The 72,089-nt window shown below is 38.2% G+C and overlaps 3 protein-coding genes across 3 annotated transcripts in view; all 3 read right to left on the reverse strand.

Annotated features, from left to right (window-relative positions):
- LOC131687859 (uncharacterized) overlaps window positions 1-282 on the reverse strand; it is a 450-nt gene extending 168 nt beyond the window's left edge. The window contains exon 1 of the mRNA XM_058971946.1: window positions 1-282. This exon is cut by the window's left edge and continues 168 nt beyond it. Within this exon, the coding sequence (XP_058827929.1) occupies window positions 1-282 (282 nt within the window).
- An 11,130-nt stretch (window positions 283-11,412) lies between these two features.
- Window positions 11,413-42,469, reverse strand: LOC131691128 (uncharacterized). Its single transcript, XM_058977301.1, has 5 exons — window positions 42,013-42,469; window positions 19,758-20,050; window positions 12,567-12,917; window positions 12,240-12,507; window positions 11,413-12,175 (listed from the first exon to the last, which is right to left on the reverse strand). The coding sequence occupies exons 1-5, from the start codon at window positions 42,095-42,097 to the stop codon at window positions 11,853-11,855; spliced, it is 1,320 nt and encodes a 439-aa protein (XP_058833284.1). The 5' UTR covers window positions 42,098-42,469; the 3' UTR covers window positions 11,413-11,852.
- Window positions 42,470-62,766: 20,297 nt separating this feature from the next.
- The window catches only part of LOC131691510 (uncharacterized), a 10,570-nt gene continuing 1,247 nt past the window's right edge, over window positions 62,767-72,089 (reverse strand). Inside the window, exons 2-3 of the mRNA XM_058977995.1 lie at window positions 65,450-65,614; window positions 62,767-65,389 (exon numbers count right to left, since the gene is read on the reverse strand). Coding sequence (XP_058833978.1) covers window positions 64,932-65,389; window positions 65,450-65,614 — 623 coding nt within the window. The 3' untranslated portion in view covers window positions 62,767-64,931. The remainder of the gene's footprint in view (window positions 65,390-65,449; window positions 65,615-72,089) is intronic.

A 72,089-nucleotide genomic window follows, 5' to 3' on the forward strand; every position in this document is an offset into this window, starting at 1 on the left:
GTCCCGCGGAATGCCATCCAAAATATCGAGACAGTTGGAAGCCCACTTCCTTAATTTGACACCGCCTCTCGCTATCATGGCAGCTAGTTGTTTGCGCAGTTCCACTGCTGTGTCGACATCATCTGCGCCGGAGATAACGTCATCCATATAGATGTCCTCGTCGACCGCCTGTGCAGCACGAGGAAATTTGTGCCCTTCGTCTAAGGCCAATTGTTTTAAAGTACGAGTCGCCAGAAAAGGCGCCGGTTTCGTCCCATACGTCACCGTCGCTAGCTCGTACATCGCGACATCTTCTTCCGATCCAAACCGCCACAGGATGCATTATAGTGGAATGTCCGCCTGATTCATGTTGATCTGCCTGAACATTTTTTCAACATCTGCTACCACCATTATTTGTCGAGTTCGACTACGAAGCACTATCGTCCGCAAATCTTGTTGAATGACAGGTCCAACAAGAAGAACATCGTTGAGCAAGACTCCACTTGATGTTTTGCATGAGGCATCAAACACCACTCTCACCTTCGTTGTGGTACTGCCCTCCTTGACAACGGGGTGATGCGGTAAGTAGCACCGTTTGCCTTCACCCATCGCTGCACCTTCCAACTTGTGCATATGGCCCAGTGTCAGATACTCTGCCATGAATTTTGTGTACTGCTGCTTTAAGTCTTCGTCTCTTGCCAATCTTCGTTCTAGTTCTAGCAGTCGCCTATACGCAATATCCTTTGATTCTCCTAATTTCGATAGGAGGTTTTCGTCCTTTGGGAGTGCTACTGTATATCGACCATTTGATCCCCTTTTGACCGTGCGCCTAAACTGCTCCTCGCAGCGCGCTTCCTCTGGAGAATAGTCGTTGACGGCTCCTACTTCCTCCCAGGACCACAACCGTGCCATTAATTTCTCCAGATTATCTGAGATAGCTATGTTGCACATTGTTCTTGAAGACGAAGTTGTGTCAGCCACCTCTCCAGATACGATCCACCCAAATACTGTTTCGGTGAGCAGCGGGAGACCGTTACCTAATGTGATTTCCTTCCACGTGCGGAAGAAACTGAAGAAGGCCTGTATTCCCAAAACCAGATCTACTACAGATGATTTGAAGAACTCTGGATCCGCTAACTCCACACCATCTGTTATAGCCAATGCTGCTGTCTGTACTGACACCGTGGTAAGGTCAACCGTTACCCTTGGCAATTCCAAAAAACTCAATGACCGACAAAAGAGTGAAACCCGAGATTTAATCGTCGCCTGTATTCTCTGTCTCGCTTTCGCTGCTGCATGGCCAATACCCATCACTGAAACGTCGACCTTCTCTCTTCTTATGCTTAATCGTTGACTCAATCTTTCGAACATAAAATTGCATTCTGACCCAGAATCAAGCAATGCACGTGCGGGATACCGGGCACCTGTATCATCTTCGATGAGGACAACGGCCGTAGCGAGAAGGATATTCGAGCTTCGACCATGTGCCATATTGGCGGAAACCGTACTTGTAGAAGTTGTATTGGCTGCCCGTTCATCAGGAGTTTTCGGCGTCTCGCTGTGCCCAGAACCTTCCCTGAAAACTCTTTGTGAGTGTTGTGGTTTGGTGTCGGTTTCACCCTTGAAACATAGCATGGTGTGATGTCGCGCCTTACATTTCCGACATGTGAATTTAGACAAACAATCCTTAGCCTGGTGGCCTCGCTTAAGACAGTTACGGCAAAGAGAATTAGTACGCAGTAGAGATTCTCTACTGGAAACCGCCATTCGCTGGAATACCGGACGTAGATGTAATAGATGATTGTCCGGACATGCAGGACATTTTCCAGTTGTACTCTACATTGCACTGTTTGAAACGCGAACCCACGGTTTCTTTTTTATTGTCGCTGCAGATTCTTGACGGTTGTCTGCAGTCTTGGTAGGAAGTGATTCCAAAATCCGTATGCGCCTCTGAATGAAATCTGTTAACTCCTTCAATGTGTCCTGTTCTTTCGTAGAAGAAAGCTCTTCCCAGCCTCGTCGGGTGTTTGTATCTAGTCGCGAACTAAGGATTTCAATCAGCAAGAGATCCTTATAGTCTGCTGGTTGAACTACTTGATCTAAGATTTGAATACTCCTCTCAAACCCTTCCAATAACCCTTGTAGCTCGACAACGGATTCCTTTCCAAGCGTAGGTAGTTTGAAAAGAGCGTGTATTTGTCTCCTTTTCAACAATTTACTGTTATTGTAGCGTTTGAGTAAGGTTTACCATGCGATCAAATAGTTTCCTCTTGTAATTTTCAGCGGATCGATGAGTGCCTTCGCTTCGCCTCCTAGACAACCTTTAAGATAGTGGACTTTTTCTACCTCGGGTAAATCTGGCTTTGTAATTTAATTTGTGGCAAACGAACATGATCCATGCCTCCATGAAGTGTCGCATCAGCGGCCCTGGTTGATTGATCGAGCTGAGCGACATCCTGCAAATCCTTCGCCTTATCGAGTAGAAATGACTTGATATCGTAGTAACGGTTTTCAAAGTCTGTACGCTCTTTTAAATATACCCCAAGTAGCAATTGCAACTTGTTGAAAGTTTTAAATGTTGCACAACTGCTACACAATATTTTTTATTGTTGGATATATTTGAAAAGCATTTCCACGGGTTTTTAAACTGATTGTACAACTAACTATAGAGCTGGCCAATAGTGTTATGTATCCAAACATCAATAACAGTTGTGAAACTAATCAGAAACTTTGCTAACTTGCACAAACAGTCTAACAAGTTGCAAATGCCTCTTTGTTTGCCATTCCACCCTCAAACAGAACTGTCCAACTACCCAGTGCTCGACAAATGGCACAGCTATTGTTTTCATTATTTTGCTGCAATTAGGAACATGTTGCACAACATACAAACAAAGTGCGCTTTTTCCATAACATAGTTGTTACCAAGAGAGTTACAAATACTATACAGTAACAAAGTGTGCTACTTGGGACATCGCTATCCGTAAAATCTTCATGGGCTTCGACCTCGTATATGGATTCGCTGATTTTCTCCCATAAATCATCCAACCGTTCCAAACGCACAGTGATCTGACTAGCGGTGGTACCATCAGGGAAGTTCTCAACAAACTGCGAAATGTTATTGAAGGAAGTTTGCTGTCCCTTGAACTTGGTTAATAGCGCCTTCAACGATGAGCCTTTTTTACTCGAACTAGAGGACGATGTCGGCGGCATGTTGACGATTTGTTGTAACGTCAGCCGATTGTTAAATTAATTCTAACACCACAGTAGGATCCAACAGAGGCAGCGATTTCAGGAATCCGAGAGCGAGAAGAGGAACGGCAATATAGTATCAAACGCGGCCACTTCGGCCAGACATATACTGTGTAGTCTCACCTTTGAGAACTAATAGAAGCGCAACACGACCGAAATGCCTTTGTAGCAACGAGATGGTAGTACTCAATCAACATACAGTTACTCTTCCAGTGCAATCCAATTTAGATATCAATGTCGTTTCATCGATGTCGGGAGGAAATTACGAATGTAGTATCAACAAAACAGGCCTGCGACGGCCGAACATATACCGTCTTGCCTCACCTGGACAAATAACGGATGGCTTGTCGAATATCCTTAATAAAGGGCAACAAACTTAAATAACTGATGATCCGACATCAGCTTGCAACGCGCATTTTTCCACCAGAGCATCCAACCAGTACGTAAGGGAAAGGCAACTATGTAGTATCGAAATATCTCTCCGTGAACAAACACGGCACCTCACCTCCACAACTAAGGACGTAGCAAGACCCGAAGTGAAATTCCGATGATAATGTCAAGCGATAATCGTAATAGAGTGATAGAACTCCTCCGGCCAACAAACATACAGGGATACGTCCGCAAGAAAGTAGCGATCCAGTATTCACCGAAAGTATAATTTATTGTTGTAGTACCATACATAATCTAGCAACGGCCGGACATAACTAAAGTGTATTTACCTGTCAGAAATAATGGCGCCTCAATGTCCAGCCCACTGCGTAAATTACCGCAAAACTGTCGATGTGGGAACTCTGTCTCAGGATGCTTCGATGCACGTTGAACCGCTTGGCAATGGATGAGCCAAAGTAACCACTCCGTAGTGATCGTGATGTGACCGAGGCCAAAGATGTTTTGACGAGAATCGAAATTTTTGTGTTAGAAAGTTGCAGGTCGTGGCTTCGGCTGCACATATACCAGTTCTACTAACCTTACGGAAAAATCGAATAATCTCCGGATTATTCTACGTGTGTTGAGTTTCTCCAGACCAGGCAGTGATGTCACCAATCAGCAATCCGAGCCACTTCCTTGTCCTTTGTTGTAACGATGGTCCAATCCACAAAGAAAGCCGTCCAGGACAATGATGACAATAACCAACAGTAATGGTGATCGCCCAATAGCCTCAATAGGTTTCTTTTGTGCTGCTGAAAGGCCGATTGTTCTTTCGGGATACAATAGTACCGACGCCGCGTCCTGGCGTTCGTAATGGCGACCTTCTGGCGTGCCTTCGTCCTAAAGGATCCAATCCCACCGTTTTCCGGAGAAATCCGGTTCGAAGGACCAGCAATGTACGTTTAAGGGATGGATCCTGCTCCGCAGCAGCCTACCTTAGATGTCCTTCAGACGACCTTTGATGCCGTGGTTCTCTTGGATGGATAATCATTCCGTTGTCTCCGCACCTTCACGGAAATTGACCACCACGGCACTTAGATGCTCTTCAAGCGTTCATTCGCGCATGCATTTCGGAGCATTAAAACGCGCACTCCATTTAACATTAAAGACACATTACTTTACTTCACTATTCTAACATTTATTCTTAAACTAAACAATTTAAAATCGTGCAAAGGGCTTGCCCCTGATCGACCGTATCCGACCGTGATCGTTTGGAGACTGATTGCTGATCCGATTTCAGTGATAGGTAATGGCGATGATCATCTGTTTCGTTTTCACGAAGATGGTATCCGAGACCCGATCTACGAACTCCGACATTATAGGGTGACCAATAAGTATGATCAAGTAGTGATGGCTGCGTTCGTTTAGTTTATCCAGCAGCGGCGTGATCGTAGACACTAACTTTGGTCAGAGACCAATGACCATATCATTTCAGCTATCATTTTATCTATCCCATTTTTTAACCCTCAAAAAGGCAAGCGGGTCTCAGAGGCCCGGCACGTTTCAATTTTTTAGTTGCAAAAAAATGTGTATGCAGTATAAGCTTGGGCATGGAAATTTTGATAAGTAGCTTTGAAATCTATAACAAAAATAAAGAATTGTGAAATTTTCATCTATGGAGTGATGCGCAGCTATGTTTGAATTATTTACATGCACAAAAAGGTAAGCCGGGCCTGGCAGGACCGGTGTGCATGCAATATTTACTAGGAATACCACGAGTTTTATACATTAATATTTATCTGAAAAAAACATTTTGATGAGTTCATCTTCATATTAGCAGGAATTTTTTCATGTTTTGATTGATTTTATCTTTTTACCTTTTCTTATAAGAAAAAAATCTTGAAAGTTTGAGCGAATTCTATACATTTCATTTATAAGAAATGTAAAAATAGCATACGATAATGACGTGTGTCATATTTTTTGGGTAATCTGAAATATGTACTCCGGTTATGCATCAGAAGAAATTAATAGCAACCCAGAAATGTTTATTGGTCGCGTTCAAACGAAATGGAGCTCAGAACCAATCGACAGTCAACGTGATCTTCCGAATACTCACCTTTTGGAAAAAATGACCGTTTTACATCTATCGCCTTAAACGCTGAAATCGGGATTTGCTGCGTGCTCGTGCTCATCATCCTGTAATTCCGGAACCGGAAGTCGGATCAATTAGAAATTCAACAGCAGCCAATGGGAATGCTGTACCTTTCATTTGAAACCAAGTTTGTAAGAATCGGTAAAGAATTCGCTGAGAAATATGTATGACATTATCTTAGGAACTTCCCCCGGGGCATCAAGAACCGCCATAGCTGGCCAATGTGGTCGAAGTGCCTTCGGTGGGTCATTAATGATCTAGACATGCAAAGAAGTAATGCGGCACATATTTTAATATATATTGCATCATTTGGGCATCATGGTGGTATCGGTTTCTACGGAAATTTGCTGTGTGATTGTACTCTTCAACACGTAACTCCAGAACCGAAAGTAGGATCAATAAATAAAATCAATAGCGACTGATGGGAAGGCTGTACCTTTCATTTGAGACTAAATTTGTACAAATCGGTCCAGCCACCTCTGAGAAAAATCGGTGAGATTGTTTGCCACACGCATACATCCATACATACATACACACATACATACAGAAATGTTACGATCTCGACGAACTGAGTCGAATGGTAAAAGAGATTTGGCCCTGCGTGTCTCGGTTAAAAAGTCGAAATTTCGACCGATTGCATAACCTTTCTATATGAGAACGGCAAAAAGGAGCTTGAATTTAGACGGGCCTGGGAGTCCCGGCTTGCCCTTTAATGTTAGGATTTTAGCTTGCCTTCACAAGGGTTAAGTGAATTTTGTGTAAACCACTTTTGCAAACAATTAATATACTCGACGACATTGATGACCTATCGTCTTATCTGATAGCCGAAATAGTTTCCTGAAACTAGTAAAAACACACATTTTCAATTATTTTAACCTACCTAGGTATCTCATTTGTACGAAGATATTTTACTACATAGTATTAACAGTGTAGCCCATACAACCGGCCACCCCTCGTATTTAACCATGCACTAATACAATCATATTAGATTATTATGCCGACCTTTTTCATTGTACCCTTTACATTAAATAAAGACACACTTGTTCTTTAAACTTCCACTTAATAGTTTGTGTTTCCGTTAGCGGTTTGAGAGTCCTCGGAATTCCTTTGTCGTGTCGTGTGTTCTTCCTCGTGCTGCTTTTCAGGTTATGAGCCCAAGCATGGACGAGAAAACGAAAATCGCTGTTTTCAATGGAAATGGTTTCCATAATTGGAAATTCCGTATGGAGACGGTGCTTGACATGCACGATCTTCTCGATTGTCTCCAGCGCGAAGTAGAAGAAATTCCTGAATGCCGGTTGTTGCCGGAAGATGAGGTGGCAGAGCGAACCGAAAAACAAAGAAATTTGGACGAACGGAAAGTACGGGAGAAAAAGTGCAAATCTTTGATTGTGCAAGCGATCGATGATAGCCAATTGGAATTAATCAAGGATTGCCAAACACCCAAGCGGGTCTGGGACACACAATGTTTTTGAACGTCGTGGTGTCGCCGGTCAATTGTATCTCCGGAAACAACTCCTCACATTGAAGTATGTGGAGGGAGCTTGTAAACTCTCTGAGCATTTGCTACGATTTGATAAGCTAATACGCGAGTTGAAAGGTAGTGGTGCTACGGTCGAGGAATCAGACGCAGTTTGCCACTTATTATTAACGCTCCCAGCGTCGTTTGATTCTGTGGTGACGGCAACCGAAACACTACCAGATGGTGTTACAATGGATTTCGTAAAGAAACGTCTGATGGACGTCGACTTGAAGCGGCGTAGTACAGAAGTGTCAGAAGAGGTTAGTGGTGGGGAGAATGTGGCAATGATGATTAAGGGCGCACGGTATAAGTGGAAGTGCTTTCAGTGCGGAAAAATCGGTCACAAGAAAGCCGAGTGTCGCGAAAATACAAAGGGAAAGGCGAAACCCCAAAACAAGCCGAAAGCCAAAAATGATACGAGTTGTCAGAAAGCGAACGTCGGGACCGAAGACGATGATAATCCTGAAATTGCTTTCATGGTGGATAAAGCAAATATAGAGCGCGTAGGTTGGTACCTCGATTCGGGGGCAACGGATCATATGCTATGTGATTCGAGTTATTTTTCTACAATGCGACAGCTAGAGCGACCGATTGAGATTATTGTTGCAAACGGGCAAAAGGTTTTGGCGGAGCACTGCGGCAATGTAGTGATGTATTCGGTCGTCGGTGAAACTGTTTTAAAGTGTGAAGCTAAGGATGTGCTTTATCTACCGGGATTAAGTTGTAATCTATTTTCCGTGAAACGAATTGCTAAATCGGGACTCAAAGTGTGCTTTGATGGTGATAAAGCAGAGATCTTAAACGGTTGTGTCGTGGTTGCCGTTGGCCGACTTCAAGGCAAACTGTACGAGTTGGATATTTTCTGTAAGCGTAATGAAATGGGTGCGGCCATGGTATCCGGAAAAGTACCGCGCAATGCTGTATTGTGGCACCAGAGATTCGGACACATCGGTTGTGACAGTTTACGCGAACTTGTAACACACGAAATGGTTAATGGTCTATCTTTAAAGGATTTTGATACGGAAACTGTAGTGTGTGAATCGTGCTTGGCCGGAAAGATTGTTAAGTTACCATTCGCTTCAGTTGATGAGAGGCGCTCGTTGCGGCCACTGGAACTAATACACAGCGATGTGTGTGGACCGATAACACCGCGAACGTGGGACGGTAAGAGGTTTTTAGTTTCATTTATTGATGACTTCTCACATTTCACGGTAATCTACTTACTAACCTCCAAAGCCGAAGTTATTGATCGGTTTCGGGAATATGAGGCGCTTGTGACAGCTAATTTCGGTACCAGAATTGTAAGACTCCGTACGGACAATGGCGGTGAATACGTTAACGATGAAATGCGCACATTTTGCCGTATAAATGGGATTGCAATGGAACTGACGGTGCCGTACACGCCGCAGCAAAACGGTGTTTCAGAGCGAATGAACCGTACTCTAATGGAACGAGCTCGAGCGCTGTTAGCGGAGAGTGGTTTCGGAAAGGAGATGTGGGGTGAAGCCGTATATACCGCTACATATTTAACAAATCGTTGTCCTACATCATCCGTTCAACAACGTAAAACCCCCTATGAGATGTGGAACAACCGCAAACCGGATGTTAAAAAGCTGAAGGTATTCGGAAGTACCGCGTATTTACACGTTCCCAAGGAGCTGCGTTCCAAGTTGGATCCGAAGTGCCGGAAGTTGTACTTTGTAGGATACACAGTGAACGGTTTTCGACTGTGGGATAACGAAAAGAAGAAGATTGTGGTAGGAAGAGACGTTGTGTTCGATGAGTCGTTATTATTCAAAAAGAAACCAGAAGAAGAAAAACAGGTGCCGAAGATTGTCGAGCTTGTTTGCGATACGAAGAACAGCTATCCAAGTGTGGTGGCTCTCGAAGAGCAAGCTGAAGACGTTTCAAGCGAAGAAGAGCAGAATGAAGAGGAACAGCAACTGGAAGTGCGAAGAAGCAGTCGACCTAAACGCCCGCCCATTTGGTTTGATTGTTACGAATTAGGAGAAACTGCGATGTGTGCTGAAAGCTTCGTTGATGATCTTCCGACCACTGTTGATGGTCTGAAGGAACGTGTCGATTGGCCTAAGTGGCAAGTGGCCATTGCAGACGAGATGGACTCACTAAACAAGAACGAAACGTGGATTCTAACATCGTTACCACCCGGTAAAAATTTGATTGATAGTAAATAGATTTTTAAAATTAAACGAAACGATATTGATGATACAGACAGATTCAAAGCTAGGTTAGTTGCCAGAGGTTTCTCCCAGCGAAAAGGGTTCGATTATGATAGCACATACGCTCCAGTGGCTAAACTAACAACCTTACGAGTGTTATTGGCTATTGCGAACCAAGAAGGAATGCATCTCCATCAACTTGATGTCAAGACCGCTTTTCTTAATGGCTCACTGGAACAAGAAATTTATATGCGCTTACCGAAGGAGTTCGCCGCCGGGAATCAGGTTGCGAAATTGCAAAAATCCATTTACGGACTAAAACAAGCGTCACGTGCCTGGAATTCTAGATTTCATGCCTTTATTGTTAATCTGGGATTTAGACAAAGTGAAGTTGACAACTGTCTGTACACTGCAAAGATTTCCGAACAGCAAGTTTACCTAATTATCTATGTCGATGACATATTGATCGCTTGCCATTCTTTGGATGTCATTAAAAAGCTGAAGAATGAACTGCAACAAGAGTTCGATATGACAGATTTGAATGCAGTTAGTACCTTCTTAGGACTGACGATTGAACGGGGTGAGGTTGAAGGAGTGCTTGCTATCAGTCAGAAGAAGTATTTGCAAAGTCTTCTGGATCGTTTCGGAATGGCCGACTGTAAGCCCAAGCAAACACCTTTGGCAGCAGGAATTAAATTAGAAAAGTGTAACGACCCATCTAAATTTACTACAAAACCGTATCGTGAATTGATTGGGTGTTTGACTTACGTTACTGTAACTTCGAGACCAGATTTATGCGCAGCGGTAAATTTTTTTAGTGCTTTTCAAAGCTGTGCGAGTGATGAACATTGGAACCACGCCAAACGTATTTTGCGGTATATCCAAGGCACTTTAGATCTAAAGTTAGTCTACAGACGAATTGACAACAGCAAATTGATTGAAGGGTATGCGGATTCAGATTGGGCTGGCGATATATCTAACCGTAAATCTACATCAGGGTATATTTTTCAACTTCATCAGGCTACAGTATCATGGGCAACGCAAAAACAGAAATCAGTGGCACTATCCTCTGCCGAGGCAGAGTATGTTTCGTTGAGTACAGCGGTGAAGGAGGCGATCTGGTTAAGGATGCTACTAAAAGATTTCAACAAAGATGTCAGCGAATCTAATGTAATCCGTGAAGATAATCAAGCATGCATTAGCATTGCGGAGGAGGACAAACCAACGAAGCGGCTAAAGCATGTCGACGTACGTTTTCATTTTATTCGTGATGAGATTCAGAGAGGAACCGTTCGCTTGGAATATGTCGCTTCTGAACACCAAAAGGCCGATATCATGACCAAAGGTCTTCCAAAGATTCAGTTCGAGAATTTACGAAGCCTACTCGGGATGTCGGCTTGAGGGGGAGTATTAACAGTGTAGCCCATACAACCGGCCACCCCTCGTATTTAACCATGCACTAATACAATCATATTAGATTATTATGCCGACCTTTTTCATTGTACCCTTTACATTAAATAAAGACACACTTGTTCTTTAAACTTCCACTTAATAGTTTGTGTTTCCGTTAGCGGTTTGAGAGTCCTCGGAATTCCTTTGTCGTGTCGTGTGTTCTTCCTCGTGCTGCTTTTCACATAGTGTCTCCATGAGGGTATTTTCAAAAACCTACATGAAAAGCTTTAGGGCAAAAAATGCGCAAGATGACACATGAATGTTTTAAAACTACATCTAATTCTGAGTCAATTTCTCAATGTATGAGTTTTCATCCGATTACCGTAAATTTTTGGGATTAATTCACTCAAATTAAAAAATAAATAAAATAAATGTTTGCAAAATTATGTAAGACCTCCATCTGAGCACCAAGATATCGAAATAGATATTGCAGCGTAACTTCAAGGTACACCGAAACAAATCGAGGCTTTCGGATAAAATTCGACCACGCACATAAAGTAAGAATAATATAGTTTTAGTAATTTTTTATTAGCTATGACTTCGTTGTTCAATTGTCCAAGTTTAGAATAACTTAATATCACATGATGATTAGCTATAAAAATGCTTATTCGTAATACCACTTCGCTTCGTTGAATGACTTAAAACAAAACTGTATGTGAAAACATGTTGATCGAAGAAGCGATACACCTCTTCGATGGAATATAGGCAACTGCATGTCACGTTTCACACCGAATTGAGTATTTTGCATTCTGGTCTCAAATGAAATCGAAATTTCACAATATTTCTTCGTTATTTTTTGGCTTAGGACTAAGTTTCTCGACATGTTGTAACATAAAAGACAAAAACTAAGCATAAATATAATAGATAGGCATTACAAGGATGTAGTCAGTAATAAATAGTAAAATCAGCCTTATCAAAATTATTACAACTCTTACAATATAAAGGCGTATTATTGGCCGGTTTGTGTTTGTATGTGAACAGTGTTGACGCTGGTCCCACTGCTACCAGATTGTGCTGGATCACTATTGTTGGTAGGTTCCTGTTCCATCGGGGGTTGCAACAGCGAGGGAAGATTATCGGAGGATTTTTGATTTGGAAACAGAACTGAATATGCGGGTGGGGGATCTAAATCTTCATACGGAGGTAATGTCTGAACTGTTCCGCTCGCTGAGCTCGTACTAGTGTTGTTCAACCCCGATTCAAGATACACTGATGGGCTTTCGTTGTCGACTATGTCGGGAGCCTCCGGTTTATGTGATCGGCAGCAGCATTCTATTAAATATACAATTTCATTAGATATGCATTCTTTTAAGTAATCACGACTAAACTGATTTACCCCATAATCCACAAACCAGCAGAGCGCCACCACATAGTAACATCCCAAGGAATAAATATCCCCAAGGGCCGTATTTGGAGAGCCCTGTCAAGGTACTTTTATGTTGTTTGGTAGGAATCTTTGTTTGACTTTCAATTACTTCTATCACGCTCTCTTCGTCTGCCGTTGTGGTGTCCTCCCTCGAAGGCACTTCAGTTGAATTAGCATAGAAAAACGACTTAAAAGTTGTTTGTATATACTTTCTAAACACCATTTGGACGGGATTTTCCTACAATAACGTTTATAAATTGAAATACATTGTGGTGTTTGAAATATATCAAGAAGTACCGTGAGTTGTTTGTCCTTCATTTTGGAACACAAGGCGCTATCTTCGTCGCTAAAAGCATTCACCGGCGAAGGACAATGTCGTACACCATCACATACCAATTCCTTGGAGATGCAGAGCAGTGGAACGTCATCTACTTCGAGACAGGAATGTTTACCATCCTCCAGACACGGTGGTCCATTACCGATCACAGTGACAAGCAGCCGATAACCTGGTCGATTACCGAGATGATTCCACACAATGTTTAACCGGCCTTGAAGAAGACGCATCGGTTCGTCTCCTGAACTCAGGGCTTCCAGTTCACAAGGATCCAATCGCCATGGAGGTAACACTTCCCCATGTAACGAATGAGACTGAAAGAAAAATTAAACTCATTTTATTTCAAATTTATATCAATATAGACTGGCTTGATTTATTCCCGTAAAGCTTTTTAGCAGTCTGATTATCCTTTTCCGTCTTGTACATAAATGAAGTTTTTTATCTCTTCTTCAAATCATCCTTGTTGAACATTTTACATCTCTAAAACACTTCTTTCGTATTATCGAAATATTGGACTTGTGTTGCCTTTGTTTCCTGCAAAGTAGGTACATTGCAGTATTAATTTTTCTATCTGCAGAGCGATGCGGAACAATAGATAAAATCTCGACAAACATATGATTACGGCTTAAAAGCCAACTGTCAAAATTGTCTTTAAAAAGAAATTCCGGACAAACCATTACTCGCCAATCACAGATATTGGTATTAAACAAAAAAAAAGTTCGTTCTTTAATTAACTGCTATGAACTGTGTTTAGCCAAAAAGAGAATTTTGACAGTAGGCTTTTAAGTCGTAGTCATACGTTTGTCGAGAAATATACGACTATCTATGTGCATTTATTTTCTGCTATCGTTGCGGCTGTTAATGCCACTTATTGCGATAAAACGGATAAATTTAAAAAAAAATCGATTGACGTCATTACAGTAGGGTGGGTGCTCCTATAGTTGAGGTGTACCAATAGTTGCAGTAGTGGGTTATACGCCTAACTAAGGTACCAACCATCAACAAATATTTTTTTATCGATATATCGCACTAAAAGTATGCGACAATAAAACTGTTATCCTTGAAATTTGATCAAATAAATATTGAAAAAAATGGTTTTCTTAGAATTTTGAGCTCCCTTGCACCTATAGTTGATATAGTGTACCTATAGTTGCAAGTCCCATAAGAAAGCAATGAGATTTGCAACAATAGGAACCGAAATTAGCGATTGCCGCACTATTGGTACATGTGTTCCTATAGTGGTACAAGCGGTTTTGAATAAATAAATTGGTTATTAAACCATCTTTATATTTTTCCTATAAAGTGGGGACTGAAAGCTTTCGTTTAATGTATTAACATTGCCCATAGGTCTATTCATCGATTTCCTATCAAAAGTTTTCCTTAAGTATACGACTATTGGTACATCCACCCTATAATGGTTTTTATGATTTCTCTTATGAGTCATTGTTTCACAAATCGCACAAAATTGCGCTGCTTTACGAAGCACGGTGCTATTAGTAGCTTGCAAACTAGCGGTTTTCATGTTGTCTATAGGCAGTATGTCTCATCTTAGTTGTAACATAAATGATCGGGAATTAACATTATCTCTTTGAGTCAAATAATCATAATTGCCGGCGACGACCATCTTCACCGGTACTTAGGATAGGATAGAAAAAGATGATGTGGAAGCAGCTTAAAGGAAGGCCACCGACTCAGCGATGCTTCCATAAGTATCACGGAGTTGGATTGCAGGATAGGTATTGGAGTACGATTCGCCACAAGCAGGCGATGCGACCATGAAATGATTATGGTTTTATGCGATGGGTTGATTAGTCTTCAGAGCAAAAAGATATTTAATTATATTACTCATGTTTTTAAACTTTGGATAGTCGGCCACCGAGAGTGATTTACTTGTTTCTTAAACTACATCAATTTGAACTCCAACCAGCCGATCGAAGAAGTATTGCTAAAACTATGAGCAAATCTGATATCCATAATCGATCGAGAATTGATCAGTAAGGTAAGAATACATAAGAAACTCTCAAATCAACCCAAAACATAGTTTTTCCGTATATCAAATCATAGAATCTATGTCAATTATAATTGCTGACTGCACCTTACACCAACCGCCGCCGATATAACCTCAAATGTCCAATATATACACAGTCTGCCTAGAAAAATAATGAATTTTTGAAAACTCAATCGGCCCACCCCTGATTCGATTCCTAATTCTCCAAATTTGAAGCAAATCGGACCAATTGTATGGGATTTTTCGACAATTTACATTAAGAAAATCTACTACAGTGCATTTTAGCCGGTAGATAGCACTGTATGCATCGTATTATTACTATAATTTACAGATAATTTAATTGTGTACATCTTGGTCGAAGACAGCTAGTCAATTCGGCTTCGTTCAGGCTCAAATTACCATTTTTAAGCATGTGTTAGAACTGAACGCTTGGTAGTTTGCGTAGGAAAATGTGTTCAGCTTTGCCACCGGATTATCCATTAAAACCTTTTCAAAACTCTAAATGAAGAATATCAGTCGATTTTATAGACACCACGATTCAAATCATGCAAAATACCAGCTGGAAAAACCATCGGTTTAGCTGGATGGTGCTTTTGAAAAAGTGGTTTTCCTACGCCCACTACCAAGCGTTCAATTCTAACACATGCTTAAAAAAGGTAACTTGAACCTTAAAGTTTTTCATGGTGCCTAGCAATGCATGGTTGTGTATCGGTACTCGATTCCCACCAGCTATTGATTTTTGTGTGATAATAGTTAGATTTAGCTGAATAGTATATTCAGAAGAATTGAAGTACATGATACGAGTTATGCTTTTGTTAGAAAATTTTAGTTCCACCTGTGGCCGCATAGAGGGCGCCAACACTAACTTTTCATAGAAGAGAGATAAAATATCGAGATGTTTGGAAGAATTACTGAATTGAAATTATGTTCTCCCGTGGAGAACGGTCGAAATTAAACAAGTTAAAAATGCACAACTTAATATGTACGCTAGCTTTCAAACGTTCCACCTGATATGTTTTGAGGATATTAAATGTCGGCAGATCCTTTGTATTCTAACATTCATTTATGTATAATACTAGGTTCATGGTTTAGTTTTTATTATAACTCATAAAACAAAGTGATATTTTGACGATTTTCATGTACCGTCAAATGGAGTAGCATGCAACAACGGTGTAACTTCTCCACCAAGAGAAAATAACTGATCTGAGCTTACTGTTTTCTGGTATCATACCAAAACTTCGTATTAATTGATTATTATTACACATTGATACATTCTTTAACACCTGCTTAACACCTCAAGGAGGTGTAATACTATAAATTAGTAATATTTATGTTTTCCAGTAATTTACTAAATCAATAACATGTTGAATATCTCCATAAGTGACTTTTGCTATTGGAAGGCTGAATAACGTTCTATTATTATTCAGATATTGCAATAACACGTTTCATTATCAACTAGCAATTCCTGGAACATTATTATTTTTGGTATTTTACCTCTTATGTAGAACTTATTAACATCATAATGTGATATTCAGTCGTTGGAATGTAAAACCTGAGTTTGATATTCCACAGTTAATTTCTTCTGCTCGGGTTATAACACTCAGAACCCGACTTTATCAGCCCCCGATTTTATCTACCCCCGATTTTATTAGCTTTTTGACTCGATTTTATCAGCTTCATATGAAAATTGATAGTTGGTAGTTTGATGGGCTCTAGCAGACGAACCAAGTTGAATTCGAGAAAATCCTTTCTTGGACATATAAATCTTATAGATCCGAAAAATGCAAAAATAAAATATTCATTTATTTTAAATTTTGCGCTGTAAGACCCCTTAAGGGGAACTTAAAGTAAATAATCAGAAAAGGTTGCAACGCTATATCTAAGGAACAAAGAAGAATATTTTCAGAGCTTTGGTTTATTAAAAGGACAGAAAAATATATGTCCCGATTTTATCAATGTCCCTGTTTTATCAGCTTAAAATTCGCCAAGGGGTTGATAAAAACGAGTCTTTACTGTAGTAACAAAAAATCAATCTTCTGTATATCGAGTTTTTTCAATAGAAAAAGAAACTGGAATGTCGTGCTTTGCTCCACTTCAATGGTAACAACATGTCGTTTGTACCTCGTACAGAGTAAACATTCTTAAACGTTACTGTTTGATACATGTTTTTTTTTATTTTTAGATTATAGAGGTTTTAACCTTAAGGTCATTCGCCTCTTCGGTATAGAAAAATCACTTATGAAAAATTTCTAACACTATGCGCGGAGTCGGGACTCGAACCCAGGTGCGCTGCGTACAAGGCAATCGATTTACCAACTACGCTACGCTCGGGCGCGCCCACCCCTGATACATGTTTGTTTACGATCTCAAATTCACGTAAGATAACGTATTAAATATATTAACGACCTGTGGGGGTAACAGACAACAGTATTTTGTCTTATTCCTACACGGAAAAAAAATCCGTTCATAGATTCGTGAAAAGAAGATCACGATTTCGCGATCTGAACGGTTTACGAAAATCGTGACCAAGTTCCTGAAATTATGAATAATAAACTTCGTGTTCATAAAACTACTTGTATTCCCAAAAAACTAGTTTGTACCAAATATGCATGGCGTTACGTTCGAATGTTTGGTAGGGTTACTGTGGTTGGTCTCTGGAAATGTTTAGTTTTAGTTATGATTCTTGTTCATAATTTGGGAATATTCAGCCGACAGTTATGCGATGTTCATTACTGTAGGAGCGTATTCGCGATTTTTGTATTTTCTATTTTCCATAATTGGGTGATTTATATTCATGATTGGGGAATATTAGTCGCAATTTTCATAATTTCTGTTCACGTTAGCGTGATATTTTAGTCATGAGTAGAGTGATTCTCCTTCATCTTCTTCTACGATTACGATTTTTGATATTCTAATCACGAGCAATGTGATTAGTATTCATGATTCCAGGATCTTAGTCACGATTGTCATAATTTCTATTCCTATTATCGTGATTATTTAGTCACGAGTAAAGTGTTTTATGTTCATGGATTCAGGATCATAATCACGATTTTTGATATTTTAATCACGAGTAATGAGATTTATATTCATGATATCGAGATCCTAGTAATGTATTTCGTAATTTGTTTTCACGTTATTTTGATATTTTATTCTAGAGCTTACTTTGGACCGTAGAGTGATGTGACTCATGTTCATGACATCAGCGGTTTTATTATGATATTCGTAATTTCTCTTCGCTTATCGCGATCTGTTATTTTTTTAGTTATGATCGGTTTTTTATTGTTATTATAATAGGTATAATCGATTTTTTACACGGTGTAACGTAATAATATGAAAAGGAACGTAAAAGCATGACTGAACTATATTACGAATACGATTTGTGACTCTATAATGTATATTTCCTTTTTTTCTTTTTCTGTCCAGACATCACACTGAACGCCATCAAATGAATTACTATCTTCTGGGTCCTAATAGTTTTCTTATATCTACTGCTCGTGCCTCTTACTGGTCGCTAGCAACTGGATATCTATGAAATTTCATGGAATAGTGCATGGAACAAAAATGATTCTAAGAATAATACTCCATTGTGAAATAGTGCATGTGAAAATTTCATGACCATATTGCATGAAATTGAACACGGACGCAAGATAGTCATATATAAGGAATCACGAGCTAGTTCACGAATCCATTAATAATATTTCATGATTTTGTAAACTATGTCACGGGCAGGAATGGTAAATCGTCACTATTATACTAGAAATCGTGAACCAGTTCACGAGTAGATGAATAATATTTGATGATTTTGTAAACTGTTTCACGAGCACGTGGCTAATATATTAGGAATCATGAATTAATGCACTAGGATTGAATGGATTCATGAATAAAATACCGAGTTTCGTGAAATAGTTTCGAGAAAGTAATTAGACTGTTTTGATTTTGTGAACTACTGTTCTTAAAACTATGAATAGCATCCTGAGTCAACCTTTGGTTTTATGAATAACGTTCTTAAAGTTGTGCAATAGTTCACGTAGAGAAAATCGATTTGATAATGACGTTACTAAAGTTCACAAAATAAAAACAAATAGTTTCTCTTATAAAAGCGCCACGCAGGCGTCACTGAAGGGAAATTCTACATAATTATAAAACACATAATTTTTGTTCATTGCCCTGTTTTCGTAACGCTAAAACCTGATTGTTGCAGAATTCATGGCACTTTATTCACAATTTCGAGAACAATTTTTTTACCCGTATAATGCCTTGAGCCAGCTGGCAGACTGAGCATTTAAAATGCTGGTATTTGTAGTATTAAAAAACATTTTAAAAGTTAATCCTTCACCTACAATATAAAAATGTTCCGTAAATAGTGCTAGGAAGTCGACCTTACTCAAACTTGCTTCTCGCGCTGTACTATAGAAACAATCTTTCTAGCATTTATAACAATCCAATTGCATGTGAAAGATAATCGTTGACAGTGTATATTTATGGGCTTAACAATTTTGAATAATATTTCGAGACAATGAGGATATAACAAAAATTAATTTTCGCCGTTTACTGGAACTGTCCCTGGCAACACTGTATAACCGAAGTTCTACGGATAATACTTGCAACTATTAATGCTGTAAAATGAAGAATGAAGAATCTCAATTATTAGCCTTCCTTACTTTTGTAAGCAAATCATGCATAAATCAATTGTTTGAGCTGTTTAAAAGCATGGTCACGATTTTTAAAACAAATAAAATAAAATAAATTCAATTAAATTGATTTAAAAGTTCAAAATCTAGCACATTTTGTCAGTGTACTAGAGGTAAACGCAAATATACTTCTATAGACTTCAACGCAGATCATATTTTACAAGTTACGAGGTAACTTGCAATAGGCATGATTTTTATCCATCCTGAAAGTAGGTAATGATATTTTGATTCCATAAAGACCATTTAGTATTCTTCATACTCCCATTAGACCTTGTGCATGTTTAATATTCTTCTAAAATTTTAGCATGTTAAGTTATACCGCTTTGAAGTTGAAAAGTGTTGCAAGCTACCCCGTTTGACGGTAACGAATTATCTGTGTGCGATACACTAACCGAACCATTGAATACCAATCGAGCCGAAGAAGGAAATAAATTATCTTTGTCATAGATACTTACTATACTCAGCGAGCACGAATCAGTAGTGTTGCTAATTTTTTTGCTCCCATATTTTCTGGACGAACCGATCTGCTGTGAGATCTGCTGACTGCTGCTCGATAGCGAAGGGATCCTCTGCAGACGCACATAGAAGCTGTGTGATTCTGGAGCGTGAAATTGGCGCTTGCAAAACGGTTTATTCTTGTCCGGGTAGAGATTCAACACAAGGCTCGAGTCCGGCCCCGTTTCATGGACGTACTGCACACTATCGTCATCACAGATAGACTTGTGATTGACATGGTTTATGTGTGAATCTAGAAGAAAAAAATACGATCGCAATGTTGGCAAGTAGGTATCTGCGCAAAATACTAATTACAGTTCATCATTGGTACGAAGCTAACTGGTTTGCATTAGAAAATGGGATGATGATGCTTAGATAGTAATAGCAAAAAAATTGTTACTGAGCCTAGGTTTAAGACTTTATTAACTCTCACAACAAACGGGTTGTCTTCATATTCAATGTAATTTGAAATAGTATCAAATCTAAATATCACGCCCAATTATATATATATATATATATATATATATATATATATATATATATATATATATATATATATATATATATATATATATATATATATATATATATATATATATATATATATATATATATATATATATATATATATATATATATATATATATATATATATATATATAACGATGGATGTATATATGCATAAAACAATATACAAGTAGGGTAGACGTGCCCTTATTCTTCTCATTAGTCACAATGTCACACTATTTCGCTAATAACTCGGCTTACACCGATTGAATTGCGCTTAAACATACATCAACATCTTTGCATCGTTTTTAAGAAGCAGATCAATAAAAAATCTGGCTCGGAAAATGTAAAATACTCGCGTTAGAGCGAAGCGAAAAGTCGAGTACAACGCACCCTTCTTCATCCTACCATTTGGTCTAATGCGTTGAATAGAGATAGCAGACACTGCTCTAACTAATGTGTTCGAATGGGTGGGATGAATAGGGGAGCTAAGATGAATTAGGGCACAGTAACCCTACATGCATATATGCATATATATATATATATATATATATATATATATATATATATATATATATATATATATATATATATATATATATATATATATATATATATATATATATATATATATATATATATATATATATATATATATATATATATATATATATATATATATATATATATATATATATATATATATATATATATATATATATATATGCAGGCATAGATACGTACATATACATATGTATATACGCAGATACATGCTTACATATATGGATATATAAGCGTGATATAATCGAAACATTACTGTATTGCATTTTCATGATAAAATTTGATACATTTAAAATCATAATTCTTGTGTAATATTACATGTAATTGTAATTTTAATTTTGTGAAGTAAGTTTGAAAAACTGATTGGGGTTTTTACGCGTATTTGAGGATTTCAAAAGTCCTTCTTTAAATGTCCCCACCCCTCCTGAACAACAATTCATGGAGACTAAGGCAGGCCAGATGAATAAAATCAAATAAACAAAATAAATCTATAATGTATCAATTTCCGAGAAATTCAACAGTTTATAATTAAATATAATCTTAATAAGGAAATGGTAATTTGGAGATTTCAAATTTAAAGGGTCAACAAGTTCTAGAGTAGGCTTAAACGCACCTAACCAATTCGTATTCATGTCAAGTTGCTACCCGGTATTGTAGTAAGTTTCGCATCTTTCACAAACACGAATCGTGACTCACACATTTATTGCTATCAACCAATCCCAAATCCACATGTTTAACCACTCATCAACTTGCTAACTGCAACGTGGTTCATTTAGCATACTTCAATGAAGCTATTCGGAGCAAACCAGTTCTACTGATCTTAGTGTAATATAAGTGTAAATCATATACAAATAGGAACTACCTTTAACGTGCATGATAGCCCACGCTACCAGGCTCCGTGTGATAGAAGAGGTTATGCCAATTAACCTCAACCAATTTAAAGATGTACTCGTCCAAATGTATTTAGCCTGCGCCAAACGGTGACGATGGTATCAATTACACGTGTGCGATCTCTAGTGTCATTTTCTTATGACATTATGCGGTTTCATAAATGGTATTTTTCTTCCGCACTTTGTCCATGTAGGTATTTTTTTCTCAAATCGCCTGTGTCAAGAAATGTGTATTTTCCAGTATTCAAAACCACGAAGAATGGCAAAGAGCCATAAATTCGTCAATCCAGTTTGAACATTCGTTCCATCCGATCTTAACACTTAAAAGCTACAAGAGCTTTTTAGCTGCAACTGTCTCTTTCAAGACAACCTAAATATTTCGTTAGACTGCCAGTCCTACAACTAGTAGTGGGAGTGTGTGATTGGCAAGTCATTGGATCAATGAAATATTGAACATATTTTAATTGGCTGCAGAGAAAATGTTATACATAACTTAGCATGTAGTTTATCTATTGTTTCATTTCTATATCATCTATCAAACCCGACTGGAGCTGTTAAAATGTATCAATATGTCTGAACATCATGTAGTCGAACAACGATATTCACGTTTTGGATAAGCACACAACTGGCCACTCATTCATTACTCTGTCATAAATCGTTTTATTTAGAACATAAGGATTTTCCAACTCGGCCGCCGTTTGAATACGCCGCATCGCAGTATTGTTATTATATCAGGAAAACATAATCGATCATCCTGTGTTATCAGAAACCATATACTTTTTCTGCAAACAGCCATAAATGGTATCTTAGTGGCAATGTTTGCATCGATAAAAGAACGACGAGTAACAATAGTAGTGCAATAAGAGAACATTAGGAGTTGGATTGAGTGGAGGTAGTGTTGTTATCGATTATCTGGTACGGTTCTCTAAGCCATCGAGAATCGCTTTCCGAGACCCGGGAAGAAGGTTCAGTCCAAACCCCAAACTGCTGGTCTGACCAACGGAAGCCGGCGGAGCGAATGCGAAAGACTTCATTTGGGTACTCGAGTGCCAGGGTCGTTAAAGATGTGGTGGGGAGGCGTTCAGATTTTGTTAATAACGAGATACGGGAATTAGCTTAAAACATTCTAATAGTCACTCTCAAAAACAAGATGACGCTGACTTTGATGGGTGATGGTTGAGCAAGGCTGTAGCCATGATGGTGTTGAAAAAGGACGATGGCGGAGCTCGTAGTGAATCGGTTAAAGGCGGTTGAGTGGTTTTTGTCTCTGATGTGGTGGTAACTTGCTCCAGAGGATGGTTTACCTTCACCGTAACACGCGGCTGGATAGCGACTCCCTAGTCGCACGGCTTACAACTTCATCCTTGGTAGGTATTTGGAAATGAAAGTTCGACACTCTCATTTGCGCGTTAGCCGTTCCAACACAAGGCACGATTACGGCGAGAAGTCTCTTTAGCCGATCTTGTCCAAACTCCATGTTTGTCAGTGAAATGACCGGGGCAATGGGTGTACCTACTAGGCACTTAGCGGTAAACCTTGACTTTGCTGGTAAAACGATGTGTTCGCTTCCACGGTCTAGATCAGGGTTGTTAATGTGATGGATTCAATGTTATTCTATCATCGTGATATCGTTGAAGCAATAATTTTTCGTTACAGGTTAATTGTGCGTAGATTTCACTCGCGAAATATTGCGCTCAGAATTTCGCTCGGAATTTTACACGAAATCTAACACGGAATTCCGCGCGATATTTCGCGCGGAATTTCACACGGAATTTCACACGAAATTTCGCACGGGAGTTCGAGCGAAATTTTCAACGAGATTTTGCGCAGAATCTCGCAGTAAAAATCGCGTGGAATTTCACGTGAAGCTTCGCACAGAATTTCACACGGAATTTCATGACGAATTTTACGCGGAATTTCGTGTGGAATTTCACGCGGAATTTCGCACGGAATTCCGTGCGTAATTTCGAGCGAGATTGTGGGGTGACTTTCGCACGGAATTTCTCACGGAATTTCAAGCAACTTTTCCATGCCAAATTTCACACGAAATTTAGCATGGGATTTCGCACGGAATTTCGGGCGAAGTTTCCAACGGAATTTCGCACGAATTTCGCGTGGAATTTCACGTAGAATTTCGCGTATTGCACACAGAACACGTGGAATTTCATGCGGTGTTATGCTTGGAATTTCACGTGGAATTTCACATTGAACTTCGCATCGAATTAACATAGAATTTCACACGGAGTTTCACATAAAATTTCGCGCGAAATCTCGCACCGAATTTCACTCGAAAATTCGAACGGAATTTCTCGCGTAATTTTTCAGGCTATTTTTCCATGCAAAATTTCACACGAAATTTAGCATGGAATTACGCGGAATTTACCATGAGATTTCGCGTGAAATTTCGAGCAGAATTTCGCAAGGAATTTCGGGCAAAGCTTCCAACGGAATTTTGCACGAGTTACGCGCAGAGTTTCAAGTAGAATTTCGCGTGGTATTGCGCACAGATCTCCGGGAATTTCACACGGAATTTTGTATGGAATTTCGCGTCGAATTTCGCACGGAATTTTACATGGAATTACACGTGGAATTTCGCGCGAAATCTCGCACGGAAATTCGAGCGAAATTTCGCGCGGAATTTAATGTATATATATATATATATATATATATATATATATATATATATATATATATATATATATATATATATATATATATATATATATATATATATATATATATATATATATATATATATATATATATATATATATATATATATATATATATATATATATATATATATATATATAATTACACATTACATTAATTTCCACATTGTCTAAACAAAACCTAACATGGACAAACGAAAAGACATTTCAAAGTTTTTAAAACATTCTGTTTCGTTTTCTAAGAAGCTACACCTAAATAATCTGAAAAATGGCGTCGAAGCACAACTGTACGGAGATTTCCGACAGATTGTATAGGATAAAATTATTAGTTAATTTATTTTTTGGATTATGTTCTCTTTTCACTTGACTTGAAAACTGAAACACTGAATGCAGAGTCTCCCAGATTATATATATATATATATATCAAATGCGCGTAAAAACTTCATTATCATGTCTACTATATTGTGTTAAACGGGTTTTTCGATCCGCGCATCAAAAAAATTTTGATCGAAGCGGCGTCCTCGCCGCCTTGGGACGCTCTCGGCTCGAGACGCGCGCCTCAGGTATAAACCTTTTCATGGCATTGGAACGTGCCCCAGAATGATTCGCGTTGCACTGCACATGTGTACATGTGTCTCAAGAACGGCTTGATCTTCAAAGGGCACCACTGCTACCGCGGCTAAACTGCGTCTGCTTGTAGCGTATCTGAATAGTTAGTAATGAGAGATGGCGTTTGGTCACGGATTTCTTACAATAATATTTTATTGCGTCTATTACCTGATAATAGACGCAATAAAATATTATTGTAAGAAATCCGTGACCAAACGCCATCTCTCATTACTGAAAACAAAGTGGTCGTTCATCTGTCTATTGAATAGTTAGTATTCCGGTGCTTTCCATGGAAGCTTGTCACGTGCGCATGTTTTGTCTCTCGTAATTTATTGAAAAAAGGCACTCGCGACAGTAAAAGGCGCTGTAGTCGAACATTATTGAAGGCATTCAATTCAGTTTACCGACGAAACCGAAACCGAATATGTGAGTACGTACGCGAAGAAGTTGAAAACTGCGAGTTACGAGGACATTGAACTGGACCAGGGCATCAGCTATGTGATTTGCAACTTCGTCACTATCTTAAGCTTCTTAAGTGAAAGCTAAGCAGCTTGCAAGTGCTGCGGCGGAGACGTGGCATTCAACCAAGTATCTGGAGCAGGTGAAGTTCCAGTGGAACACGCGATATGTGGGTTCTAGTCCCGCTATCATCAGTTCGTATGAAGTAAACGTTTCATGTTCGCGATGCACATGCAGGGATTGGCTACAAAGCCTGAAGACTTTTTGCGGATCAAAATCAGTTTATGAAGTTTTTGAGTATTTCTGGAGACGGCTCTTGGAAGAAACGAGAGTTTTTGTCTCTTTTTGGAATCTCATCACTGATTGAGAAGTACTCCGGCAAAATTTCAAACTTCGTTGTCAAATCTTCATTGTGTCAATCTTACGCTAACTGGGCGTCGAAAAAAGGGACGGCAGAATACAACGAATGGCTGGACTCTCATGGCGAAAGGTACGCTGCGAAACACCATGACAGTGCAGGGAGCAGAGTTAAAAATAATCGAAGCTCTTTTTTGACGGCTGAAAATGAACCTGGTGCGACTCGCGGTGAATAGAAAAAATATTCATTCAAATATCCATGTTATTCATTCAGTTGAATATCGTACAATATATTCATTTCACTAATTATATAGGAAAATGTTTTCAAATGCCGGTAAAGCATATGAAACTACAATCATCATCGCGTACATTGTGCCAGGGCCTACTTTGAAGCGTTTGATTCATTGCTGCACGGCCGCTTCGTGTAACAATCGGAGACGAATACAAATCTGCATGGATGAATGGGCGGTTTGTTCGTTTGACGTTTTCAGCTGCGTTACTGAATATTGAAAATGAATGCGGCTGAATATGATCAATTTTCATTCAATGAATTTGAATATTTTTAACTCTGGCAGGGAGGTAGATGCTATGAAAGAAATGTTCGCACATTCCGAGGAATAGCTGGGTGTGGAATATGCCAATTGCCATAAATCACAAAAAAAAATCTCGATTTTAGCTGAAACGCCACTTATTTCTAGTGGGAGTCCGCCATATTGGATCGACCATTTTGCATTTCAAAAAACTGACTTCAGATTCGTAATCAGTGTTGTGTAATTGTAACAAAATATTGACATTCAACCACATTCCTCCAATAAATTTGGTTTACTTTAGCTTTGTTATTAGTTTTGTGGTTAAAATCGATCCTGAGGCAGCTGGCTGTAAATTCCACGCGCACATTACCTTAGACAGAACGTCTCCATGGGCGCCATATAAGCTTTTTGAATCCCAAAACTGTTTCCTTCTATGTTTTTTTTCATTGGCTCTCAAAAAATTTCAAACTTTGCTTACTTTTTTGCCAATGGAATTTGAGATAAGACCGGAAATGGAACAAAAGATCATTTATACAAATCTGACGATATGGCGGTCGGAACATTGTGAGTTTGGAATGGGTCAAAGATTTGTATTAAATACGAAATAAAGTAGTTGTACGTACCTACCGAAAATATACCCCATTTCAATACAAAGCTGAAACAAGTATATTTCGAGGCTGTACAGAGCTCTAGTTTCATTTTTGGCCAAAATAACGAATTACAGCAAACTAGATCCCCTCCCTGCAAATAAAATATCTGACTAAACCCATAAAACATATCTTAACGAATTATTAAACGACTGCTGCTATTTTCATCGAATGATAAATTTGCACATATTGCGGTGATTTGTTTTTATACTGGTTATTTTGATAGTCAGTGATTTTTTTTCTCAAAGGTCATCCAAGGCTTATGATTCCAGTGGCGTAGCCAGGTGGGTGGGGGTTTGGGGGTTAACCCCCCCCCCCCAAACCAAAATTAATTGGATTGAAAAAAAAATTGATGCTGACGAATTTAATTTAATATTCCACAAAATATTTTTGGAAAAATATTCTCTGATCACTTCATTGAGAACTGTGTTTAAAGCGTCATGAGAACTTTTGGGAAATTGTGGGAAGGGGATCTTGTAACTTATCTCTTAGCCAAAATTCCATAGTTGTCAAATTACTTCAATGTAAAATAAAATAACTGTCTGAATTATTATGAGCTCATTTTTGGAAAGATGCTTCAAAATATGGATTAGAGACAATTTTTCGAATGGGAATCTAAATTGGAATAGGTTGATTGCATATAAAACATAAGCTTGTTTACCGAAAACTTACATACATTTCAACATTTGCTGAAAATGTATTTTTTTAGATTGTGTAGAGTTTAGACAACAATTCAATATGGTTAACAACAAGAATAACATTTCAGAAACTAGTTGAAAGCTGATGTAATTTTGTCTCTAGCAGGTCAGGATCGGTTTTATGAGCATTGGATTTTTGTTGTATTATCAACTATATGAATAGCCTCTTAGCAGGATGCAATGAATGGCGTACTAAAATTTTGTGTGCTGCGTACTAGTACTGCAAGTTGTGAGGTTGACTAATGAAGAAAAGTAAAATTAATGCTCGATAAATTTTTAACCGTCACGATCACATTCATTCGAAACTGCCAAATTTCGATGTTAAGTAACATTGAAGAATTTCAAAACGTAAAACTGTTCATCTGCTGATAGAATAATTTTGACGGTTAATCCTCCTAGAAGTAATTATAGACAAGAATTACTCTTCAACCAAATTTGGGTCGAGACTTAATGTCTCCAGCAAAGTTTTCGAAAGTGCTATTTCAAACAACTTTGTCAAAGACATAAATATCCCACGTATTCAGAGTATCGAAATATAGTAGTAGAAAACCTTTACAACAAGCTATTCTGAAATTACTGTATTTGATAAATCTCTTCTGCGGTAATTAAATAATAAATTCACATTGCGTTCAAGGTGCCTTTGAAGCTTACAAAAAAAATAAGGGAACTGGATTTAAAACAAATAATTCCCAAATATTAAAAGGACTCAAAAACACAAAGAGTGATTCCATTTTCAGGAGCTAGCATCAATTCGGCGCTAGCTTAGTCCGCCCACCAAGTTAGTGTCGGATTCTGATGAGATGAAGTCGAAACGCAAGTTTCAGTTCCATCCATCCATAATTTAGTTTTAGGTTTTGTGTTCTCAACTCGCAATGATTGTTTCAAACAATTTTATCTGTAGCGCAGAAAAAAATAGTTATCACCTAAATTTTTCTTCACTAAGAAGAAATATAACAGGCCCAGTCCATTTAAATCCCTATATGTTGAATTCATGTAGCCTTCATATTTTCAACAAAATTATTTGAAATGACATTATCAAAAACTTTGCTGAAGGCACCATGTCTCTTAATATTTTTGAAAAATTAATTCACCATAATTACCTCTATGAGAGTTAATCACTAAAATTTCTATATCAAAGCAGGCGCTGTTTTATGTTGATAACTTCCCGAAGTTGTCAAACCTTCAAAGTCAAGGATTATTATATTAGGTGATCTTGAACGTTGAAAATTTTTTAGATCATTTATCCCACTTAAAAAGATCGCAATTTTTGACTTCATTGACATATTATACAAGAAAATAATCTATAGAGGTTTGAAAACTGTTCCATGTTGATCCTTCTTGTTTGTAGACTGGAATGACATCTGTTAGACTACTTATGTTTTTGAGTTTTCAATAATTTATCAAACTCATATTAAATTTTAGCATTTTTTCAAAAAATTTGCGATTTTCATCAAAACCCCCTCCAAACCAAATTTCTGGCTACGCCACTGTATGATTCACATTTTTCTATTGTCAACTGTACATCCCATTATTAGTATTAACGGAAACTTTGTTGTACAATGCGATACCGAACTGTACATATTCCAGTGATCAGATTGTAGCTAGTTCATTAATAAATCAAAACCATGATCCCGTTAGCGTTCGTTACACAAGGTGAAAGGAATAATTTAATCCGGATATACTACATACTCATTCGGTTATGCGATGCAAGCAACAATAAGCACTTGTTGGTTCCAGAACGTAACTATTCGTAGCTTTTAGCACATGTGCTACTGGATCACAACCGGTAAAACTGGAGTTCAAACACCTTCCTAAAAGTGCACGAATAACGATAGCAAAACGGTGCTCAGCACCAGCAGCCAGCGATGATTATTGAACGAATTGAACGTTAGAAAAGTGAATTATTGTTCCGTTCGGTGCTTATGTAACTTTGTTGTTTCCGCGTTATTTTTTCCGGTGCATACATATATCACACAATGATTTGCAATTTCTGTGCTGTGCTTCATACCATTTATACACAAGCTTCCGAAAAGGAGTTGTCTTCGACGTCATACCGACCCAGGGCCGTACTTTGGCTCAAGTTACTCTGGTAGAGTATCTGTGATTTGTTTATTTGTTGTACCGTCACCAACAGACCCTTTGGCCTCAATGATGGTTACTTAAACTAATTACATTTCAGAATACACATTATTTTAGTTTTTATCGAATTCCTTGTCAGGTTGAAATCGTAAGCCGTCGCCACACTGTGAAACACACGCTGGAGTCCGTTAACAGTGCTCTGATGCCCATAGTTGGTTCTCCTGAACGGGGAAATGATATTAGGTACTTTGTAAGTAAGGGTCTGTAACAAAATGTGTACAACTCATGCGGTCTTTGAAACATACAAAACATTTATGGTGCTGGTATAGCCGGCTTAAGATAAATATACTATTTAGTAAAAATTTCAGTAGTAATAGTAAAAATTATTTCGACTAAAATTTCTATAACGTTTTACATTTCTTATAAAAGAAATGTATAGAATTCGCTCAAACTTTCAAGATTTTTTCCGAGGCCCGGAGGGCCGAGTCTTTTATACAAATCGACTCAGCTCGACGATTTGGGACAATGTCTGTGTGTGTGTGTGTCTGTGTGTGTGTATGTAACGGACAAATTCTCATTCGTGTTTCTCAGCAATGGCTGAGCCGATCTTATCCAAACCAATTTTAAATGAAAGAACTAAAAAACAGTATGAACGCTATTAATTTGTTTTTGATTCTGATGTTTAGTTTTTAAGATATGAATGTTTGAATGCGTGAAAAAGGCGTTTTTTGCAGTTTTTTTAAATTATCTACCGGAATTGACAACATAGATTAACAATTTATATGTTTCTAGACAGCTTAAACGAATACCTTTCGAACAAGCTATAGATTGTTGAAATCGGACTATTATCAAAAGAGATATTTAACATTAAATGCGGACGAAAGATTTCTATCATTTCCCATTGCCAGAAATATCACCAAAAACATGTAATCTATTATTAACGCCAAAACGGCTTAATTTAGGTCAATAGTATCTTCGGAGAATTTAATGGAGGTAATTTGCTCTTTCTTTTGGTATTGTGCTTTTGCTGATTAATCCCCCTATGAGTGAGATATTTTCACAAATTTTCTTGGAAGTGATTATAACGAAATGATGCCTTCAGCAAATTTGTAGCTCTTACTTTTGCGAATAACTTTACTAAAAAATTCAAATATCTATTTCGAATACTTTAAAAGTTATGGCTTGTTGTTTGTGGATTACTCTTCGTCGCCTATTTATTGTTCAATATAGTAATAATCCATTGAAATAAGCCAAACATTATTTCGATAAATCGAATTTTGTATTTCATTTTACTATCTACAACCGCTAGAAATAATCACCGAACACTTCCAAGTTGTCTGGAAGGAACTTGATAACTTATCAGTGCAAAAATGCTCATTTGTGCGAACCTTCTGACTGCAATTTTTCTAACTTATGACCATCGGATCGATCTGAAACATATCGGAAAATGAAAAGCGAAATAAATAACTCCAAGCAACGGCGTAGCCAAGAGAAGGTTTTAACAGCATACAGCCCCCCCCCCACCACACAAAAAAAAAATTGGATTGGAGTTGAAAATTTATTGATGCAAACTGATTTAATTCAATATTACAATAACATTATCTGATCCGTAGATTGATAACCTGTTGTTGTAAACATCATGAGGACTTTTGATAAATTGTCGGAATGGGGTCCTGATATGTAACTGATCTATTGGTCTTGATTTCACAGTTGTCTAATAGCATCAATATCAAATTCATGCCTGAAAACATTCCAATAGAAAATTCCAGAGTTCTGTAGTCAATCATAATCCTCAGATTTCTTTTCAAATTTTCAGATTTTTTCCTACACAATATTACGAAAGCTTATTACACAATTTTTCCTAATGGGTTTGTGAAAATTATAAACTATTTGAAATTTTTTAATAGTTTTATTTTTTATTTAACCGTGATTTTTCAATAAATAGTGATCATCGCTTCACAACGTAGTCTATTTTTCATGGTTTGCGGTGAGCACGAACTCTCGAATTGCTGAACTGAAAATTATGGAATAGAAATTAATTTTTAGTATTCTTTACAGACCCGCTGGTGCCCTAAGACGATTTCGCTAGATTTTTAGAGCACTGTGCACTAGACTGCCCAGAAAAATGATGAAGTTTTGAAAACTCAATCGGCCCACCCCTGAGTTGATTCCTAGTCTTACCAGGAGTACTTGAAGCAGTCTAACTACCGGACCAACGTGCCTGAAGTTTATATTGGATTTTTCAACAATTTACATGGAGAAAACTCACTAGCTCGTATTTTCGCCGCTAGGTGGCACTGTATACAACGTATTATCACTGTAAGATATTTTAATTATCTACAACTTTGTCGAAGACTGCTAGTAAATCCGGCTATGTTAAAAGAAGTTATTAAACTTTTAACGAAGTGATGTCTGAGTCAGTTTTGCATGGGGCCTAGCAGTGCATGGTTATTGGTTGTGTACTCGACTCCCGCGAACTATATATTTTTGTGAAATAATGGTTAGATTTAGCCGAATAGTATGTTTACAAGAATTATAGTAAATAATACGAGTTATGTTTTGGTTAGAAAATTTTAGTTCCACCTGTGACCGCATAGAGGGCGCCACTACTAACTTTTCATAGAAGAGAGATAGAGTATCAAGATGTTCAGAAGAAATACCGAAAAATGCCTGTTCTATAACTTTGTAGAAGACACCAAATTTCTATCTCTCTCCGTTGAAAAGTTAGTGTTGGCGCCCTCTATGCGGTAACAGGTGGAACTAAAATTTTCTAATCAAAGCATGACTCGTATTATTTACTATAATTCTTCTGAACATACCATTGAGCTAAACCTAACGATTATTTCACAAAAATGTTTAGTTCGTGTGAATCGAGTACTGATACACAACCATGCACTATTAGACCCCATGCAAAACTGACTCAGACATCACTTCGTTAAAAGTTTAATAACTTCTTTTAACAAAGTCGGATTTATTTGCAGTCTTCGACGAAGTTGTAGACAATTCAATTATTCTTCTTATTTTCACTTACAGTGATAATACGATACATACAGTGCCACCTAGCGGCGAAAATGCGTGCTGGTGGGTTTTCTCCATGTAAATTGTTGAAAATTCCCATACAAATTTCAGGCCCGTTGGTCCGGTAGTTAGACTTGTCCGATTTGCTTCAAATTTGGTACAAGTACTCATGGTGGGACTAGGAATCGACGCAGAGGTAGGCCGATAGGGGTCATTTTTTGGCATTAGGATTAGCGATAATAATTCAAATCAAGAATACTACTGGGAAGTCACCTTTAGATAAAGTCGATGTCGAAGTAAAATTTGAAACTATGCACGCATGTACTTCAGAGATAGCGTGATATCAGGAGCTGCGATTTCATTTCAACGCTTTTTTTGTGAAAAGGGCGATACTTACAAATGTAAACATAGGGCTTTTTTCTTACATGCGAATGAGGGCTTTGAAACGCAACAAATTAACCTAAAAAATTTGATTCTACGATATTGCTTTCTTAAACTACAGCAAAAAATGCAACGGGCGAAACTGTATTTTTGTTCGTTTATTTAAAGTTTTGCCCTCCACGCTCCATGCAAACAAACAGGGCGATACTTTTTTTGCTAGCAGGTTAGAGGCGAAACTGTTATTTTCGTATTTTTTAGGATTATCAAACTGATACCAGCTGTAAATAGTAACAATGATCTCTATTGAAAAAAACCCGGACGAAATCGGTGGTGTAAAACGGTAGTTATTGTAAAAAAACGTAAGGGCGATACTTCAATGCTGATAGATGAGACCGAAAAAGTAAACAATCGCCAAAGGGGCGATACTATCATTTTGTCAATTTCAATAGCAAAAACAAATTTTAATTTAATAATTTCAAATACTTTATGAAGTTTTGGGTTTCGATCACTGCATCATGCAAGCTAGGATGTCAAAAAACACAATAGTTCTTAAATAGGAAATAAAACCAATTCTGGAAATATTCACTGTTGATTTTCTTTGAATGGTATCACTGCTAGTATCGCCCTTTTCAAGAAAAAGCGTTGATTTCTTAGTTCTCAGTCGCGTTGGAAATTTGAGTAAAATATAAACGTCAAATCGATTAAAAAAAATCGTTTTTTTTGTTTCAGTACAATATATAACCCCTTTAGGAAAATTCAGTTTTCCCACCACAATCTAGATATTTTATTAACAGAGCATTAACAATAATTCGTTGGTATGTCTATGTTATGGGCCATTTTTTCGCTTTCCCATTGATTTGGTTTGAGATTTCTAGCACTGATGTTGTCCTATGCTGATTTGAGCGATTCTCTGAGTCCTGCCACTATCTCATGTAGTATGTGTTATCAAAAACATCGCGAAGCATCAAGTTCTAAATGCTCTCAAACGATATAATATCCGAAGAGAGTGATAAGAGTTATAAGAAATGTCTCATCACACTGTTAGGTGGATTAAACACGTTTTTATTAAAACAACGCACAGAGGAGTAACTGGGGTCAAATCTTGGCCAAAATTATTTGTTGCTGCTATTGCTTTTATTATGCCTTAATATGACCAAAAAATAGACAATAACTAGTTTTTGGAACAATTTGGCATCTATCCGCCTACCAGTGCAGAGGTCAATTTTCTATATCCTTTCGAATACTAGTAATTTCGAGGTGATCTTTGCGAATACATTTGTTTTTTCCAGTTGCACAAACAGTTGATCAGTGGAAAAGGGGGAAGAAAAGGGACGCCTGTGCATATTTTCATAGAGATACATTTTGAAAAACATAGTATTTGGCCCTACTGCATTTCGGTGTACCTCAAATTACTAAACATTTCAATATTTTCAAATCGCTTGGAATTTGTAGATCGGACAAGATCGGAAGAATTCGAATGTTTTTCGGATAGCTGGAATCTGGTTTTGGAATACTGCTTCAGCAACTTTGCCGGATCTCGCCGTATAATGTAACTTTTTTTATCATTCAAGTTTGGAATAAAATGTATGAAAAACGCATATTTTAAAGTTGGTGCAATGTACAGTAGCACTACTATTTTCAGTCGGTTTTAGCCTAAAGTTATACAAATGGCTGTGTTCAACTACATTTGTAATAATATTGTCTTACTTAATACAGTCATCATCACTAGAAAAGGATATTGCTGGATATATAATTAAAATGATTAAAAAAACCCTTAAAATATCACCATTTTCCATCCATGCAAAAAATCTTTAACAATTTTTTACATACTCCTAGTTTTGCCACGTTATTCAGAAGGTTTTTAGATATATAAAAAATATAACGAAGGAGAAAAGCAAAAAAATGGTTATTGGCCAGGAATTTGTTCTAGCTACTCCTCTGTGCAACGCCGGAATTCGTCAAAATTGACAACATATACAACGATCTATACATACCCCAAAACGATTATTCGAATATCTTGCGATTTTCTGGCAATCTTAAACAGATCATATAAAATTAGTACGGGTTTCGTCACTCGTACTAGTTTTATATGATCTGTTTAAGATTGTCACAGGATCGTAAGGTATTCGTTTTGGGGATGTATAGATCGTTGTATATGTTGTCAATTTTGACAGTTATACTCAAAAAAATTGAAAGAATGCATTTTTTAAACATGCAAAAATCCCGATTTTGGAAGCTAAACATCAGAATTAAAAGCAAATTAATAACGTTCTGTCAGACTGTTAGGCCTTTCATTCAAAATTAGTTCGAATAGGATTGGTTCAGCCATTGCATTATGGTCACAAAACCGTATTTAGGAAGACAAAACCGTTTGCGCACAAACCGTTGATTTTAGATATATGGTGTCTTCGACAAACTTTCTAAGTATATTTTAGTCGATTTTTTATGTTAGTTAAATTAGGGTGGTTCTTATGATTAGGGTGTTCAAAGCATCACCTTTTTAGATATGGTAAATTTAGCTACATAATGTCCTACAAAGTTATGAAACAATTAAATTGAAGCAACTTTGCTGAATAACCTATATTACTGTTTCTAATGGTTTTTGTGTTATGATTTTTGAAATATTTGAGGTAGGGTGGCTTTTGAAAAATTGGTGTTCTTTTAGTATCCTTGTGTTAATTTCTCGCAAAAGCTTCGTTCTAGAGATTTGTAGAACTTATGGAAACTCACATTTTTGCCGAAGCCATGAAGTTTATATATTTTTTGTTTTCACAATTGCAAGCAATTTTCAAAACAAAAATGGTTTTCTACAAAGCTATATATCTTCAAAGATTGCAAATGGATTTTCAATCTATCAATTTCATTTAAAAGCTCGGAACTTTGCTAGTTCCTATTGAAAACATACGACAGCTTTATTTCTTTAAAAAACTTAATTAATTTTTCTAAATGGTATATTTTTTTTTTTAACAAAAATCGTTTTAGCAGAAATTCGGACTGATAAATGAGTAGGCGATTGAAAATAGGTTTATTATAGAACCTACTGCCTGCATCAAAGCAGGAACTGATTTACTGTTCCTTGGATGCTTGGGAAAAGTATTCAAATACTGACATTTTGAAGTAGCTGTAACTGCAAAAACGCTTTTAATCCACCTATCAGTGTGATGAGACATTTCTTATAACTCTTATCACTCTCTTTGAATATTATATCGAATGAGAACATTTAGAACTTGATGTTTCGCGATGTTTGTGATAACATATACTATATGCGAGAGTGGACTCAGAGAACAATGAACTGAAATTTCAGCTCTTGATATCACGCTACCTCTGAAGTGCATGCGTGCAGAGTTGAAATTTTACTTCGATTTCGACTTTTTCTAAAAGTGACTTCCCAGTAGTATCTTCGATTTATATTATTATCGCAAATCCTAATGCAAACAAATAAAAAACTCTCGAACCCCGTTAGGGAAAATCATCATAATTACTGGAATTTTCTTTTTCACGAAACTCTTCGATAACCTTCTTTCACTTGCGTTGGTGCACGCTGCTCTGAAAATCTAGTGAAATCGTCTTAGGGCGCCAGCGCGTATCATTCAGATCCATTTGCTCGATTTTGGGCGGGTTAAATCTGTGAAGAATTCTAAAAACTAACTTCTATTCTGTAAGTTTCAGTTCAGCAATTCGAGAGATCGTGTTCACCGCAAGTCATGAAAAATAAACTGCGTTGTGGAGCGATTGTCACTACTCCGTTTATTGAAAAATAAAGCTATTAAAAATTCTCAAATTTCTTATAATATTCACAACCTTATTAGGGAAAATTGTTTAATAAGCTTTTGTAATATTGGATAGGAAAAAAGCTGGAAATTCCTGTATTTTCTCAATCCGAATCATATTAGCTCTCCAATTAATTTAGGATACCATTTTAACATAAACTATCGCACGAATGGGAATAGATTCGCCAAATTTTGGAAGAAGTCGATAAAACAACCAGTTGAAAACTATCAACAAATTAGTGTAGTTCGATGCAATTGAAAAAAAGAAATTCTCAAAAAATGGGATATACCTATTAATGTGAGACACAGTGAATAATAAATACAATGAAGACCCGTTTTTATTTGCCCCATGGAGAAAATTGACATTGGACTAAATCAGAACATACTTTTTTCTTTTTTTTTGTAATAAACCGTTAAAATATTCTTCCCTTCCTTTGATGTAGTCCCTATCCTTTTTCTTAATATAGTCTGATGACTATTTCTGATTATTAAATAAAAAACTCTTAAAAAAGATTTTTTTATTTTTGCATAATTGCATCTTTAATATAAGGAAAACATACTCAAAAAAGGATTTACTTGAATTCATCCTTGGTCGTCTGCTAAAGCCCATCAAACATATTTTCATATGGGGCTGATCAAATCGGGTCTTCGAAGTATTATGATAGATAGGCAACATTCGAAGTTGCTTGTGGACGAGTGTAGAACGACTTTCTTTCTACATACTGGAAGATAGCGGCGTAGAGAGGAATTTGGATTAGTGGAGTTTGGTGAAAATCGAACTTACTGTCCAAATGGCATAGGTTTTTCATTTAAAATTGGTTTGGATAAGATCGGTTCAGCCAGTTCTATTTCCCCTGGGGGTTGCAGGTTTCATTCCTGCTATTATAGCACCAGTTATAATTGTATTGTGTTGTCATTTTCGGTTCCTTTGTCTAACACCACCACGCCGGCGCTACTTTGTTCTGTTGATCGCATCCCAGATATGCTAACCGTGACACACCTCACAGTGGGCCCAAATAGCAAAAAAGGGGTTTTTTAGATTACGTCAAAACGGTTGACTTTAGCAATATAATGTCTTTGAGAAAGTTTCTTGGAATAGAACTCCCCTTCTTTCTGTCTTATCGGATTGATGATTAATCCCCCTAATAATGAGTTACGAAATTTATTTTCTTCAATAATTCAGATAGACAAAAACTTACTTCAGCAAAGTAGTAGAGAAACTCGTTACAAGCATTTTATCTAAAAGCTCAAACTATCTTTTAAGCTTTTTGAGATATGGGACATTATTTGTGAAAGGCCCCTGAAAAACAGTTTTTTACTCATAATTTTTCTTCTAGATTTTTTCCATTATATAAATGTTCTAGAGCATTATTTGAAATATTAAACTGCATTACATTGCCGAAGATGGAAACTTGCTATCGCTAGTATGTAATGAGATATTCACGTTTTTGATTGAAAATAGCTCTTTTTCCAATGCCGATAACTTTTAAACGGGCACAGGGCCGGCGGAAAGCGTGGGTAGTATGGGTAGTACTACCCATACCGAAAATAACCGAGTGGGTAATTACCCACTCGAAATTTTGAACCATTTCAAAAAATTTTGATGCGCAACGCATGTATCTCGTACTACACACATTTGAAAACATCGATGTACCACAATTCAATTTGCATAAACGAACATGATTTAATGTGAATGTAATGTAAGCGTGTGCATTGCAAAAAGGGAAAAATCGTTACTAATGGACCCCTCACCCTATGCTTTCTACCCACTCGGGCGTAAAGTTTTTCGCCGCCCCTGAACAGGCAAACCACTTTGTAAACAAATTAAAGTACAAGAAAATCAGAACAAATACTGGAAAATCAGATCTCCCCAAAGCGGCCCTCTATGGAAACACTAGAGCTGGAGTTTGTCTCATTCCGGTATCAAATACATCACTATAGACTCTGCCAGTGATGATAACCAGGAGTTGGTGTTAAGGTTAGGAAGTTTAGTCGCGATCTTTGCGTATTGTTTGGTATCGTCCCGCGAGGCGGAGTACCCTTCGGCTTTTGCGTCTGCCGTTTCGTTTCTCCCAAACTTTAAATAAAACTAACCAGCCCTGGGGTTGGGTTTCTGGTCGGGCAACCTTTAACGTGACAAATGGTCCTCGAAAGAGGTGGCGCTTAAATCGCTTGTTCAGTGATCCGGGAAAACGCTATAGCAGATAGATACGTAGGTACGTTTGGCACGCGCTACATTTTGGCTTCAACCTTTAGATAAAATGTTTGTAACAAGTTTCTCTACTACTTTGCTGAAGTAAGTATTTATCTATCTGAATTATCGAAGAAAATAAATTTCGTAGCTCACTATTAGGGGATTAATCATCAATCCGATAATACAGAAAGAAAGAAGAAACTTTCTCAAAGACACTATATTTCTAAAGTCAACCGTTTTGAAGCAATCTAAAAAAAACCCCTTTTTTGCTCTTTGGGACCACTGTGCACCTCTTCAACGATAACTGCGTCAAATGGAAATTATCCATGCTTCCTATGTATCCACGCTGACACACCTTCCTTTCTTCACGTAGCTTCACTCTTGCTGCCACTTAAACGGCGAGTCCGCATTGACCAGTTTCCATGCGTTTCGTATATTACTTAGAGATAAGAATCATCCCGGCAATGACGCATATCGCCTGCGACGACATCGTTCTGTACGCGCAGCCATTAGGCAAAACGTGCTTCGTGGTTCCGCTCTGAGTTCAGCGCAGCAGCCCAGGCCGGTACGCCATATCTCAGCATTGAGGATTAGACACCCGCCAGGTGACGTCTTGTGCTGCGTTTTACTCCTCTTATGTTCGGTATGATCCTATTCAATTACACCCAGGTGTCGACCAGCACTGCTTCAGTCTTGTTGTGAGCCAGCTGCCACTTGACAACGGCCATCCAGGTTTCCGCGATACCTATTATCTCTGCCGACAACATCTCCACTTCTTCGAGGGTCTCTCCGATTATCGTCAGGACAGCGTCATCTGCCAAGTTCTATCGTTCCAGTGCACAGTGGTCCGAATTCACAATTTAGGAAGACAAAAATGTTTGTGGCTAAACCTTATGTTTTAGAGCTATGATGTCTTCAGGACAAATAATCAGTATTGATTAGGCCATCTCCAGATGTAGATGGTATTAGGATGGCTCTTATTGTTAGGGTGCTTCAAAAATTATTTTCTGATTGTGAGGAGATAGAATATTGCAGTCTTCAGCAACATTGTAGAGGAACTTTTACCAAGCAACTTTGCCGAAGACGTCATAGTTGTATCTCCAAAGGTTTTTATTTTTCAGCTATTTTAATTGATCAACTTAGGGTGTTCCTAACAAAAACAGTTTTTTTTTGCTCTAACTTTTTTGTTTTTTTATTTTTCATAAACGGTGTCTTCAGACAACTTGTAAAGCTTATCGCGATAATTTTTTTTCATAATAGAACAATTCTCCGTTGTACATTATATTCCAGAGCTTTGTGCCGAGTATGGAGCCATTAGGTACTCCCGGTCACCATGACCCTAATCGACCTCTGTCCCATGTTCATCTCAAAGACCAGTTATTGGTTCTGAAAATCACTTTTCAGAATCTTTCACAAAGAGTCCGGGGCCCGCATTCTGTGCAGCGATACCGCAATCGCTCCCCAGCTGGCATTGTTAAACTCGTTCTTCACGTTAATCGTCACCACGGCACGGTCGCGATTACCCTTTCTCATTTGCTTTGTTGCATTTTCAACGCTCGTGCTGAATGTGCGGATGGTGTCCACCATCGAGATCCCCTTCCGGTATCCGAACTGCTTCTGCGATAGTCCGTTCATATTTTTAGTGTAGTTCGTCAGCCTGTTGAGGTGAGGATGACCGTTTCCAGAAGTTTACCAAGAGTATCCAGCAAAGGCTATGCGATCCAGGATCTGCTGGTGGTTTCACTGATTTTGGCAGTTATTTGTTCAGGAAATTGTATCACAAGATATTGGCTGTGCAGCATTTTCCTGCCAGCGGGCCTTTGGCCGAAAATCTATATTTCGCAATTTTTTGCTTAAATCGAACAAATATTTCTTTTTAATTCTACTGTGGTGTAGAAGAAAAAAAGTTAAGAAACATCACGCATCACAATATCGCCAAGGGTGTTCAAATCCTTTGGAAGCTTCATCAATATAATTTTTCCCTCTATCTGGAGCTTGGGGGCGTGTCCCTCCCGATCAGAAACACATAACAAAAAGATTTCAAAACAACATCTAGCGTTGTTACTTGTTATAATGTCATGCTATTTTAACTACTAACGGGAGCAGATTTATAACACAGCTTACTACGAAAATTGCGTCCTGTCATAATTTAGTTATTGCATTCTGGTCGAGTAGTGCCCCTCTGTCGAGCCGCCTATGAACTTATAATATTTATGATCTCACACTCGCTTGGCTCAAGAAATGTTGGCCATGTGGTGACACAACGATTTTGGAAATAAAAACACGAGATTATACCAAGCCATCGATTTGAAGCGATACATATTAACATATATAACGTGGGATTTGTTTACACTACAAAAAGCTTTTGATCATTCACATTGGAGACTTAGTTCTCTAAACCTTCCGATGTATCGTTTCGCAATTGTTTTTTGCTAATCAAGAGAAAATAAATTCCACAAACACCAACTTGAGGCAGCTGAAATGTTGGAAACCCATTAATCACATGTATCTCTTCACGTTTCATCTGACGATCACTTAAGTAGAGCAATTAAAAGTTGCCCGACCTCGTTTTGCAAACCACTACCGTTAGCCTTGGCTTTTCACTTCCACTTTTTCATGAATTTTCCTTTAACTACGGGATTTCATTGTGCGTCGACTATTAAGTAAACATCACATCACTAGTTCGAACGATGTCTTTTATGCGCTTTTCGTAATATGCTCTTCGAAGGTGGCTATCCGGATAAAAGTTTGACGTTAGAGACATAATTTATTTCCAGTTTATCCCGTGTAATGAGAAATTGATAGGCGAAGTAGATTCAACGCAACGCCATGTGAGAACTTACTTGAAAAGGCAGATGCACAGAACACCAGCTGCGTGAAGAGCGTAAAAATAGACCAATGAACCACCATCAACTTGTAGAGCACCATTTTACTTTAATATTCCACTGGTTCAATACTTTCGCACCTATTCAGCATCAACAATCCAACAATTGTCCTTTGATACAGTATTGACATCTGTTATATATGCATTGCCACCAATTTTCTACGGCATTAGTAAGATATCAGTTTCAGCTCAGAAATATGTTTCCCAATAATCCGCGAGAGATCGAATTGGTATCACAGAAACTAACAAAAGCACACACGACTCAGCCGCTGGAAGATTTCACCGCGGCAGCAAACGCGAACGCATCGATGATAGATTCACATTGAAACTGTACCCCTCATCCAATAGTGAGATACACACGCCAGAGCGATTCAAACAGAAGCACTTCGATAAACATACGGCAAGAGCAAGCACACTACAACTGCTGAGATATTACCGTACCATGCATGAAGATGTGAACAAAAGGAGCCAAACTACTACACTGGATTGACTGCGGACTGCTAAAACTAATATGTTGAACAAGGCGCGGTAATCCATTTACACACATAATATTTTCTGTTCTGTTTTTTTTTTGATCGTGTTAGGCATGATCGGGTTCATCTTTTACCAAATTGTCGGGTCGTATTTTTGAAAATAAACAAAAAAAAATTCCAGGTTCGGGACAGCTTAAGGATTCAATGAAACTATTAAATTGATGTTATGTCAATCTACCGCTTCAAGTCAGGCAATCGCTGTGAATTTCAAGAGCCGCGAGACATTTTCATCATTGTCTCTTTTTCTTATATTTATGTAAACGAACGTATTATAAAGTTTCTTACCCCCATTTTTACTGTATTCCATATTTTGGGTAATATTACACAAAATGCAATTAACCCCCATTGAATACAACCTTGCACTAACATCAAATCATTTCCAGTATGAACTAAACTGCATAGACAAACACAAACAAAAAATCTCTTCGACGCGATCAAAATACATGCAGACGAGCTGAACGGCAACATATACAGTAGTGTGTGAAGGTAGAGCATTATGATACCGCTATGAAACATATGTTTTCAGCATAAGGACCATTGTGTGCCGCGTCTTCTTATTCGCGTAATCAACCTCACCGTGGCAGAGGAATCATTGCTTTGGTGAAATTTTCTATTGCAATCAGAATGCCCATAACGTATTTGAGTACTATAGAGTGAAGATACGGAGGCATATTTAAATTTACCTACTTATGAATGAAGCGCCCCCACGCGATGCTTACGCGAGATGCATGAATGTTGGCAGCATAAAAACCAGTTTTGAAGGTGGCAATACGATTGTCGGTCAAAGGTAATAAAAGAATCGTGTGCGTTTGATCACGTAGTTGCGGACACATGTTCAGGGGTCCAGTCATTTAGAAGACTTGCAAGATCAAGGTTGCTGGGCAGTAGGTCAGAGCAATATAGTCTAATCAAGCGTATGAAGGCATGATTTCATCTAACGTAGTATTGAGAGGAGTTTGTTTTTATTTTGAAATCAACTGACTTGACCCGTATTGTAAATATAGTGATGACCAAATTTTGTACATCTTATTATATTGTATAAATTTTTCCTACAGTCGTTCGCAAAAAATCGTTTTCTTGACCACATTATTCGTAACTTATAGGTGTAACACCTATAAGTTACGAGAAATGTGGTCAAAAAAGTGTTCACACGAATATGGCTAGGTTCGTTAGCGAGAGGTAAGCAAACGTGGTACTGCGATGAAGTTAGAGTTAGAGTGAGGTTTGATCATTTTGAAATGGGGCACTTTAAAATGTATTTTTAACTTTTTTTGCACTTGAAAAACATTCTAAGGGTGAAACAAAGATAATAACATGTTATTTCATGGAAAAATCAGATACAAATCATTCATCGTTATTTCAAAAAAATTCTCACACTTTTCTGTCGATGCCGCTCATTGGCCGGAACACGTATTATTCAGTCTTGACTAGATTCCAAAAATTCTTCATCCCATTAGTCGCACACATCAATTTTACATACAATTCAATTGAGTAGAAAAATCTACTTCATGATATTATTATATGAGACCGTCCCCTTAAAAATCCATGCGAGCTAGTAATGGTTATTTTCATACCGCATAGTATTTAGAACAAAAAACATTACATAGCATAGGGGACCGGGGCTAGTTGGCGGTGTTTTCAGTTTTCATTTTTATCATTTTGATTTAAGTAAATCTTTCAAAACTGAATACTTTGCATGAAAGGGCAGACTGTTGGCAACATCTCTGAATTTTGTTGAAATGTTTGATACATTGTCTCCATTTTTAGAGACAAAAATATGTGACACGGTAAATCCGCCAACTTACCCTAGCCCCGGGGTAAGTTGACGCTATGTATGGGGTGAATTGGCGGAATGCCAGAAGCAATCAAAGAAAAATTCGATTACACCAGTGGTCCTTATGAAATGTGCTGATTGTCTTTTTAATAAAACTATATATTATTCGACACTTGCCAACATATTTCAGTCTCAATACCCCGGCATTTTGGATTCATTAAATACCCAGTATTTAAAAGCAAATTTTCGAAATTCTTCAGGCGATTGGCCGAAAAATGTCACCTGCATTGACGAGAGACAATACAAAATTATTCCCTTACTTTGCAGTGAATTCCAGAAATGAAAATATTTGATGAGTATTTTTGCACTGTAAATAGTACCGCCAACTTGCCCCGCGTGCGTCACCACCAACTTACCCTTACCACATATTTTATAGAAAAAGAGTTAAAAAATAACTTTTGATTGTGGATAGGTATAATATCTATACTGATACTGAAAGCTATTTTCACGCACTATCAAAAAATATAATCATTTGGGATATAGATTGAGGTACACAACGAAAGGCAGCGCTTTATAACTAATGCCAACGGAGAAGAGGAGATTTCGCCAACTTACTCCAACCGCCAACTAACCCCGGGCTCCCCTATCGGTGGATAGGTATATTGTTTTTCTTTCCAGAACAATAAACAAAATGAAAATCGGCTAAAAATGATAGCGTGGTTAATTCAATACATAACATAGCCAAGCAGTGGCGCATAATTATGTTATATTTCATGGAACAGTTCACGTTATTTGTTATCTGAATATTTGATGATTTTGTGAAAAAAATTCATGTGAAAATTTCAAGACCGTGTGCAGAGTTGAATGAAAGTAAAGATAATAAGGGATATCATCTGATTTTCAAACATAACATAGATCGCGAATGAATCAAGAACCAGTTCACGAATCCATGAATAATGTTGATTAATGTTTTGCACAATATCACGAGCCCCAATGAAAAGCGGTACCTAATATACTAATGATTATGAACCAATTCAGGAATTAATGAATAATATTTAAAAAGGTCCTCTACTCTCGAAATATTTCGTATAACTGTTTACTGATTCATTAGTTTTCAGAACTCATGCGAAGTAATTAAAGTTAACCAAATAATAACATAAATAACGCGAAAATTAAGAATGATAATGAAAAAAGCTAATCTAATTCATTAAATAAGCGGCCTGATCAACCATTGGGAAGGCAACTCATAATCCAAGCTGGGCCTCTAAGGCCCAGTACCCAACATACCCATTATCCTTCACGGTGTATTTATTGGAACAATTTTATGCAAAAAAATTCAGCATCTCTGAAACTTCGGAATATGAAAGAATGGGCTTTCCCCTTTCATTTGAAACTAAGATCAAAATAATCCGTCGGGGGGTCCAGAGCAACTATTTTTTTTGAAGTTTTTTTCATAACAATATAGGTTTTACTACTGGAGATAGTTCAACTTTCTGTCCCTAGATGGCGCTTTATACATTCGAACAACACTAAAAGTGAGAATTTGATATAAAATTTAATTGTTTACTTGTTTGTTGACCACTAAAAATTGATCTGAAATCATCCGGAAAAGTTGTTTAAGATTTTAACAAAGTTATATCTAAGATAGTTTCACACAAGGCCTAGTGGCTTGAAAATATGTTTTCTCGCACTTATTACAATACCAAAATAAAAATAATTGGGTTTAGTGGCATGAAAATATTAGACGGAATTCATAACGTTGACAATTCTAATTGAACTTCTGAAAATAAGGATGTTTGGCAGAGTCAGAAAACTATTTGTGCTTTTGGTTTGTAATCTTTCCCGATAGGTTCGAAGGGACTACCATTCATCGGAAGGTATTGCTTGGTTACAAGGGTTTGCTTACGTTTATGTTTTAGAAAAGACCATACTTCGTATAATTTAGGTTATGATCGCTTAAGTCAGCTATTATAATTCCGTTCAAGACGAAATGTTGGGACACACCGTTTCTAATTTAACGCAAACCACAGCAGTAACTGTCCAAATTAGTGGTTAGCGTGAAACGATTTATTCAAATTTTCTCCGCGAAGCATATTGTGGCAGTTGGATTTTACGGCCATTTCCTATCAATTATGCGAGATATCGTTACTAAATTGATCCTAGATTATGCGATATGTATTACTTTTGAAAACAAATTATGATTTGAGTTCAACAATAACCTTATATACATAGAAGTCCTCGAATATATCCCAAAAAAATTATCTTGATCCAAAAACTCCAAGTTTTTTGTTCACTGTTTGTCACATTGAGTTCATTTTGAAAACGGATAATCAGCGTTTTTAACCAAGCGTTGCAATGAAATCCGCGAAATATAGCAATGGTGCGTTAAAAGTTTCATTGAGTTTGTTCAAATATAAAGGTTGAAGTTTAGGACAAGTCAACTTTATACGAAGATGCTAACAGAGTAGGAGATTCATGTAAGAATAGTTATCAGTCATCCCTGAGAACAATCGAAAAAATAAAAAAGAAGGCATACATAATTGAAAAAGCTGTTTCTGCGGGAGGAATCACCATCATGAAAAAGAATAATAATATCATACTAGTTTGGTCAACACTTATCTAAAACTTCTCATCCCAAAATTATGAATGGTGCCCTGTATCATGGAATTATTATTTTCAGCTAAAAGATGAGACTTTCCAAGCTCTCAAATTCCGCTAAATTCACCATTGAACTAAACACAACTATTTGCCAAATAAAAAAAGTTCTTGTGAATTGACAAACCACTAGGTCTTCTGTGAAACTAACTTGGACTTAGAATTCGTTAAAATATTAAACTACTTTTCGGGATAATTTCAAATCGGTTTTTAGATGGTAACAAAGTTGTAGACAATTAAATAATCAATCAGATTCTTACTTTTAGTGTTGTTCGAATGTCTAAAGCACCATCTAGGGGCAGAAATATGAACTAGTTCCATTGGAACATCTATGTTTTAACGAAAAAAAAAACTTCAAAAAAAAGTTGCTCTAGACCCCTCGACGGATTATTTTGATTTTGGTCTCAAATGAAAGGGGAAAGCCCATTCTTTCATATCCTGAAGTTTCAGAGATGCTGATTTTTTTTTTGCATAAAGTTGTTGAAAAAAGACACCGTGCCTTCTTATCTCTTTCAACGTGGATGGTGACAGTTAACTCAAAATCGGTTCTATCTTTGAGCTATCACTCGATAGTTTGTCTTCTGTCAAAATATAGGCAAGGTATACAATCCTATTTTGACAAAATTTTGATTTATCGATGCTTATCGACAAGTGGCTGGCATCCAAAAGGGGCCAACCCACTTTTTTCCGAAATTGACATTTTTGCATTCTTTAATAGCTCTAGGTAATCCACGTGGACTGTCATTTAAGAAAAGAAATGTTTAAAATGTTAAATAAAAAAAATGTTTCTAGGAATGGTCTTAGCCCCTTAAGAAAAATGAAGGTGCTGGCCGATTTATAGGTGTATTAAAACTTTATGAAACTCAGCTGAAGACCTCTAAACACAAAAACATCAACGATAGCTAAAAATATTTTTGTTCACCATTTTTCGGTTTGTGACCATGGCGCGGCGTCTCAGCCGCACATGTGGTATCTCTCCCGCAATGACCTTTTTTTTAACAAATGTTCATGGAAATTTGATGCATTTTTTTCATGACAAAACCATTTCACAGTATTTTAAAAACTTGTCGCAATTGATAAAAATTATTTTTTCAAATATTGAATGCTTCACTTTGATGCAGGAACGATATTAGGAAATGTGCGGCATCTCTCCCCAAATTACCCTATGCAATAGATAGTAGATTTTCAAAAAAATGCTATACTTTTTGAGATTTAAGGCGGTATGATTTTCACAAGGCATGTGGCACAAGGTTGTTTTAAAAAATTTTGCGCCTTGTTGAGTTTTACGGTTTGAAATATTGTTTACTCAATAGTTCTACATATTATATATGGATATTATTATATCAAAATGTTCGTACATAATATTGTATGTAAGTTACAAAATAATAGTAAATAATACAAAAAATTCAGTAAATACGAAGAAGTTCAGAATTTTTAAAATATTTATCATATAACTTTAAATTTAAAGCGATGACCAATACTTATTTGTATACCAATCTTTTGTAATTTATGATGACTACAATTTCTGAATGAACAAATTCTTATATTTTCTTAAAAAATAAACAAAAGTATGTAGAACAACAGAAATTTCATTTAGTTGACCGTTAACTCTAAATTAAAAGCGATGACCTATATTTTTTATGTACCAATAAATTGTAATTGATTTCAGCTAAAATTTCCTCAAAAATACACAAAAATACGTAGAAGTACAGAAATTTCATTTAGTTGGTAAATATCAAGTATCAAATTCAAAGGGATGGCCTATACTTTCTAATCTACTAATCGATTGCAATTGATTTCGACTATAATTTGTAAAAGAAAAATTCATATATTTTCTCAAAAAATAGACGAAAAAGCGTAAAACTACAAAAATTTCATTTAGTTGGTAAAAAACCGTATTTAGTTGGTAAGAAGCCGCAGCAAAGGTACAAAGAATTATACCCTTAAAGTTGCAGAAGACTCCAATAGTCAAGGCGTAAGCTACTGTGGCCGTAGATATAGGGCCTTGAAGATCCGGAACATTACCGGTTTTCATCAAATCATTCAGAAGCCGCAGCAAAAGTAAAAAGAATTATAATCTTAAAGTTGTAAAACTAAACAAGGCATGAAAAAAATTAACCAACCGTACACACTTAATTTTTTCTGCCGAATCTCAGCTTTTTTTGCACCTTTTGCCGAAATCTCAACAGCTGAAATTCGGCAAACATAATTTTTTGCTGAGATCTCAGTAAAAGTGACGTTTTGAGTGCTGAGACTCGGAAAATATTTCACCGAAAATAGGCAAGCTAATCTCACTTTACTGAGATATCAGTTTCTAAATTTGCTGATTACACAGCTGTTGGGAAATTACCGAGCCGAATTGAGGGTGTATGCCACGTGTGATATGAAAATCATGCTGCTTCAAAAAAGTGTGGTAATTTTTGAGATTATACCATCTGTTGCATACATTGCAAATCTAGAAGCTCTAAGGATTTCATTGGTGTCAGGAAGATATACCTATCTAATAGTGAAGAATCATTTGAAATCGGTGACCAAACAGCTAAGATATGGCAAGTCAAAGTAGAGTTCCCATTTTTTTTTTCGCTGACTTTGTTTTACTCTTTTTGCTATAACTTACGGTAGACAACTCTATTCTTCGATTTTTAATGTACGTATTTTTAATGTAATGACGTATTAACAAAAACATACCTTTCCAGTGGTGAAGACGGAATTAAAATCGATTAAGTAACAGCTGAGATATAACCGGTCAAACTATGTGTTCCTATTTTTTTGATTCCCTTGGTATTCCGAGTGTTAAGTGCAGCATACATGTTCGGCATTCACTCACTAGGGCGGCGCAGTTATAAACTTTTTAGTAAAGCTAAATAGAAATTTGGTGCCTTCGAAAAAGTTGTAGTTTCTATCATTTTAAATATATTTCCTGAAGATGCAAACATTGTAGGTTTGTTTCGAGATAGCATGTTTTGGTTAAAAATTTAACTCATTGATTATGTTTTCAAAAATACGTCATATTTCAAAACTTGTAAGACTTACAAAGTTATTATTTTCAGAAAATATACTTATGATATTACCTGACATACAACTTTGTCGTAGACACCATCTATCTCGTTCCGTTAAAAAGTGGATAACAGCACCGCCCTAGTGACTGAATTCTGAACTAATATGAAACTATCTAATAAAGCGCTAGATGCTATGCAACAATAGCGTAGCGTAGTTGGTAAATCAATTGCCTTGTATGCAGCACACCTGTGTTCCCAACCCCGCACATAGGGTTAGAGATTTTTCCAAAAAGAAATTTTTCTAACCCTAAGGTTAAAACCTCTGTAATCAAAATAAAAAAAACTTTACCAAAGATACCATAACTCAAAAATGAAAAATAAAGAAAGCACGTGTGAATTGTACCAGGTACCCCCGGAGTTACTCCCCCCACCGAATTACGAAAATGCTCGTAAATTGAAAACTAGTAGATTTGATGACAAAAATGGTTGATTTGGAAATGCGGAAATTCTTCCTCTTTTGAACGCCAGCCATTCAAGTTTACGCCTTTTAGTTGATCTACTAATGTCCGCAGTAGCATTAAGTGCTCATCTACCGTCCAAGATGTAATGACAATGTCATCTAAGTAGACGAAAACTTGAGACTCTAGGTCGTATCCTAAAACCTTGTTCATCAATTTAGTTTGCAGACTCGGGCTCCATTAAACGGCAGGTCTTTAAAACAAAACAGCGACTTTCCTTCTCGAAAGCGGAAGCAGAATTTGAAAATGAACCTTGGACAGATCAATGATCGAACAATACCTTGCCTTCGCTATCCTCTCTAATATTCGGTGCCTGACAGGGAATAGGTAGGGGGAGTATGACAATTTATTATTAGTACAATTATGTAAACCATTTGAAGACAAATTGGATTTACGTTAGTACGTCGAATGTCATAAAAATAAACAAAACATACGGCAGCAGCGTTCATACTCATCTGGATGTTAGATTTTGTTGGTAGATTTTAAGCTTTTAACCGAACAAAAGCTTTTCAAATCACCACTTTTTGAGTACCAATTATATTATCATCGACCTTTCCTATTATCAACTAGGGGCAATGAAGACGAGTTTGAGGTATTCAATATTTGTTATCGTTTTTTGATGTTCGCTGTTGAGGTAAAACCGACACCCTTTGGTTGGGGTAAAACCGGCATGCTGTTAAGATGGTTGTGTTTATTTGCGATTCATTACAAAAGGCTGGGGATCTTTGTGACACGTCAATTACACTATTATAGTAAAGAAGCACTCAGAAATACTTTTATTGTGTTTATTTCTTATAAGTTTTCTTAAAAATCAAAAATTGGAGTTTTTATCAGATTTTATCGAAGCTTTTGCTATTTCTGAAAAAACCAATCAAAATGAATTTCTAGTTGTCTCTTTGTTTGTCATAGATAGTTAACTTTATCACAATGAAACAATGATCTTTTGTATACCCCGGTAAATATTTGATGATCAGAGTCCCGAAAAATCAAAGTCTGAACAAGGTAGTTTAACTAAGAAGTATCTGTCACTTATAAGTCAATGAATCCTAACAGCAGGATATAGAATGCTTGCAAATTCTCTCTTACGAAATAAAATAACACTGTTGCTTGCAATGATGTGGGTAAGGATTACTGTAAAGACCCGTTTTTATCAGCCCCTTAAGAAGCAAGCCCATAAACATGCTATGGGCGGACCTTCGTGTCGCTTCGGCGAGTTAAATAAGAAGAAGCCGTGAAAGTCACACAGCTAAATCTTAACCATTGTGCAGCAGCCCAACAGCTGCTGTGGCAGTCGGTCTCGGAGTCGAGGACAGATGTCGCCCTCTTATCAGACCCGTACAGCATCCCTGCCGGCAACGGCAATTGGGTGTCGGACGGGTCTGGAATGGTGGCAATCTGTACAACGGGACGGTTTCCGGTTCAAGAGGTAATACACCCCTCCGCCGAGGGTGTGGCGATTGTCAAGATCAATGGTGTGTTCTATTGCAGCTGCTACGCCCCACCAAGGTGGCCAATAGAACAGTTCTACCAGATGATCGACAGGCTCTCGTCGGACCTAGTGAGCCGGAAACCGGTAGTAATAGTGGGAGACTTTAATGCTTGGGCAGTGGAGTGGGGCAGCCGCTGTACAAATAGCAGGGGTCAAGCGCTAATGGAAGCGCTTGCGAAACTCGATACTGTGCTAGCTAATAATGGCTCCGCTAGTACATTCCGTAGAAACGGAGAGGAGTCGTGGATTGACCTAACATTTGCCAGCCCGAGTCTGGCTCCAGGCATGGAATGGAGGGTAGACGAAGGCTACACCCATAGCGATCATTTAGCAATCCGCTTTAAGATCAACTATGGTGTGCAGCATCCGAGGGCGGGAGATCCCTGTCAGGTACGCGGGTGGAAGTCCAATCACTTCGACAGCGAAGCTTTCACCGCGGCCCTGGGACTGGAGGCCAACACCGACAGTCTAAGCGGGGATGCGCTGGTAGCTGTTCTATCATGCGCGTGCGACGCCACTATGCCGAGAAAAACACTGCCAAGAAACGGTAGATGCCCGGTATACTGGTGGAGTGCCGAGATTGCAGCTCTACGGTCAGCCTGCCTCAGAGCTAGACGTAGGATGCAAAGAGCTCGCACCGAGGATGCAAGAGAGAACCGCCGTGAAGTGTTTCGAGCTGCGAAATTGGCCCTTAACAAGGCTATTAAAAGCAGCAAGAGAGCGTGTTTCGACAACCTGTGTGAGAGTGCCAACGCGAATCCGTGGGGTGACGCCTACCGGATTGTGATGGCCAAGACCAAAGGGGGCTCCTCACCCCCAGAACGGTCTCCGGACCGGTTGGCAACGATTATCGAAGTACTCTTCCCGTCTCGAGCCACAAGCCCCTGGCCACCTGCACTACGAGACAGTGCGGGCACGGTCGAAATGGTGGCTCCAGTGATGAATGAAGAACTACTCGCAGTGGCTAAATCCCTAGCAATGAACAAAGCTCCAGGGCCGGATGGAGTTCCAAACAACGCTCTCAAGGCAGCGATCATAGCGAACCCGAACATGTTCAGGCTAGCTATGCAGAGATGCCTTGACGAGTGCCGTTTCCCCGATAGATGGAAAAGGCAGAAACTGGTGCTGTTGCCGAAGCCCGGGAAGCCGCCAGGCGACCCATCGGCGTACAGACCAATCTGTCTGATAGACACGACTGGCAAACTGCTTGAGAGGATCATCCTCAACAGGCTCACCCCGTACGCGGAAGGTACGGACGGTCTGTCAAGCAACCAGTTTGGCTTTCGGAAGGGTAAGTCCACAGTGGACGCTCTCAACTCAGTGATAAATACTGCCGAGATAGCGATCCAACGAAAAAGGCGAGATATTCGATACTGTGCGTTAGTGACACTTGACGTGAAGAACGCATTCAACAGCGCAAGCTGGGATGCCATCGCGCTCTCGTTACATCGGCTTAGCCTACCGGTGGGTCTGTACCGGATCCTGGAAAGTTACTTCCAAAACCGCGTACTGCTATACGAGACCGATGCCGGTCAGAAAAGGGTTCCGATTACCGCCGGAGTCCCGCAGGGCTCGATCCTAGGCCCGGTGCTATGGAACCTCATGTATGACGGGGTTCTGAGACTGAAGTTCCCTTCTGGGGTCAAGATCGCCGACGACGTAACCTTGGAGGTCTACGGGGAGTCAATTCCTGAGGTAGAACTAACCGTAGAACACGCGATTACCACGGTGGAGGAATGGATGAGCGCGAGAGGCCTGGAGCTCGCTCATCATAAGACGGAGGTAGTTATCGTCAACAACCGCAAGTCGGCACAACATGCAGTTATCCATGTGGGAGAAGTCGCGATCACTTCACAGCGAAGTCTGAAGTCTCTCGGAGTCATTATAGACGACAAGCTGACCTTCGGCAGCCATGTCGACTATACGTGCAAAAGAGCGTCGACTGCTGTTGCGGCACTATCGAGAATGATGTCCAACAGCTCAAAGGTGTGCGCCAGTAGACGTAGGTTACTGGCAGGCGTTGCCGTATCTATCCTCAGGTACCGCGGTCCGTCATGGTCAAGAGCACTGAGGGTAACCAGTTACCTACAGAAACTGGAGAGCACCTACCGCGTGATGTGCCTCAGAGTGATATCTGCCTACCGCACGGTATCACACGATGCATCCTGCGTGATAGCGAGCATGATGCCAGTCGGGCTGGTCATTCGGGAAGATGAGGAGTGCTTTGAGCTACGTGGAAATAGGGGAGCCCGCGAGCGCACCAGGGTGACCTCGGTCGCCAGATGGCAGCGTGAGTGGGACAACTCCTCGAAAGGTAGGTGGACCCACCGGCTGATACCTAGCATATCGAGCTGGGTGGGAAGACCCCATGGGGAAGTTCACTTCCACCTGACACAATTCCTGTCAGGCCATGGCTGTTTCCGTCAGTACCTCCACAAGTTCGGGCACGCTGAGGTCCCAGTCTGCCCGGACTGCCCAGGTGTAGATGAAACTGCCGAACACATACTGTTCGTATGTCATCGGTTCGACGTCGAAAGAAGAGCAATGCTTGACGTCTGTGGCTGGGACACAACCCCTGATACCCTTATTCAGCGGATGTGTCAATCGGTGGAGAAGTGGAACGCAGTCTCGGCTGCTACCATCCAGATTGCCAGTAGGCTACAGGTAATCTGGCGAACCGAGCAACAGACGACGGGCACGGCTAACTAGTGATTGGTTAGCTGGAGCGAAAAAGGCCAAGCGCAAAAAAGAGAGTGAATGGTCTGTTCATGCCGAGGCAGGAACTGCGGTAACCCTTACGCGCTTGCCATTCGCTGCGCCAGCAGCGAATGGCAACCGCGTAAGGGGTAAACCCAGCCACCCCGAAGCAAGACAGAAGAGTGAGTGTATAGGCGTATAAGTGGACTGCCTCATGCCAAGACGGGAGGGTCGTAGCGTAGTATGTTGGAACTAAGCTATCGATGCCTCATGGCGTGGCAGAGGAGTGAAAGGGTGAGCATCCAAGTCAGTCTCACACTGCATGTTAAGGGTGAGCATAAAAGTCAGCCTCACAGGTTGGTAGAGGCTAGCACAAAAGTCAGCCTAGCAAGGAATGAAAAAGGTGAGCACACAAGTCAGCCTCGCATGGTATGTCAGAAGTGGGGCCTAAGAAAAATGTCCCACATGGGATGCCAGGGGGAGTGACAAAGGTACAATAGAGTGGCACGATTGAGAGTGAATCAGGTGATAGGGTGAGCACCCAAGTCAGCCTCACATGGTATGGGTGGGGCGAGCACAAAAGTAAGCCTAGCAAGGAACGAGTAAGGTGAGCACACAAGTCAGCCTCGCATGGAACGTAAAAGGTGAGCACAAAAGTCAGCCTCATGTGGGAGTGTTTGAGAGTGAATCAAAGTGCGATTGAGAGAGCACCCAAGTAAGCCTCATACAGGATGTATGAACGCGTGAGTGAGAGTGAATGAGTACATTTAGTACAGCCATCCCCCCAGAAGTAATACCGAGAGGTAGTTCCTGGGAGGAATGATGGCGGAGCCCAATGGAGTTTAGTCGGTATTAATGGCTGGTCACCATTCGAGTCCGACACGCCCCCAGTGCACCCCGTGCGGTAGATTGGACCCTACCAATAGCACGTGTACTGGGCTAGGACATAAAGGTCTTCTCCATTGTAAAAAAAGGGGGTCTGACAGCGCAAAATTAAAAAAAAATGATATTTTTATTTTTGCATTTTTTGGATCTCCGAGATAAGAAATATATGCCCAAGAAAGGATTTACTCGAATTCAACTTGGTTCGTCTGCTAGAGCCCATCAAACTACCAACTATCAATGTTCATATGAAGCTGATAAAATCGGGTCAAAAAACTGATAAAATCGGGGGCAGATGAAATCAGGGGCTGATAAAATCGGGTGCTGATAAAATCGGGTTCCCACTGCACTTCGAAATTTCCATACCAATAAATAATCCTTTATCATACAATACTCTTATTTGTAACACTACGCTTTCGAACTCTCTTCCCCTCACTACATAATGAATGGGTGGGGCGTTTGGCCGGAGTTTAGCTGTTGTGAATGCATGAATAATTCTACACGTACACATAGTTTTAAGCCAAGCTAAAATCTAAGATAGTAACTATAATATTCTAGAAGAGCTAGAGCTAATTGAAACAGTTCTATCAAATCTAACTGTTTCTAATTGGTTGTAATGCTATTGGGAAAAGTGGAAGCTTACATCAAAATTGTTTTTTTGAAACTTTTGAGTATATTTTATTTTGCAACTTATTAAAAATACCAAACTAGCTTAGTACGTTGATGTCATGAAACGATACTGTTATCAGCCCTTTTTATATTGTAGATAATTCCGGAATCCTGGGTATTGAAGAGGGGCATTTTGCCCCGATGGGGCGTATTACCCTTTTACCCTTTTACCCCACATATTTACACCTCGCATACTCACGCATATAGTTACATACTTTAGGTGGCATCGACTCACCCATACCACCGCCAACGTCAGCAGAACGACCCACCGGATTTCGACCCATCGCGATGCACCGAGTCAGAGTCACACACTTCACCATAGTGCAACACTTTAGGTGGCATCGACCTAACCACGCCACCGCCAACGTCACGACCCATCGCGACGCGCCGAGTCAGCAGTTAGGACGAATGAAGACTACTGTACTCGATTAGCGATACAGTCAGTTAATGTTTCTAGAGTGTAGAGAGAGGTTTGACAACAGTGAAAAGGAATAACTAAAGTGTATCAAGTGTATTAGACTAAGAGTTAAGAAATAGAAAGTTTTTTTTAAGAGACCTAAGAGCCCAGTCTCTTTATTGGCGCAGCCGTCCGGAATCGGCTGAGTGATTGTGTGTAAGAACAGTGGCAATACGATTTTTTTCGTTAAAGTGAGCCTGAACCATAAGGACAAGACAGCATGAAACCGTAAGTAGCTTTTGTTTATTACTCATTGCCACTTGCGAGGAGATTTTGCGCACTACCAGATAGACGCGAAAACTCTGCGGAAAATCGCACTACCAGATAGACGATTTTTTCGCCCCAACTTGACACACTACCAGATAGACGTCAAGTTGGAAATCTTTTCCTTTTTGGAAATTTATTAGTAAATCTATGAGCCAATTTTATAATATCCTGTTCACGTTACGCAATCACAAAAGCGACGATGAACAAAGCGATAGCAATAGCGTGTGCTCAAGCGAATCAGGTGATTTAGCTCACATACCGTTAGCAAATCTCGACATTAATTTAGAAAATTTGTAACTCGACGAAATGGAAGCGCAACAAGCAACGGCATCTGAACAGGCGTTCGCTCAGCTGGTAGCTGAGATTACCAGTTTAAATATGGCAATTTCGCAAATGTTATCAAAACAATAAACGCATGAAGCAATATTAAACAATCTAGTAAACTCTGCAAACACCTCATCTAATTACACTCCTCCGGTAACCCAGATAACAAGTGATATTTTTCGGATCCCAGATCCAATTAAATCTATTCCCATTTACGATGGTAATCGTAAGCAGTTACAAGCGTGGATAACAGATGCAGAAAACACGCTCCAGGTTTTTGAAAATTTAGTAAATCCTCAAACATATGAGATCTACGTACAAGCGATTCTGAATAAAATAACAGGAAATGCGAAAGACGTGGTGTGCCTCGCGGGCAACCCATTGAATTTTGAAGATGTCAAAACCATTCTCCTTGAAGCATTCGGCGACCGCCAAGAGCTGGCGACATACAAAGCTCAACTTTGGTCAAACAAACAAAATGATGACATGAACATACACAGATATTATAGAAAAACCAAAGAAATTATGCAGAATATTAAAACAATAGCCAAACAGAATAAAGATTATAACGATAACTGGGCAATAATCTGTAAATTTATCGACGAGGATGTTCTGGCCGCTTTCATATCAGGCCTAAAACACCCATACGTCGGCTACGCACAAGCTGCGAAACCAGACAATGTTGAAAGCGCTTACGCCTTCCTTTGTGAATTTATTTCAGCAGAAAAAATTTCCACACAACTCTCATCCCAAAACAATTACATTAAACAACCAATGCCTAGCTCGAAACAATATAATACCAGAAACATTTCATCTGATAATCGAACCCATAAACCTCTCGCCAATTTCCCAAATCCCACCATACCAAAAACCGGACATTCCGAACAGAAAAATGAAATGGAAATTGACCCCTCCTTGAAAAGCAGATTAACGCTAAATAGAAAAATATTGAATAACCAGTAAATAGAATCGGATGAAGAAGTAAGCGATGTAGAAACAAATTTTTGCACAATATTCACACCGGACACGAACAAATAAACGAAAATGAACACAACTTTTTACCTTTTATTAAAATCCATGACCAACGACAAAACAGCGCATTAAACATTTTGATTGACTCCGGTGCAAACAAAAACATTCTAAGACCCGGAATTTTACAGGAAACTAAGAAAATAAAACCAACACTAACGAAAAATTTCTGTGGTAGTAAAGTTATTTCATCCAAGAGCAGAGCCACTCTACTAGGGTCAGATTTACCCGCTGTCCCAGTTTACGAAAAGGACTTCCATAATTTTTCTCACGGACTTACAGGATCCGAAACTCTTTCTAAATTCAAAGCAACATTAGATTATATCAATTCTACTCTAAATGTTCTAGATAAATCAATCAAGTTTCACAAATATCATATACAACGCAAACCAAATCAATTTAACCATTTTGTCACCATGCAAAGCGATTCGGATGGCGACTGGGTGGTAACCAAACCATCCAAACTCACTGAACATGTCCTAATTAAACCAGGTTTATATAAATCTAAACACAATCGGACAACATTTATCGTTAGAACGAACAAACCACAACCCCCCGACGTACCGCTCGAAAAACTATTTTTAAAAGTAAATAACTTTGAAGTCCATAATTTTTATAATGAAAATAAACAACCCGAAGAGATAACCACAGAGAAAATCGAGCCATTAATCAGAACAAAACACCTATCAAAATTAAAAATACAAAAGATACTAGAAACCCTTAAAAAACAAAACAAAGTAATTCCAAGAGACAACGAAAGTCTAACAGCGACTACCAGAATCAAACACAAAATCAACACGACAGACGATAACCCAATAACAAATAGACAATATGTTGGAAAACGGTATTATCACCCATTCTGAATCACCTTGGAACACACCAATTTGGGTCGTCCCGAAAAAATCAGACGCCTCTGGCAAACGAAAATTTCGTGTGGTCATAGACTATAGAAAACTTAACGACAAGACAATCGACGACAGACACCCGATACCCCAAATCGAAGACATTCTTGACAACTTAGGACGATTATGTTATTTTACAACATTGGACTTAAAATCAGGATTTCACCAAGATGACCTTGACGAAAAATCAACATAAAAGACAGCCTTCAGCACGGATTTAGGACACTACGAATTCTTACGAATGCCATTTGGTCTAAAGAATGCGCCCGCCACATTCCAAAGAGCCATGAACTCTATTCTAGGTAATCTTATTGGTACAGTGTGCTATGTCTATTTAGACGATATTATAATCTTTGGCAAAAACCCGACAGAACATTTGGAAAACTTAGGTAAAGCACTCGAAAAACTTGCATTGTCAAATCTGAAGATTCAATTAGACATGTGCGAATTCTTGAAAAGAGACTGCGAATTCCTGGGTCATGTTGTCATATCAGAAGGAGTGAAAACAAATCCAGATAAAATTAAAGAAATTTTAAATTGGAATTTACCAAAATCTCAGAAAGAAATAAAACAATTTTTAGGACTGTTAGGATATTACAGGAAATTTATAAAGGATTATTCAAAATTGGCGTATCCTATGACCAAATACGTGAAAAAGGACAAAGACGTAGACATAAACGATCCCCAGTATGTGCTAGCCTTCGAAAAATGTAAGATTTTATTAACAACAGATCCCATTCTAACGCACCCAGACTATGACAAACCATTCGTATTAACTACAGACGCTTCAAATTACGCTATAGGTGCCGTACTATCCCAGATAAACGACGGAAAAGACCACTCAGTTGCATTCGCATCACGGTAGAGATGGGCCATTCGTTCGCGAACGGTTCAAGTGAACTGGTTCTTCGAAGAGAATGAGCGAACGGAAGTTCTTTTTAAAAGAACGGTAGTTCTCAATTCTCTTCAAAGCGAATGAACTAAACCTGACCTAAAGCCGTTTGGCGAATTTCTCGGACCGATTTTTAGGCGAACGAATGAAAATGAACCGACTTGCCGTCCCACAAACCGCTCTCTGTGCTCTCCCAGAATGGAACCGGCGAAGAACGACTCATCACATTCTCTATTTCTCTAGTTATACATCATGAAGAAATCGCTACCCTTGATGAAATTGTTAAGCATACAGGGGTATAATAGTTTGGGCAGCATCTGTTTGGTTCCTCTCCAAGAATCGAATGTTTTGAGAGACATTCGCTAGATACAAGTAAATTATCAGCTGAACGGAAGAACGGTTCATCTGAACTAGTTCTTTTTACAGAACTGTTCAGTCGGGAATGGTTCTTCGAAGTGAACTGTTTCGCCCATCTCTACATCACGGACTTTGAACAAACATGAAACGAATTACTCCACAACAGAAAAAGAAGCCCTGGCAATAATTTGGGCCGTCGGAAAATTCAATTCATATTTACACGGAAATAAATTCACCCTCGTAACTGTTCACAAACCGCTGACATTCATTAAAACCTCTACCAAAAATCTCAAAGTACAGCGCTGGAGACTAGAGTTAGAAAATTATGATTATACAGTCGAGTACAAAACAAGGAAACCTAACGTCGTCGCCGACGCATTGAGTAGAAAAGTAGATGTCAACGTTAACGAAAACGACGATAGTACAGACGGAGACTCAATACTAAATAACCCAACAGAATCAGATGCAAACACCGTTCATTCAGCAGACACCTCCGACGATTACTTCCTACACTTCACAGAAAGACCTATAAACGCATATAGAAATCAAATAATCTTCAGACACGCCCGAATAAACACGACTAATCAAGAAACAGTATTTCCGAGCTATAAAAGAACAATTATCTGTAGAGATAACTTGAACGAAAGAATAATTACAGAATCCCTGAAAGAATTTCAAAACGGAAAACAGACTGCTATACTTGCCCCCGAAAACACACTGCAATTGATCCAGGAAGTTTACCGTGAACATTTTTCGGACGCCTCCTCACATTTTGTCATTACCCAAAACATGGTCGAAGACGTCACTTCCGAACTCAAACAGGACGCACTTGTAAAGAAGGAACACGAGAGAGCTCATCGCGGAATACAAGAAGTGGAAAAGCAACTCAAGCGGTCTTACTTTTTTCCCAATATGACAAAAAGAATTCGAAAATTTAACAATGCTTGTCGTATTTGTTTTCAACACAAATACGAAAGAATACCATACAACATCAAAATTACACATAGACCAGTAGAGAAAGCACCATTTCAAATAATTCACATGGATATTTTCGGAATGGATAAACACAACTACCTATCTATTATCTGTGCCTTTTCCAAACACCTACAGCTCATTCCAATAGAAATCAGGAACGCTCTCGACATTCAGAACGCTCTTACTATCTATTTTGCAAATTTCCGAACACCAAGAACAATAGTTTGCGATCACGAAGCATCCTTTACCAGTATCCAACTCAAAGCATTCCTAGCAGACCTAGGTGTCCTATTAGAATTTGCATCTTCCTCAGAATCAAATGGACAAATTGAAAAAAACACATAGTACAGTAATCGAATTATTCAATACAAATAAGCATAAATGCCCAGAATTACGTTCTCCGGAAATCATGAACATGGTGACCGCATTGTACAACGAAACAGTTCATTCTTCTACATCTTTCACTTCAAACGAGATAGTATTCAACCAAAGAAATCTAATAAACCCAGACGAAATAAGTCCTGCTACACAAAAAATATTCGACAACGCAATAACCCACCTTAACAAAGCAAGAAGAAATATGGAAAAATACAATGACGAAAAGGAAGATGCACCCACCATAGAAGTCGAACAAGAGGTGTTCATAAAGAAACCTACTAGGAAGAAAATCGACCCTCGTTTCACAGCAACTAAATGTACCGAAAATATGAATAAAACATTTAAAATTCCCAGAAACGTGAAACGCAATAAAAATAAAATAAAACCATTAAGAAAAACAAACCTATAACACACTAATAGTATTTTTTCTCATTACAGGCTCTCAAACCATCGACCAGAATAATTTCATAACAAAAGAAATCTATAAACTTCCTTCAAACCTTTTCAGGACGCAAACTAAATATTGTAACATGAATTACCATGGATCTCATTTCTCTTTCTAGGAGACAACCAAAGACAAACGTACCGACGGACACAAGACCTCAAAATTTTTTTCAGGTGTTAATATTACACCCAGATATAAAGTTAGAACAAATAGTATATACAAACTTAGGAACAAAGCAAGTCAAACCCTCTCAGAACACTATAATCATGATTCCAAAAACAGCATTAATATTTTTTTGGATTGTTTATGTAAAAATACAAGATTTACAAATTTTGAATTTGAATGACCAACCAGTTTTAACATTGAATATAATAACCCTTGTAGAATCCTAGTAGGAAACTTTCGAATAGTACATGAAATAGATTTAAAAGATTTAGAAACGACCATTCATTTATTAACCGATGTTGTTTATACTAAATTAATAATCCTCTATCCAATATAGTTAAACACAAAATAAAATCTCTCAATTCAAATTATAAATAGATTAGGCCGCGTAACCATCGCCATGCTAGAAGCGTCGACATCATAGGATCCGTTTGGAAATGGATTGGTGGAAGCCCAGATGCGCAGGATCTCCACGTAATAAACAATACCATGAACGAGCTGATTGACAACAACAACATACAATACAGAGTCAACCAACAACTGGGACAAAGAATCAAAACCCTTACAAACGAAGTAAGAAAAATTATAGAAGACAAGCAAACCAATGAACGTATTATGGATGAAATAGACACCCTCACTACTATCAACATCGAAACTATAAGCAAAATTCTAGAAGAGATACAAGAAGCAATAACGTTATAGAAAATTGCAGTGACCAGCAACAAAATACTTACCCCTAACGAAATCAATATGATCAAGAAACTATTAGAAGACCAAGGAGTGAATTTCAACCTACCGAATGAGGCTATCACATACGTTACTCCCAAGATAGCAGCCAACGATGAAAAACTACTCTACATTCTTCTTGTACCGGAACTACAAAAAGAGGAATCAAAGCTCATCGAACTTTTTCCCTTGAACATAAACAACTCAATTATAAGCAGCCATCCAAAATATCTTGTAAAAACCAAAGATGTACTGTTATTGCAATCTATTTTTCCATCCCCAGGGTTTTTTGGGCTTCTGGCTCTCCATGATTTCGATCTTGTACTTCAATATATGGGTCCTTCCTACACAGCCATCTCCTTCCAGATAACGAATTCCTTATGTAATTTCTCAGTTGGCTTAAAACATTTTTGAAAACTGACAAAACCTATCGTTCTAGACTAAAGTGACCAGATTTTTCAGGACGAATGCGAGACGTGCTCAAGAAACTTAATAACGATGAACGTTTCTCAAATATTTGCACAATTTGTGTAAAAATGAGAAACTTTCGGATTCATGACCTGAGTCATATTAGAAGTCGAAAAGGGCACCGTGACAATAAGAGCAGATTAGCTCAATTTGAGCATTCCTCACGTAGTTGGGGGATTAGGCAGTTCGACTAAAAATATTTATGAGTGATTTTTACAGTATAAATGTATAATATGAGTATTTTCGAACAAAAATCTGCATTTTCTCAAATGCGGGACACTTTCTAAGTCGTTTTACCATGCGGGACAAGATTTCGAAATTTCGGGACTTTTGGCTTAACCCGTCTGGTCACTTTATTCTAGACTGTCTTCGGCTACTTTTTCTTGCATTTGGACAATTGTAAATATTCTAGAATGATTGTATTAGCATAGGAAAGTAAAAGTTGAGCAGCATCTAGTACTGCGCGAGAAGCATCTATCTTAATCAAACCAGGTTTTTCGTATTTACCCAAACACTATTAAGGCAAAATAGTTTTTATCCCTATGCGTATTACAAAGTTGTGCATGAAAAAGGTAAAGTCTCAATTACCATGTATGTAGAAAGTATAGAAATAACACTTTGAGTATTTTCGGAGCATTTATTCAGTCACCTATATCTTAAACGGGAGAAATTTGCTAATCGAATGACGTTATCTACCATCACTAGGGTGGAGAATTTATCAAAAAATTAATGTTCTCGAATCGTATCCGGGATAAATATCACGACATATTTTTCGTTCACTTTACATTTTTATTGCATCAGTTGTTCGCCTTAAGAAACTAATGAAGCCACATCGTCTTCACGTCATTCTCAGTCATGGCGATATGCATCGTAAACTAATTAACAAGTATAATACAATATTCATTGACTTTGGCTCACACTGTAAAATAACTAGTCCTATATACGTTCTATTTGTTGGCTTCAGATTTGCGCCTCGCTAATAAATACTAACGGCGAAGTAAATTATCGTTCATTATCAGCTTTACGTCGTTTCGTCTAGCATAAGCACAAGAATGCGATTGGTAGTGATGCGTTGTAGAATTACATTGCGGTTACGTTTTCACTTCTGACGATCATGCAGTGACGGCAATGATATCGAATCATCGTCGGTTCGAATAACGAAATCAATTTGTCGCCACCCGCGTAATTGCTGCACCAGACACTTAACCGACATCATGTACTCGGCTAGGCTTGCAACAACTTTGTTACCGTCATTGAGATTTCATAGTCACTTTATACTAGCTTGACCTAACAACTGGAACTGTAAGTTGATTTTCAGAACTCCTAACACGCACAGGCGAATTTGTACTTTCGCTTCTGACACTATCCGATCCGCTAACATGATGTATCACGTTTTCGAGATTTGACACCAAGTCTGTCGTTGAATGGCCAGTTGGCAGACCAACAGCATTAGAGTTCGCTGGTATAACGAAGATGCTATCCGGACCTTTCTCGATGACGGATTCATACGTAGGTGGAGCAAACAAGCGATATGAAGGTGCCGGAGTTGGTGGCACAGGTGTTTCCGCGTCTGGTGGTTTGTTCGAGAGACATCTGCTAGTGTCCGCACAGGCCATCACAACGAAGAACGATATCAGTACTACCAACGTCGCTACGTACCAGATGATAGTGATAATGTCCATCGTTGGCGTAGTCGTATATAGTTTTCTACGTAATGTAGTTCGAATGGTGGTTTCTGTAGAAAAAATATTATTAATGGAATATGTTTAACGATAAAACTCGTCAACTGTATTACCTGTAACTACTAGCTGTCCAACTGTAGAGCCTACCGAATAATTAAGCTCCACGGATGCAGCTGTAATATTCGGGTTACTTTCCTCTTCGACATCGGGCTCTTCTGGAAGAACAATTTGCACGTACTGGTCTTCTTGGGACGGTACCGAACTGTTGGTCGCGGTGACTAAAATTGGAATAAATACAAGAAATTAAGTAATATCTGCATAGCATGATATCGAAGTTGAAATCATTTAACTTTATTTCAGGCGATAACGAAAACCCGCCAATTGATAGCATCCGAGACAGGCCGATAGCTGTGAGGTGCATTCATAGATTGATAAAAATCGCTGTAGTGATTAAGATCTATACGGCAATAGGGGCAGGTACGTATGCCCTAGAGTTTGTGGATTTCAGATAGCAAAGCCTACCCGTCGACAACCTCTGACGGATAAAGCACAGACATCCGTGTTTACCGCATAGTCATGTAGAGTTGTGCATAGGGTACGCACACTGTACTTTGATTTTCTTAAACCTTGTTAAATATACTCTTTTCACTTAAAAATTTGGGTATTCAACCCGTTCCGGACCTACATGAAAATTCTGTGGAGTATGGCCAAGGGTCATGTGAGCAATGTATGTACAGCAAAAGTTTGCTAACTGGCTTAAACGCACAGTTCAGTTAACGAAATCCACCTACTAATTGGACTGGCGTCACAAACCTTAATTCATATTTCAAAAATTGCTTTATTAACCGTTATGTGTCAAACAAAAAAACACCTTTAACAGGCCAATGAGGGTACCCGGGTACCCACAAATTGAAATGCTCATAATAATGGCTTCCTTTAACCGATTTGGACAATTTTAGATGTTTTGGATTCAAAAACTCGTCAACTTTTTGATTCTGTAAAATTGGACCGGATTAATGGATCTGGTTCTTGGTAATCCAGATATTCCGGAGTAATGTTCCAGTACTAGGGTATGATTCGTGAATTTTAATAATGTCCTAGCAATACGAGTATCAAAACTTTTCAAATTGTCTCGGAAGTCTGATATTTATTGTTACGGGACCCTATGGCAATTTGAAAAATGTAATTGGAATGGAATGGCCACTCACGGCCCCACGGTAACCTGCTCCGGAATGTCCGCTCCGGGGTCAAATCACCAAATGGTTCCAAAACCACGAGATACAGCCTACTGATGCAATTCCAAGAATTTTGATACCCATATTGCTAGTATTCCATTGAAATTCACAAATAGTATCCCAGCACTGGAACATGCTTTCGGAAATCCGGATTCCCGGGAATGAAATGAAATGAAATAACCCGATTCATTTTTGCCAAGCCTAAAAGTGGATGAGCTCCCGAATCCAAAACAAAAATCGGTTGTAAATTGTCTTAGTTATTGGCATTTCAGTTTTGTGGGTACCCGGGTACCCACGTCGACCTGTTACGTAGTAACCCCTCCTTACTACATCAACTAAATTATTAACCCAAACGCTTGACTTAGTCAAGTTCTAAGATGTCACAAAGTTTAAATTTCCAGCTATGATTAAAACATGGAAATTTCATTTTTTGAAACCTAAAAAGGTACCCGGGTACCGCGTCGGACACATAACGGTTAATTATTATTACTGCTTTATAAAATACATCAACGTTTCGCTTGAACTTAGCAGTTCGCTTCAATTTCGAGTACCCTGGGAATAGCTCCAAAGAAGCTTAAACAGCCCTGAGTAACATCAAAAACATAGTTCAGGCCATACAGTTCCTTTGTAAATCCGGAACCGATTAACTGACGTGACGAAAATTCCCTATTCGTAATAACCATTCTGCTCTATACCGCAAAACATATATATTTTGCTGTTTTTATAATGTGACAAAATCTCAGAAATCGTTTGGAACCTTTCCAACCTTTGCCAGATTACGAGAAATTAGTAGGGGAATGTGTTCGGTTGTCGGCACACTTTTGTTTTTAGCTCACAACATTACTCCAATTGAACAATATATGGGAATAAGCATACCAATGGAAAGCTAGAGGCCTTAGCTAATAACTTTTAATTTAATTTTAATTTATTCTGTCAACATGAAAAAATTTATTAACAATTCAGTAAAATGATAATTTTTTACCATTTTGAAAAATGTGGTCGGTTGTCGGCACCCTAAAAAAATGCATGTGTTAAAAATGAAAATATATGAATGAAAATCATCAAGATTCAAAGGGCAAAGAAAATTTATTCATTTCAGCTACCATGAAAGGCATTATGAACATCATTCTTCATAAGAATCACAATATGTGTATGTGAAAAACTGGTGCGAATATTACGCACTGCTAATGCACTGACGGATCGCATTCACTGTAATTGAGTGAGTTTCAGGCAGTCCATTTTTTACTAAAGCTTCACACAAATCAGATAGAAGCCCACGGTGGCGTGTAGCCAAAAGGGAGGGGTGCTACAGGGTAACCACGCCCCCCACCAAGTTTTCTTGTCGTGACAATCTGGTATATACAGTGCTACCTAGCGGTGAAAACACGACCAGGTGGGCTGTCTTCATTTAAATGTAAAACGCAAAACCGGAAGTCGCCTTCTTGGTTTTCAGAAGGGTGCTAAAGATCGAGCTCTGGTATTTATTCGTTCCAAATATACCCATATTGCTTAAGTTATTGAGAACTCGGCATTTGCCAAAAAAATGGGGTGCCGACAACTGACCATGTTTGGGTGCCGACAACCGATTTTAGAGACCTTTTTGAAAACAGATAAAAAAAATTGTGGCGAACATTTCGGTACCATTCAATGTTGAATCACAAAATAGAATTAATTCAAATCGTAAATATTCAATGCGCACACTTTTTCGATCGATTTACTTTTTTCTATAACACTAAGCAAATCATAAAAAAAAAACTTTTACGTAGAGTTTCACTTGTTCAAAAAATATATTGGTTGTGGAACAGAACATTCGAGTCCGTTTCAATAATCGGCACAAAAAGATCGTGCTAATATAACACACAAATAATATTTATCAGAATGTCCATGTCTGCTTTCTGTCAAAAGTTACGTTGGGGTGCCGACAACCGACCAGTGCCGGCAACCGACCACTTTCCCCTATTACAGAGCATTTCGACATTGAAATAGATTTGCCGCGGTATGTGGTTTCTAGTCTAATGTAAAAAAATCTGATGTTTCTGAATTCTACCGATGACAAAATGTCCCAAAACTCCAACTTTCCCCATTTTTCAAGAAACGAAAATATTTCCATTGAAATATATGATGTTTCTTTTAAAAAAGTTCGAACTGTAATTTTCCGAGCACTCCTTCAAAAGTTATAGCCTTTAATAGGTTTTTCCTCATATTTTTCCATAGTGCCAATGTCAAAAACCTCAAGCAAAATCGGCGGCGCTCTAAAATTGTCCAAATGATGTGGAAAATGGGATCTGAGCTTACTTTGACATGTTGCACAATCTAAAGAGTTTTCAAAAAAAAAAAAAATACGATGCGTTCATGCCTGATTTACAAAATGCAACCGACAAAATGCTAAGAGAGTTCAATGTAGCTTCCTTTTATTGCTTTATTTAATGAAAAACAGAAAAATCTAATTTCAGCTATGTAATGCAAAAATATATCAATATCAAAAATAGCAAAAGTGAAATTTTAATTGTATAAATACACCGAATCAATTGGCTATTATAATGAGAACACATTAAGTAAAAATATTGCGAAGGAATGGTGTATCATGTATCATTTCCTTCTTAAAAGCATTTAAGACGAAATTGATAAATAGCACACTGTCTACAAGCGATAAGATACAAAAGGATAAGTCAAATTTCGCACGATTTAAACGCGCGACTACATAATATCAGAACTGTATACCCAGATAAGCAGAAATGGTTTTATTTTACATTGCACACCTCTCATTATTTTTATTATGAAAATGCGAAGAGTAACAAAAGCACGCTGATAGAGTACTTTGGAAGAAACAAGGTGGAAGACGATGGATGTATTTGGTAGTACCACAGATAATAGACGTATTCAAAACGTGTGCAAAAGCAAACGTCATTTGTGATAAGGTGAGTGAGTCACTGATTTTCAACGGATATCAATTTGGAAGTTTACGCAGCTTTGTAAATAAATTTTGTCCTATCCCAAATGTATGTTATATGTGGTAGTAAAGAAGGCAAGGAACTTGTCACATTAGGCAGTTGACGTATGTCGGTAACAAGAACCGATCTGGTAGGCCATTACTAGTATACTAACTCGAAATAACTTCTTCTGTCTATCGTTCCACCAACATTTCGATTTCTTACAGGGCTCCCAGTACAACACATCCCGCAAACAGATGCGAGTGACCCCCTCCCCCACCCCTCTCTATAATTGACTCGTGAAACTCTCCGGATCACGCGAAGAAAGAATATATCTGGCCAATTGGAAACTGTCAGCTTTGCAACATACACAGCCGATCCTTCTCTGTATCAGAGGCTTAACAGAAAATCCTACGTAGTCCAAAGTATGAAGAAGTTTAACGTTGGTACTAATTGGGTCTCGGTTTACAGTTGAAACTTTATTTATGGAAAGTATTTTTACATCCACCATAATACCCCGATTACATTTCGAAGAAATGTATGAGCCAAATAGTTTCAAATGGCTATAATTTCAGAATAATTACAAATAAAATTTAATTTCTTACTCGTTTCATTCCTATTTTGACACTGGTAATCTTTTTCAGAGAAGAAAATGACGTTTTTGTTGTAATCTACGACTCGCTTGCGAGTGAAAAAAACAAACTGTATCACTTTGCCAGTTCATGAGCTGAATCATAGGTGTCGCATGACTAATTTTAGTTTTACCGCAAATCGCCAATTATCTAATACGTAAATTATCACATATTTCAACTAATTTTTTTTCTCTAGAGCAAGCTAATGGATATAATTTTATGGAGCTAGAAAATAACGATTTGAACCTGAAGATCGTTAATCTCGGGAAACATTTCTAGCTTGACATAATGCACTGGTTATTTAGCACTTGACTGGTAAAAAGCAGACAATTCAATGAGTCGTTCATAATTTAGGAACATTTTTCAAATTTGGTATTATGTTGGTTATGGCGAAAACAGTACTGTAGGCAAAGATTGATATTTTTCTCACGCAAACACAAAGCTGAAGGCCGTTGAGTGGCACACCCTAGGGCTATTTTTTACTATCGCAACATTGTGATGTAACGAGAGAAAACAAAATTAATTGGTCGAGACTGCGTCTTACTCTAGTCTTGTACTATGTTCATCTTTACCAGTGTCGCATTCCTTCTTACCCATGCCAGGTGTCCATCTTTCCCATCCCAGTTCTGAAATGACGATTTTTGTAAACATCTTGATGGTTGAAATTGTATTAGTCTAAGTTACTATATTGATGGAATATGATCTAAATCACGGTTAGGGTCAACCCTCCCGCAACTTGACGTTTAGCCTAAGTTGCTTGAAACCATGGTGTTTCGAATGATGTCGCCACCATAGAACGCCGTCCACTAATTGTCTTTTACGAACTTGTTTTCTTTATTTACATTCGGAAGAGGTAATCAAGATGATCATTTCAAAACAGCGTAATAATTTAATATAAATACAAACAAGTTAATTCGTAATTTTGGAGTTTCATAAAAGGATTACAAATTGTGCCGAATGTAAAATGCGTGATTTGATTTGAGTACGCTTCTAGTGTGAACTTTTTCTTCTCCCGTCGCCCTTGAAACATCTTTCGCATATGACAATTTTCGAAAGTTTGTCGTTAATCCTTAAATACATTTAGTTTTGTGATTATTATTTTTCACGCATTTAACAAGGCGGGATTGACTTCGATTGTTTATTTCTGACAGTATAGCATCTAACTGATAGGCGCTGCGACATTTACGGTGCAAAGGTTTCCACGAAATTCAGAAGTGATTGCAGCTCATTTTTATCGTTGAGGGAGAAAAACAGTACAGTACCATTGTGTGTGTTGTTTACATTGCAGTACAAATATTACTACCTAATACCTTAAGACTAAATGATGGTGCTCACTAATTAGTATAAGCGCCGCTGGTTTGTATGCTGATGATTCCAAAAAATCATGAATCATTTAAAAATAATGCATCGGAATAAAGATGCATTATTTTTATAACAAAACAACACTAAACCCCCAAAAAGTCTTCAAAAATGAATTATCCAAAATAAAAAAATCTGAACACGAAAATTTTCGCTTTTTTTAGAAATTGCTCTTGAATAAAGTTTGAACCGCCATTTTAGACCCACAGACCCAAAAAAAGTGGTTTCAACGATTTGTATAGGAGCTGTCAAGTTGTTCCCCTTCTGGTTAGGGTACAACTTGCGAGCAATGCATCAATGAATGAGTCGAATTATTTATCATTTAAGCTTAAGGTGTCCGTTTTAGGCACTGTTTCCCTATGTTCTCTCGTTGTCCGGCAAGCCATTCATTTTACTTTCACTACTAGTAATGTCATTATGACTTTTTCGCAGGTTAAATACAAATGCTGTAAGTAGTTATATGCATTTTAGTGGGTTCATAATCAAATTTGTCCATGTAAAAAAAGAAAGAATAGATTGTCATGTTATTATATGAAATACAGTAACATAATACAATAACATTTTTCAAACTTCAACAACAAAATTTACTGTGTTAAG

Source organism: Topomyia yanbarensis, chromosome 3 (genome assembly GCF_030247195.1).
Source record: "Topomyia yanbarensis strain Yona2022 chromosome 3, ASM3024719v1, whole genome shotgun sequence".
NCBI lineage: Eukaryota > Metazoa > Arthropoda > Insecta > Diptera > Culicidae > Topomyia > Topomyia yanbarensis.

What these genes read in the sequence shown, in the direction of transcription:
- LOC131691128 (XM_058977301.1), bottom strand. Translation starts at nt 42,097, where the DNA reads ATGGTGCTCTACAAGTTGATGGTGGTTCATTGGTCTATTTTTACGCTC. An exon ending in CTGTGCATCTGCCTTTTCAA is followed by an intron (nt 20,051 to 42,012) that starts GTAAGTTCTCAC and finishes TTTTTCTTCTAG; the next exon opens with ATTCACACATAAACCATGTC. An exon ending in GCTGGTTTGTGGATTATGGG is followed by an intron (nt 12,176 to 12,239) that starts GTAAATCAGTTT and finishes TATATTTAATAG; the next exon opens with AATGCTGCTGCCGATCACAT.